This window comes from Cervus elaphus, chromosome 20, assembly GCF_910594005.1.
Source record: "Cervus elaphus chromosome 20, mCerEla1.1, whole genome shotgun sequence".
Lineage (NCBI taxonomy): Eukaryota > Metazoa > Chordata > Mammalia > Artiodactyla > Cervidae > Cervus > Cervus elaphus.
In genome coordinates this window covers 44,702,382-44,774,470 of record NC_057834.1, presented here as the reverse complement: position 1 = coordinate 44,774,470, position 72,089 = coordinate 44,702,382, and the positions used below count along the sequence as shown (strand labels likewise).

General features: G+C 38.5%; 1 protein-coding gene across 1 annotated transcript; it reads left to right on the top strand.

Moving 5' to 3' along the window:
* Positions 1–17,029: 17,029 nt before the first annotated feature.
* LOC122676718 (olfactory receptor 1052-like) lies at positions 17,030–71,589 on the top strand. Its single transcript, XM_043876311.1, has 3 exons — positions 17,030–17,950; positions 69,913–69,969; positions 71,311–71,589. The coding sequence occupies exons 1-3, from the start codon at positions 17,039–17,041 to the stop codon at positions 71,587–71,589; spliced, it is 1,248 nt and encodes a 415-aa protein (XP_043732246.1). The 5' UTR covers positions 17,030–17,038.
* Positions 71,590–72,089: the final 500 nt, after the last annotated feature.

Sequence of the window (72,089 nt, the reverse complement as noted above, 5' to 3'; positions counted from 1 at the left end):
GAAAGATTGTAGCCTTCAAAGTCAGATGGTGTCTGCATTAAATTCCAGGCTCTAGTTTAGTAACTGAATGACCTTAAGTATCAGTTTCTTTGTTTGCAAATCCTAATGCTTTCTAAATACAATTGCTGTGGTTGATACATGAGATTATGTGTACAAAGCACCCAGGTACATCATAAATACTCCATAAACAGTAGCTACTATTATATTTGGGGCTACTGTTATTGACAATTATAGGACTTTGGGTAAAATTATGAAAAGGAAGCTGGAATTATTTATAATTTGGCTTCTTTTATACGCTCAATTATATATAAACAAAGAACTAGAAGGACATACGTAAAACTGTTAACAGTGGTGTGGGCAGAGTGTTGTGTGAAGGTGAAGATATCCCATTTACATCTTCTGTGCTTTTGACTTACGTAGAATTTTTCAGAGGGCATGGGTTACATTTGAAATTTAAAGTTCTGTAATTTCTTGTTTAAAAAACGTAATGACTGGACTCCCTGTACATTTCTTTGCAATTTCCTGTGTATCTATAATTGTTACACAATAGAAAAATTGAAATCCTTAAATAAGATAAATAATAGAAAATAATGGACAAATATATTATTAACATATTTTATTATGTAATATTGGAACCAAGGAGGCTTTCAGGCATTGTAAAATCTTTACCAAACTGAAAAGATGTTCATAAATGCTAAAAGAGAATTTTCCTAGATAGGTGACTACTAAGAAATGCATTGATATATTGGGCTTGACCTAGTCATATGAAATATGAAATTTTCATGGTCCTAACCATGCCATGTTTTCAGATACATGATGATGATTTTGTGAAATAAGAAGCTACAAGGTTTTAAAAGAAACGAATATAAGGTCTTGATATTCATATATGTCATTTAAGCAGAAAGGTAAAGTTTCAATTCAATATGCCAAGTGGATTATCATGAAATGCTTGGAATGAATCCAGTAAGCAGAGTTGTGAGCAGATCCTGAATATTCATACATTAATATGGGGAAGGAGTACTGCTCAGTGGTCAAAGCTGAAGCTCTGTATTCAGACTACTGGTATGATCTCTCAAAGGCCTTAGTTTTCTCGACAAAATGGGTTAATAGTAGAATTAACACTTTCAAGTTGCTTTGAGAATTAATGAGTTAATGCATGAAGAATACTTGGCATATAGCACATGCTCAACAAGTATTGAGAAGAGCAGTAATGGTATTTGTAATATGTACAAATAAATAGGAAAATGCTGTGCCCTGTTTTGGAGTAGCCTTGACTGGTGAGTCAAACTTGGTCGAAAGGTTTCTAAAATTAAGCAGGTCGCAAAATCTAGGTCATCTTTATATCATCACTATAGGTTGTTTGAGATGGGAGAGACCTCACAGGTATATCAGTCTGGGTCTTTGTTTTGGAAATAAGGAAAAAGAAGCCTTAGTCATGCTCTGAAAGTGTTAGTTGCTAGTTGTGTCTGACTCTGTGACTCCATGGACTCTTTGCGATTGCCAGTTTCCTCTGTCCATGGAATTTTTAGGCAAGAATACTGGAGTGGGTTGCCATTCCCTTTTCCAGGGGAATCTTCCCAATTCAGGGATCAAACCCAGGTCTCCTGCATTGCAGGCAGATTCTTTACTATCTGAGCCACCAGGGAAGCCCTATATATTTACTCTGTTTTTAAAGGGATATACGACTTGGGACAAACATGAGAGGAACAAAACAAAGCAACTCAGAAGAAAAGAACCAACTTTGGGCACTCAACCTCCATTCCTTTGCTTCCCTGCTCTCTCTGCCCCAAATGCCCGTTCTCAAAGCTCCATCTGTTTAGATCCTTTAGGGCCCATGACAATGCCACTTCTTTAAAGAAATTTTTGATGTCTACTTCCACAGATGTTCTTTACAGCCCTTTTTGCCTTATCAAACATTTATTAACTACATACTCTATGAGTGACCCCTAACTAGTTTTTAGCACAGAGTTGAAAAGCCCAGACCATAACCTCAAGGAGCTCATATTCAAGGTGGAATGAGGGCTTTGAACAAGTAGTGAGTGTCCTATTCCTGGAGTTGTTCAAGCAGAGGCTATCCAACCAAGTAAAATGATAATTTTAAAAGTAAACAGAATGTTACAAAGCTTTCTGCCTCATGCTACAGTTTATCTTCCCAGGAAATGGTAAGTTCATTAAGGACAGGAATCAAGTCTTACTCCCTTTTGGATTCCTTCATAATACCTAACCTAGGGCTATATTGGACCTGATAGAGGAATTAAATTGGTTTGAATTGAAAACTAGCCATTATGAAGAAAAGACTGTTGGAAAATACTGAAAGGAAATGAGAATTTCATAGCTTGTAGAATCTTATAGCTAGAAGGCTCTTACATACAAAAAAGGTAGTAGTTTACTTGTCTTCCCTTCCCCATTTATACTAGGAGAAACAAGTGAGATTTAAAAGGCTGGGAAAAAAAATGTTAATGCTGCAATGAGTTTCTGAGGTAAGATATAGGATTTTTTTTTTTTTTTTTTTTTGGTACATGGGTTAAGAGAGGACTTTTAAACTAGTTAGGGGTTACAGCAGCTCTGCCTGTTAGGTGGGAACAGTCTAGACTGGTGGCTCAGATGGTAAAGAATCTGCCTGCATTGCAGGAGACCTGGTTCAATCTCTGGGTCAGGAAGATCCCCTGGAGAAGGGAATGGCTACCCACTCTAGTATTTTTGCCTGAAGAATTCCATGAACAGAACAGCCTGGCAGGCTACAGTCCATGGGATCACAAAGAGTCAGACACAACTGAGCGACTAACACTTTCATACTTGCCACTAAAGCATGGTTCCTGGACCAGCAGCATGTCTTCACCTAGAAGCTTGTTGGAAATGTAGATTATTTACATAAACATTAAAGTTTGAGAAGCCCTGGCCTATACAATGACCTCAGATTATTCATTCTAGTCCCAGGCACCCATATTATGGGGAACTGTGCAAATAGAAATTTGGACCAGGTGAAAATACCTCATATATTCCACAGCAATAAACTTTGTCCACAAGCACCTGAAGTTGCTTTGACTTTCTTTTAGATAAATTCTCCTACATGCTGATATTTTGTGTGTGTGTGTTGAGTGTATTGTAAGTAGATGAGCAATTTACTGGGCACATGAAAATTAGACTTCAAAAATTTTACATGGGTGCATGCTCAATTGTATCTGACTCTTTGAGACACATGAAGAGTCTGTAGCCCATCAGGCTCCTCTGTCCCTGATATTCTCCAGGCAAGAATACTGGAGTGGCATTATCAAAGAAATGCAAATCAAAACCTCAATGAGGTACCATTACACACCAGTCAGGATGGCTGCTATCCAAAAGTCTACAAGCAATAAATGCTGGACAGGGTGTGGAGAAAAGGGAACCCTCTTACACTGTTGGTGGGAATGCAAACTAGTACAGCCGCTATGGAGAACAGTGTGGAGATTCGTTAAAAAAACTGGAAATAGAACTGCCATATGACCCAGCAATCCCACTTCTGGGCATACACACCGAGAAAACCAGATCTGAAAGAGACACGTGTACCCCAATGTTCATCGCAGCACTGTTTATAATAGCCAGGACATGGAAGCACCCTAGATGCCCATCCGCAGACAAATGGATAAGGAAGCTATGGTACATACACACAATGGAATATTACTCAGCCATTAAAAAGAATTCATTTGAATCAGTTCTAATGAGATGGATGAAACTGGAGCCCATTATACAGAGTGAAGTAAGCCAGAAAGAAAAACACCAATACAGTATACTAACGTATATATATGGAATTTAGAAAGATGGTAACGATAACCCTATATGCAAGACAGAAAAAGAGACACACACATACACACAGAAAAAGAATACTGGAGCGGGTTGCCACTTCCTTCTCCAGGAGACCTTCCCAACCCAGGGGTCAAAACTGGGTGCCCTGAGTCTCCTGCATTGGCAGGCAGATTCTTTACCACTGAGCCACCCAGGAAGCCCATGGTCAAAAATGTTAATCATTGCTTCGTTTGGTTGCTTTTAATCATTTGCTTTCAACATTGAAATTAAATATGAATAGACATTTCCCATATATGCTGTAAGAGTTTTCACAATTATATCAGTTACCCTGGTTTAGTCTATCCCCATTTTGCTTCCTTGGAGGAAATAAACTCCTTAAGGTTGGTCAACAGAACATTTCATTTATTACCAGAGCAAAAAAAAAAAAAAAATGTTCCCCTTTTAGACCTCTAGTCTTTATTTTCCACAGTTTATATTTTTAAAATTATTTATGTTTAATTTCAGTACCAATTTTCTATTGAAATTTAAATGCTTGAAATTCTTGAAACCCTGAGATTTAGAATTTTTAATAAAAGTTGTGCTTGCGTTATTAATATGCCTTGACTTATGATAAGATAATCATTATCATGTAGCAATTTGTTGTTATTAATAATTATTATTATATGACTTATATTCTTTGGGCCTTAGTTTCTTAGTCTGCAAAATGGGCAAAATAGGTTGTCTTATAGGTTGTTATGTGAACCAAGAGAATTTATATATATATATATATATATATATACACAAAGTTTAGATGTAATACATGTTAAAAAGTTAGCACATAATAGGCATTTAATAAGTGTTAGCTATTATTATCTAATGTGCATCTCTACCAGCTATTCAGCTTGGGAAACCTTGGTTGAATTCAGATATGTAAAGCTGTTTCATCTTCTCAAAGTAACTCACTGAGTATTAATCTTGTTTTTTGATTGAGTGTGTTATACTAAACTTAATCTTTAAAGAAAGGCACATTTTTTTAAAAAACTGCATTATGTGAGATTTTTTAAAAGCCATATGTTTTTTAGTATAGAAACAGCATTAAGAAAATTTATCCTTAAACTATTTTTCCTATATAATCTTCTCCATATGATTGTAGAAAATGTCTTTAGGCAAAGGGTTTGAATGATCCTTCAAGCTAGGCTTTAGCGGTATGAGCACAGAGAACTTCCATATACAAGCTGGCTTTAAAGGCAGAGGAACCAGAGATTAAACTGCTAACATCCATTGGATCATAGAAAAAGCAAGGGAATTCCAGAAAAACATCTACTGCCTCCTCATTGACTATGCTAAAGACTTTGACTGTGTGGATCACAACAAACTGGAAATTTTTTCAAGAGATGGGAATACCAAACCACCTCATCTGCTTCCTGAGAAACCTGTATGCAGGTCAAGAAGCAACAGCTAGCATCGTACATGGAACAATGGGCTGGCTCAAAGTTGGGAAAGGAGTACATCAAGGCTGTATATTGTCACCCTGCTTATTTAACTTATATGCAGAGTAAACATGCAAAATGCTGGGCTGGATGAATCACAAGCTGGAATCAAGATTGCTAGGAGAAATATCAATAACCACAGATATGCAGATAACACCACCCTAATGGCAGAAAATGAAGAAGAACTAAAGAGTCTCTTGATGAAAGTGAAAGAGGAGAGTGAAAAAGCTGGCTTAAAACTCAACATTCAAAAAACGAAAATCATAGCATCTGGTCCCATCACCTCATGGCTAACAGACAGGAAAAAAAGTGGAAACAGTGACAGACTTTAATTTCTTGGGCTCCAAAATCACTGCAGACACTGACTGCAGTCATGAAATTAAAAGACACTTGCTCCTTGGAAAAGAAGCTATGACGAACCTAGACAACACATTAAAAAGCAGAGACATCACTTTACCAACAAAAGTCTGTTTAGTCAAAGCTATGGTTTTTTCAGTAGTCATGTAAGGATGTGAGAGTTGGACCATAAAGAAGATTGAGCACTGAAAAATTGATGCTTTCGAACTGTGGTGCTGGAAAAGACTCTTGAGAGTCCATTGAACAGAAAGATCTAACCAGTCAGTTCTAAAGGAAATCAGTCCTGAATATTCATTGGAAGGACTGATGCTGAAGCTCCAAAACTTTGGCCACCTGATGCAAAGAGCCAACTCATTGGAAAAGACTCTGATGCTAGGAAAGATTGAGGGCAGGAGGATAAGGGGATGACAGAGAACGAGATGGCTGGACGGCATCATCAACTCAATGGACAAGAGTTTGAGCAAACTCCAGGAGATGGTGAAGGAAAGGGAAGCCTGGTGTGCTACAGTCTATGGGGCCGCAAAGAGTCAGACGTGACTTAGTGACTGAACAACAAATTCATATGAAACTTAATGTAAATCCTGAGAGAGCAAAAACCTGTTGTATCATACAAAGTGTAGTACTTTGGTGTAGTAGAATGGTGTTTATTAATGATAGATTTTGATGGTGTTTATGGTAAGGAGAAGGAAGATTTAATATAGCTGGTCTGTACTGACAGCATGAGTATCAAGGATTAGGAAAATGGACTGGACATTACTCTACAACCTACCCCATTTTCCTGCCTCACAAGGAATTAGTCTAGCTGGTTAGACCAAGAAAAAATTTTATTATGGTTTTGATTTCACTCCCTATCTATCTATAGTGTGCCTCAGGAATGTTACTCAGGGACTTCAAGTAATTAAAAGTCACATTTCTAGGACTTTATACTAAAAACAATGTATACAACTTCAGAAACCATATTATTTTAAATTCTTGACCCTTGAAAATTCGGTTTTATAATTGGATATCCATAGACTGTGCATCAGTTACCAAGAGTAAACTTCTGGGATCACCTTCCATAAGGAATTTCATTTCTTTCTATAGATAAATCTAGATATCAATAAAAGAGATTGGCATAGCAGGATTTAAAAATATATATTACTGATGGTTGGGATTTGGGGAATTTTTAGAAGACTTTTAAAAGAAATGAAAAAGAAAGGGAGGAAAGCTATTTTATATTCTTAGCAGTCACAGGGATGCTATGAACTCTTGATAATTTCTACCCACACATAGAAGTATTCTATTCAGGAAGACCATGAAGGCATTACTGAATTGTTGATGTACTGTAAGTCCTTTCTTTTGGAGTCTGGAAATTTCTATACTTTTAAGAGGAAAAGTATAGTGAAAAGGAAGCATCTGTTAATATCCTGACTTCTCCACTCCTTTCCTATTAACTGCTCTCTTGAATGTTCTTCTTGTCAATTAGTTACTGAAAGTCTCTGCTTGCAATAGAAATGATTCTGCTCATGTGCAGCTGTAAAACGGCAGCTTGCAGCAGGCAGCAGCTGGAAGTAGGGTCTTAGTTTCCCAGACTGGGAGTCCTAACCCCTGGACCACAGGAGCCAGCAGTTAAGGCTAATGTCCCTAGTCTTGCCTGCCTAGTCAAGAATGAATTCAGGCAAGGAGACAGAAGATAAAGAGTAAAGTAAACAATTTATTGAGAAGAAAAGTATGTGTGGAAAGGAACAAGGGCGAGCTCAGAGAGAGTCAGGCCTTTGGGAAGTTTTATTTTTTTAAAGAAAAAAAAGAAAAGAATGTTTATTTAGCACACTTCATTTAGAAATACAGATATCCAGGTCCATCCACATATCTTTAAATGACTCAATTGTTTTAAATCATTTATAAAGGGGCAGTTTTCTGGTCTTTGTCTTCCCTCAGGCCAAGCACCTCGCTTTGTCTCCCACCCCCACCCCCACCACGCCGGGGTTTAATTGGCCTGAGGACACTCCCCTGGGGTGTGCCCACACACCTCAGCTAAGATGAATCTCAAAGTGAAGGCTTCTGAGAGGAGCAAGACTCATTTTGACCTGGAATTATCCTCTGACTTTTGATTCCAAGGAGACTTTCTGTGCGTGTGTAGTGTCTCCCTTGTCCTTTACTCAGGTTTTTTCCCTCTGTTTGTCCCTGCCATGATTATTCCCTTGAGGTGTTGACAAGAAACAAAGACTGGTTATTTACCATTTTTGTTGTTACTTCCATTTAGGAGAGCAAAGAGGGGGCTGGTTGTAAATTCCTCAACTGGAGCCCACCTATCTCTTGCCTCAGGAAATGCAAAGAGGAGGCTGGCTGACTATAAATGTCCAACTTGAAGCCTGTCTGTCTCCTACCTCAAAAACCCTGAGCTCCCTCCCCTGGAACATCACTGATTTTTTTTTTAAATGACTTGAAGTTCGTTTGTGTAGTTGATATTCCCTATCAACACACACAATAACAAGAACTTTCTAAGAGTACTCAGAAGTTCCCAACTCAATTCCAATATTGGCTTACTTAAAATCAATGCTAATAAGACTTAGGAGAAGCAGCACCTAAGGCTAACCTAGACAGGGTTGTGAGCATTTTAGAATCTTTTCCTGGATACATCTTCCACCACATTCCTTATAAACATTGAGGATCACAAGAGTCCTGCCTTGGTCATCTTTTCTCACTTTATCTATTATCTTTGGTTGATTTCATATACACCCATGGCTTCAACAGCTACCTTCAATACAATGACTCCCAAATCTGTATCTGAGGTTCTAGCCTGTCTCCTGAGGACAAATTAGTTTCAATTGTCTATTGGGCATTTCCATAGATATCACATAGGTATCTAACAATCAACATTACTCAAATCTAATCCACTGTCAGCTCTCCCCATACCTGCTGCACATCATTTATTTCCACTTTTAATTAATGACTCTAGCCTGCCTAAGCTGATTTGGTGTCTTCACCATGTCCTCACCATCTATCAGCCTCAAAGTGCTCACACACATATTCTTCTCTGGGAACTGCTGCTTCAGGCATTTTCCCCAAGCCCTAAAACTCTATTTCTTCTGTTAACACAACATGTCATTTTTTTTTGTTTTGGTTTTAGTTCTCAGACTACTCTTTTGGACTAAATAAAGGTGTTTTAATCTAAGGCACATGGCCTGTAAGTGACTCTGGGGTTGGTTTTCCCAATTTGCTATTGTATAAACACTCTGTACATGGGCATATATATATTTTCTGGATCTATAGATTTTTACTAGTTTTTCAAAACTGACAATTTTCTAAAACCCAGGCTATTACCCTCCAGATGTCCCTGGTTCCATTCCAGTCTTCCCTCACCTAGATTGTGGTCTGTGGGCCATTGTTGATACTCTGCAATAGTTTCTGCACATTCTCATACCAAAGTCTGGTTTCCAGGCAGACATCTGGGCTCTCTGATGGCCTGCGAAGGGATGAAGGATATTTTCTGAGGTCTCTGTTGCAGAATTACTTTGTTATTTTTAACCTCAAGGACTTTGTCCAGAAAGGAAGGTCTGACACAGCTTCATACAACCTAGACTGTACCCCAGAGGCAACCAATGCCCTGCCACCTTCTCTAGGGTAGCTAATGAAGTTCTACTTGAAGTAAAAAGCACCAGTTTCTTCAGAATTGATCTTCTAGAATTTGGCAGCAACCAACTAAGATTGCCCCACCTGTCCTTGCAACCTAGCAGGAATCACTAGAGATATGGGTTACAGCTGTAGGTGAGAGGGCTTCTAGCAGAACTCAGCATCCAGTAACTTTCTTTCCCCTAGTAGCAATGCAGCTCTCAGAGAAGTTCATTAGTGCTCTAGAGATCTCCAGGTTCTTTCTCCTATAGCCAGTAGGATAACACAAGTTCTCAGAACTTGCTTTGTCTTGGCTAGACAGAACAACTGCTGTATATTTCACTTGAGATTTCTGCCACCAGTGTTACCTGAGACACCAACCTGACATTCAGTTACCTATGGAATAGTGTTCTCATACATGAATCTCTCTCATTAAGACATGCACATATATATATACACATGTATACACTCACACATACAAATACATTTACTTCTATCGTGAGCATGACTTTGTATCCGTGGTTCAAGCTTCACGTACCCAGCAATCATATTCATGCCTCCACATAAAACATGTCAAAAATGTGATTTGATATGATTTGTAAAGGTGATATGTACTGAAATATCGTTGTGGTAGAGAAGAAGTAGAGAGACACAAAATTGGAAAATATTATAGTTAAGTCTTAGTGACTTAAAAAGTATTTAGATCTGGTTCTGATGAATCCTGAGATAAAAATTGCATTGAAAATGCTTCTTGCTTTTATGTTTTTTCTTATTATTAAAATTGAATTATAATCCACATTCAATAAAATGCACAAATCTATGTGCACAGGTTGATAGATTTTTACATATATATACAAACTACCAAAATCAACTATATAGAACACTTCAATCACCCCCATGATATTCTTTCATTCTTCTTTCCAGGAAATACAACACCCAACCCATGGAAGTAACCACTATTCTTATTTGAATATCATAGTTTAGCTTTTCTTATTTTTGAACTTCATATTTATTATATATTTTTTCATATCTGGCTTTCATTCAACAAAATGTTTTTTCTTAGATTTAATGTTACTTCATGTATCTGTGTAGCATTGTACCATATGAAATGTCACAGTTTATTTACTACTCTCCTGTTTATTGGCATACTGTTTGAGCTATTATGAAAAATCTGTTTTGAATATCTTCATACAAGTCTTTTTTGTGAACTATGTGTCTATTTTATTGAGAATATGCCTAAGAATAGAATAATTGGGTCATAGAATAAAACATGTTTAATTTTATTAGAAACTACCAAATAGTTCTCAAAAGTAGTTATATAGATTGTGAGTTTCAGCTTGAAGATTTAAAGAACTGGAAAGCTTGTTTCTCCCACCATTACATTAACAACAAAAAGCAGGAGAAATGCAAATTTCTTAACCTATTAAGAATTGAGGTCTCAAGTCAAACAACTAAAAAAATCTGAAGAGAAATAGACAACCACAAGAATCTATGTTTTTTTTAACCTGGAACATAAACCAGTAGTTGCCTCATAAGATGGTAAGAAGATTCAGCTTAAAATATTTAATGAATTGCTAGAGACTAAGTGTATGCTAGCATGAGAGTGTGAAGTCCCTGAGGACCATAGACCTAAGAAAGTGCACACCCTTTTGCATTTTCTCTATGATCTCTATCACATACTTATAAGGAAGACCAGGACATAATCTGAGAAAGCTTTCCTAATGATGCTATTTGCAGCAGGACTGAGCTAGGGGGTGAAGAGTGGGGAAAGGAGCAGTAGATGATAACCCTATATGCAAGACAGAAAAAGAGTCACAGATGTATAGAACAAACTTTTGGACTCTGTGGGAGAAGGCGAGGGTGGGATGATCTGAGAGAATAGCATTGAAACATGTATATTATCAATTGTGAAACAGATCACCAGCCCAGGTTTGATGTATGAGACAAGTGCTCAGGGCTGGTGCACTAGGATGACCCAGAGGGATGGGATGGGGAGGGAAGAGGGAGGGGGGTTCAGGATGGGGAACACATGTAAATCCATGGCTGATTCATTTCAATGTATGGCAAAAACCACATTATTTTTGTAAATAATTATTTACAACCAATTATTGTCAAGTAATTAGCCTCCAGCTAATATAAATAAATGAAAAAAAAATAAGAAACTGTCTAAACTTTTGAGATCCATTTCTTCTATCTCTACTACAGAATAAATGCTGAAATCTGCAAGGACTAGAAAAATAAAAACTGTCACCTTAGGGCACAATGGAAACCCATTACAGTCTAGAACAGGAACAGGGGTAAAAGTCTACTGTTTTGGGTTTTAGGAAACAGTAACATACGCTAGGCTCAGCACTACAGTTGGAGGAGGAACAGGATCACTTGTGAAGGCAACACCCCCAAGACCCAGGCCCACAGGACCTAAGACTAAGGCTTAACTATAACATCAGAGAATACTTCTCCTCTGTTCCCCAACAGCTCACTAACAAATATCAAGTAACAATAATAGTGGAATACAGCTAGGAGATCTTGAAGAAAATAATTTCTAGAGAACAGAAAAAGGAAAAACCCAAAGTGAATCAGGGAGCAGAAATGTGGACACAGTAGCCCATACTCTAGATACAATGCATCAGTAGGGTACTTTGAATCCACTGGTATACTAGAGTGGTCATAAGAACACAAACTCAAACTTAGTCTAATCACTCACTAAATTAACCCTAACACTCAAGGTATTATAAAAGGAAAGACATATTCATCTCCAAACAAAAAATTTTTTACTTTGATATTTATTATCCTATATGGTAGGTCCAGCTTTCAACACAAATTTATGATGCATAGAAAAAGATAGGAAAAATGCATTATGAAGAGGCAATGCAAATATTAGGACCAGACTCAGAAATGAAAGCAATATTAAAATTATTGGACAAGAAACTTAAAATAACAATCATTAATAGGCTAAGATTTTAATGGAAAAGGTAAATAATATACAAAATCTGACAGTTAATTTTAGCAAAGAGATGGAAACTAAGAGAAAATATAAAATAGAAATTCTAGAAATAAAAATGTAACAATGATGAAGAATGCCTTTTAATAGGCTTATCTGTAGATTTGACACATAGTTGAAGATAGAATTTAAACTTCAAGATAAGTAAGCAGAAATTACCCAAACAAAAATACAAGGAAAAAAAAATTTTTTAAATAATGGAACATCCAAGAGATATGGCATAACATGAAACTGTCTAACATACACATAATTAGAATCCCAGAAAGAAGAGAGAGAATGGAAAGGTTAAACGTATATATTTTAAGAAACAATGGCTGAAAATTTTCCAAAATTTAAGATGGATCTGGACCTTCAGAGAACACAGAACAGGATTCATATGAAACAAAATAAAACCCTAGGCATATTATATCCAAACTTCTTCAAAGAAAGACAAATAAGAATTAGCTAGAGGAAAAAACTCAACCTGACAGAGTACCAGGAATAAGAGTTAAAACAAACTTATCAACAGAAACTATGCAAGCAAGAAGACAATGGTGTGGCATCTTTAAAGTCCTAAAAAAAGAGAAAAATTGTCAACCCAGAAAATACACTTCAAATATTAAGAAAAATAAACATTTTTTCAGACCAAAAAAAAACAACTTAGGGGGTACATTACCAAGATATACTCTAATGGAAAGATTAATGAAGTTCTTCAGGGAAAAAGATTATGTTTCTAAGTCAGAAACTTGGGTCTATACAAAGAAATAAAGAGTACTAGAAGTGGATTAAGTGAGGGCAAATGTACTGGGTTAAATAGTATCACTCTCAAGTTTATGTCTACCAAAAATCCCATCAGTTCAGTTCAGTTCAGTCAGTCAGTTGTGTCCGACTGTCTGAGACCCCATGAACCACAGCATGCCAGGCCTCCCTGTCCATCACCAACTCCCGGAGTCCACCCAAATCCATATCCATTGAGTCGGTGATGCCATCCAACCATCTCATCCAATAATAATGTGACCTGATTTCCAAATTACACTTGAATGTGTAAGTATTTAAGTTAATTAAGATAAGGTCATACTGAATTACAGTGGACCCTAAATTCTGTGACTAGTGTCTTTACAAGAAAAGGAGAGGACACACAGAGACACCCACAGAAAAGAAGGTCATGTTTTGAGAGGCAAAGATTGAAGTGACGCAGCAACAAGCCAAGAAGCATCACTGATTTCCAGGAGACACCAGAACTAGGAAGGGTCAAGAGAGGTTTCTCCTCTCACGTGTTCAGAGGGAGCATAGCTCTGTTGACATTTTGATTCCAGACTTCTGAGCCTCCAGAACTGTGCACTCACACTTTTCTTTTGTTTCAAGTCATCAGGCTTGTGGTTAATTTGTTATGACAACCATAGGAAACTAATACAGTAAAATAAAATTAATTTTATTCTTAATACTCAAAATTGGCAGTTTAAACCAAAAATTGTAACAATGAAGTACATGTTTGTAGTGTATGTAAAAGTAAAATATGTGATGATAATAGCAAAAAGAAAGCAAGGGATAAATTGGAAATGTAAGGTCTTACAGCTATATTGAAGTGGTGTATTATATGCATCCAGACTTGGATCATTTACAATGTATATTGTAATTCCTGAGGCAACAACCAGAAAATTTTACAAAGAGGTAAATGATAAGTAAATAAAGGAGATAAAAATAGAATCATAAAAATGCTCAATTAAGCAGATAGAACACAGAAAAAGAGCAAACAAGAAATAAAGAATAAATGGAATGAACAGAAAATGGCTAATAAGATGATATATCATGATCCAAACATATCAATAATTACTTTAAATGTGAAATGGTAAATGGTCTAAATACAACAGTTAAAAGGCAGGTATTGTCAGACTGAATTTTTAAAAAAGCAATGTTCAACTATACACTGTTAGAAGAAACTCACTTTTAATATAAGGAGGTAAAAGGGTTAAAAGTAAGATACTAGAGAAAGATATACTTTGCAAATACAAACCAAATTAAATATGAAGTAGTTATATTAATTTCAGATAAAATAGACTTCAAAAGAAATAAGATTATCAGAGATTAAAAGGAATATTACATAATGATAAAGCAGTCAAATCTGCAAGAAGACTTAATCTTATATCCTTGAAAAACAACTTCAAATTACATGAGGGGAAAAAAGAATAGATCTGAAATGAGATATAGATGAATGCATAACTACAGTTGGAGACTTCAACACTACCTTCTCATTAACCGAGATAATAAGTAGGCAGAAATTCAGTAAGAACACAAATGACCTGAACAACAATAAACTAACTTAATTAACATTTATAAATTACTCAACTCCACAATTTCAGTATATATATTCTACTCAAGTGCACATGTAACATATATTAAGGCAGATCATATTCTGACTATTAAAAACAAATTGAAAATAATGTTATAAGGCATATTCTTTAATCATAAGAGAATAAAATAATAGAAAGATATCTGGAAAATCCCTTAATATTTGGATATTAGTCAACATGCTTCTAAATAACTCTTGGGACAAAGAGAAAGTCTTAAATGAAATAAAAAATTATTTGAACAAAATTAAGATGCACTATATCAAAACTTGTGGGATACAATAGAGTTTAGAGCAAAATGTATATTTAATTTATATTTACTATATACTATTTAATTAATATATTAGGAAAGTTTGTTTAAAATTATGACCTAAGCTCCCTTAAGAAAGTAGAAAAACAAGAGTATATTAAACCAAAGCAAATAAAATCAAGGAAATAGCAAAGATTATAGAAGAAATCAATAAAATTGAAAACAACAGAGAAAATCAATGAAGCTAAAAACTAGTTCTTTGACAAGATATTTGAATTGATAAATTCATTGCCAGACTAAGGAAAAAAGACAAAAGGCTTAAACTATCAATATCAAAAATAAAAGAGGAGATATCAATGCTGACCCCATGTTAAAAGGATAATTATGGAATACTACAAACTCTATGCTTATAAAGTCAACAACAAAATGAAATACACCACTTTCTTGAAAGACACCAAAAAGTACCACAACTCACTCAAAAAGAAAGTAGATAATCTGAATAGTTTTAGGTTAAATTTGTAGTTTAAAATCTTTCAAAAAATATGTGTACCTATGGCTGATTCACATTGCCGTAGGGCAGAGATCAACACAAGGTTGTAAAGCAATTATCTTTCGATTAAAAATAAATAAATTCAAACCAAACAAAAATTAAAAACCCAGGGACATATGGTTTCATTGTTGAATTTGACCAGGCATTTAAGGAAGAAATAATACCAATTCTATACACCCTCTCTTAGAAATTTAAAAAAGAGAGACACTTTCCAATACATCCAATAAGGCTAGCATTACCCCGAGAACTGATAACAAAACTAGATAAAGAAATTACAAGAAAGCTATAGACCAATGTCATTTCTTAGAACATAGATAAAAAACTCCTCAACAAAATATTAGCAAATTGAATCCATTAATATATTGAAAGGATAACACATTAAAATCAATTGAGATTGATTCCAGGAATGCAAGGCTAGTTCAACATTCAAAAATTCAGTCAATGTAATTTACAACATTAATAGACTAAATATTTTATATAATATGTATACATAATCTCAAAAGAGGCAGAAAAATTATTTAACAAAATTTGATGTCCATCATTATAGAAATGATCAATATAGTAGAGATAGAAGAGAATTTCTAACCTGATAAAGAGTATTGAGCACATAAGTGCTAGGCATATAACTTACTCATGTTACTTTTTCCAACAACCATGAGATAGGCGCTATGGATATCAGGAAAAAAATGAGGAAACTAAGGAAGAGAGATCAGTTAATTTATCCACTCTCTGCATCTAGTAAGCAGCAGATGTAAGGTTATAATTCACATCTATCTGTCTCAAGAGCTCACTCTTCATTATCTTGCCTCCCAGAGTGAAAATGAAATGGAAATTGAAGTTCATAACAATAGTTCAGAGATTAGAATGGATGATTTAATAGAAAATTGGTACTTGTATTAATTATCTTTTCAGAAAACATGTAATATTTAACTGAGGTTAAATTTTGGAATGCCAAAGATTCTCTTAATGAGGAAAAATACCTAAGTGTGTGATTGGTCACTTTTAAAAATATAAGTCCTAAAAGATAATTGTTCCTATTGAGAAAAATAAGATTAGTTTATTTAAAAATATGCCAAAAAGAAAATTTTATTCTGAAGAAATGAGAGATGTTCACAGACACTTGTTCATGAAATTGTTCATGCTAGTGTCTATATTATAATAGCAAAAGGAACAGAAGAAAACTAGATGCTCAAAGAAAGAAATTACACTTATATAGTAGAATATAATGCATTTTTACATTTTAAGCCTACAGAAATCAAGATTCATATATAGAAAAAGAAACTAAAATGGAATACTCTATAAGGTAGCATTGATTCTGTGGATGGTTCTATTTTTCTCTGCATCTTTCTGCATTTTCTTAACTTTCCACAATGAAAATTTATTACTTAAAAATAAAATATTTACAAAAAAGTATTTAAAGCAGCTAAGTATAATGTTAGGAAGAAGATTTTGCAGAACCATTAAGAAATGAGCTTACTCTAACTCTCACTCTTACTCTAGCAGCTTGTGGTAGGTTTAGACCAAATCCAAATCTCCATGTATTCTCATGTACCAGCAGCCATGTGAAAAATTGTCCCTGGACCTGAGCTGGCCAGATGTGTTGAGTGAGAACTTATGTTCTCCCTCAAGACATGCCAATCTGGGGTGCTCTTTGTACATTTCTCATTACAGCTTTTTTTTCATTATTTTGTAGCTGTGACACCACTTGAAATGAACAATCAAACAGATGTCACTGAATTTATCTTCTTGGGATTTTCCAACCACCCCAACCTACAGGGCTTGTTCTTCCTGATCTTCCTGGTCATTTATCTGACAACCCTCCTTGGGAACACGCTCATAATAACATCTACCAGGATCAGTTCTGCTCTCCACACTCCAATGTATTACTTTCTGAGCAACTTGAGCTTCTTGGACATCTGCTACACATCCACCACCATTCCAGTTATGCTAATGAACTTCTTCCGGGAGAAGAAGACCATCTCCTATGACTGCTGCCTTTCCCAGGTCTTTTTCCTCGTGACATGTGCTGGTGCTGAATGTGTATTACTGGCAGCTATGGCTTATGATCGCTATGTAGCCATCTGCCACCCTCTTCAATATCCAGTCCTTATGAGTGTAAAGGTCTGTGTTTTTTTGGTGACTGGGTCCTGGCTATGTGGGCTGGTGAATTCTGTGACACACACAGTGCTGGCAGCCACGCTCACTCTGTGTGGGCCTAACCAGATCAGTCACTTTCTCTGTGACATCCCATTCCTCCTGAAGCTCTCCTGCTCAGATACCTCTCTCAATGAGTCTGTGCTCCATGTGGCCAGTGCTCTCATTGGCCTGAGCCCCTGCCTCTTTACTGCGGTGTCCTACATACTCATCATCTCTGCCATCCTTAGGATTCCCTCTGTTCAGGGCAGGAGCAAGGCCTTTTCTACCTGTGCATCCCACCTCACTGTGGTGGTGGTTTTTTATGGAACAGCCAACTTCAACTATGACAGACCCAGAGAAGGCTACTCCCTAGACATGGACATCCTGGTCTCTGTACTCTTCTGTGTTATGACTCCCATGTTAAACCCCATTATCTACAGCTTGAGAAACAAGGAGGTCAAATGTGCCCTGAGGAAGCTGGTTGCAGTATGTGTTCCTTGGTAATATTTTGTCTAGAGGTCAATGGTCTTCAAACTAGGGTATGCAGCCATCTGAAAAAAAAAAAATTTCAAAGTATTTATAACATAGGTAGTTTTAGAAAGTCTGTATCCAGATCTTCAATTCCTACATAGCAATTCAGTTCAGTTGCTCAGTCGAGATGGACCATTGTTGGCATAGTAATGTCTCTGCTTTTTAATATGCTTTCTCAGATGACTTCAGTTGCTCAGTTGTGTCCAACTCTTTGAAACCCCATGGACTGCAGCACACCAGGCCTCCCTGTCCATCACCAACTCCCGGAGTTTACTCAAACTCATGTCCATTGCGTTGGTGATGCCATCCAACCACCTCATCCTCTGTTGTCCCCTTCTCCTCCCACCTTCAATCTTTCCCAGCATCAGGGTCTTTTCTAATGTGTCAGTTCTCATCAGGTGGCCAAAGTATTGGAGTTTCAGCATCAGTCCTTCCAAAGAATATTCAGGACTGATTTCCTTTAGGATGGACTGGTTTGATCTCCTTGCAGTCCAAGGAACTCTCAAGAGTCTTCTCCAACACCACAGTTCAAAAGCATCAATTCTTTGGCACTCAGCTTTCTTTATAGTCCAACTCTCACATCCATACATGACTACTGGAAAAACATAGGCTTGACTAGACAGATCTTTGTTGTCAAAGTAATGTCTCTGCTTTTTAATATGCTAACTTGGTCATAACTTTTCTTCAAAGAGTAAACACCTTTTTTTTTTTTTTTCATTTATTTTTATTAGTTGGAGGCTAATTACTTTACAATATTGTAGTGATTTTCGCCATACATTGACATGAATCAGCCATGGATTTACATGTATTCACCATCCCGATCCCCCCTCCCGCCTCCCTCCCCATCCCATCCCTCTGGGTCTTCCCAGTGCACCAGCCCTGAGCACTTACTTGTCTTATGCATCCAACCTGGGCTGCTGCTCTGTTTCACCCTTGATAGTATACTTGTTTCAATGCTATTCTCTCAGAACATCCCACCCTCGCCTTCTCCCACAGAGTCCCAAAGTCTGTTCTTTACATCTGTGTCTCTTTTTCTGTTTTGCATATTGGGTTATGGTTACCATCTTTTTAAATTCCATATATATGCGTTAGTATACTGTATTGGTCTTTATCTTTCTGGCTTACTTCACTCTGTATAATGGGCTCCAGTTTCATCCATCTCATTAGAACTGATTCAAATGAATTCTTTTTAATGGCTGAGTAATATTCCATTGTGTATATGTACCATAGCTTCCTTATCCATTTGTCTGCTGATGGGCATCTAGGTTGCTTCCATGTCCTGGCAATTATAAACAGTGCTGCAATGAACATTGGGGTGCACATGTCTCTTTCATATCTGGTTTCCTCGGTGTGTATGCCCAGGAGTGGTATTGCTGGGTCATATGGCAGTCCTATTTCCAGTTTTTTAAGGAATCTCCATACTGTTGTCCATAGCGGCTGTACTAGTTTGCATTCCCACCAACAGTGTAAGAGGGTTCCCTTTTCTCCACACCCTCTCCAGCATTTATTGCTTGTAGACTTTTGGAGAGCAGCCATCCTGACTGGCGTGTAATGGTACCTTGCTGTGGTTTTGATTTGCATTTCTCTGATAATGAGTGATGTTGAGCATCTTTTCATGTGTGTAAATGCCTTTTAATTTCATGGCTGCAATCACCATCTGCAGTGATTTTGGAGCCCAAAAAATAAAGTCTGCCCCTGCTTCCACTGTTTCCCCATCTATTTGCCATGAAGTGATGGGACCAGATGCCATGATCTTAGTTTTTTTAATGTTGAGCTTCAAGCCAATTTTTTCACTCTCCTCTTTCACTTTCGTCAAGAGGCTCTTTAGTTCTTCACTTTCTGCCATAAAGGTGGTGTCATCTGCATATTTCAGGTTATTGATATTTCTCCTGGCAATCTTGATTCCAGCTTGTGCTTCATCCAGCCAGTTGGTCATAACCTTCCCAGGAACTCCTTTCTCTCCTCTCTTTCCACAAATACTCTTTTTCCAGTTTGCAGAATCAAGATGTGTCAGATACTTTGTATTGGTTCTCCATACTATCTCAATCCTTTAAAGTTTTCCCCACATCACAAGGGCTGAAGCCCTGGAAACTATAGTTTTCAGGCTCCCTTGCCACTAAGACCCCTTCTTATATTCTACCAATGTAAGAGTCATACATGGGAGATTAGAAGAAAAAGGATAAAGGAGAAATTTTCTTTTTCTGGATCTGGTAGCAGCAACACTAGCACTGCAGTGGCAGAAACAGTCCTGTGGTACCAGAAGTTTGCAGTCTTCTGTAACAGCTGCTTTTGAAACAAAAGGTTATACAAGTGTGGAATGTAGCCTACATGGACTTGTAGCCTGCCAGGCTCCTCTGTCCAGGGAATTCTCCAGGCCAGAACACTGGAGTGGGTAGCTGTTCACTTCTCCAGGGGATCTTCCCAACCCATGGATTGAACCCAGGTCTCCTGCATTGCAGGTGGATTCTTTACCATTTGAGTCACCAGGGAAGCCCAAGAAGACTGGAGTGGATAGTCTATCCCTTCTCCAGGACCTTCTCAACAGAGGAATTGAATAAGGATCTCCTGCATTACAGGCAAATTCTTTGCCAGCTGAGCTACCGGGGAAACCCACAAGTATGAAATAAGTGTCTCTATTAGGAAGGATAGAGGCTTCCACAGAGAGTAATAATATCTTCTTTCCCTCCCCTTCTTTGGCTCTTCAAGTCCTTTTGAACAATTTTATCACTTATCTTCTATGCTAAATTCCTAATAGGTTGAAATACATAAAGTAGTTTTTCATTTCCTCTGTGAACACTCACTGTGACAGCATTTTCTATCAGGAGTGGTTCTAGGAAACACACCCTCACAGGTAGAAATCTTGGATTAGGTATCTGATCTGCTGGAGTTTAAAAGTACTGATAACGTCATAGCCAATGGGAAATAGGAAATATGATCATTCATGGTATGCAATAACAAAACAGATTCTTAAAATTATCAACAGTCGTTGTCTGAAATAAAATGTCTATTGAAAACCAGGCTTTGGAGCACCAAATTAGTGCTGCAATTGACCTTTATAGTGAGAATGAAGATTGTAAAGATCGCTTACTGACTACTACTACTGATTACAACAGAAAGCTTACAGGAAGAAAATGATAGGCTCAGGCATTAAATTTCTCATTCAAGGGAAAGTCAAACAACCAGAAAATATTTTTTCTCTCAAAACTGATGAAGCTTAATCAATTCAGTTCAGTTCAGTCTCTCAGTCATGTCTGACTCTTTGTGACCCCATGGGCTGCAGCACACCAGGCTTCCCTGTTCATCACCAACTCCAAGTTTACTCAAACTCATGTCCATCCAGTCAGTGATGCCATCCAACCATGTCATCCTCTGTCGACCCCTTCTCCTCCTGCCTTTAATCTTTCCCAGCATCAGGCTGTTTTCCAGTTTGTCAGTTCTTCCCATCAGGATTGGCGTATCCTTCACAAAGGATTGGAGTATCAGCTTCAGCATCAGTCCTTCCAATGAATATTCAGGACTGATTTCCTTTAGGATTGACTGGTTTGATCTCCTTGCAGTCCAAGGACCTCTCGAGAGTCTTCTCCAACACCACAGTTCAAAAGCATCAATTCTTTGGCACTCAGCTTTCTTTATAGTCCAACTCTCCCATCCATACATGACTACCGGAAAAACTCCAAGGAGCAAACATCTTTTAATTTCATGGCTGCATTCACCATCTGCGGTGATTCTAGAGCCCAAAAAAATAATCTCTCACTGTTTCCATTGTTTCCCCATCTACTTGCCATGAAGTGATAGGACTGGATGCCATGATCTTAGTTTTCTGAATGTTGAGCTTTAAGCCAACTTTTTCACTCTCCTCTTTCACTTTCATCAAGGCTCTTTAGGTTTTCTTCACTTTCTGCCATAAGGGTGGTGTCATCTGTTTATCTGAGGTTATTGATATTTCTCCCAGCAATCCTGAATCCAGCTTGTGCTTCATCCAGCCTGGCATTTTGCATGATGTATTCTGCTATAAGTTAAATAAATAGAGTGACAATATGCAGCCTTGACACACTCCTTTCCCGATTTGGAACCCGTCTGTTGTTCCATGTCCAGTTCTAACTGTTGCTTCTTGACCTACATACAGATTTCTCAGGAGGCAGGTGAGGTGGTCTGGTATTCCCATCTCTTGAAGAATTTTCCATTTTGTTGTGATCCACATAGTCAAAGACTTTGGCATAGTCAATAAAGCAGTAGTAGATGTTTTTCTGGAACTCGCTTGCTTTTTCAATGATTCAACGGATGTTGGAAATTTGATCTCTAGTCCCTCTGCCTTTTCTAAATCCATCTGGAATTTCACTGTTCATGTACTGTTGAAGCTGGCTTGGAGAATTTTGAGCATTACTTTGCTAGCGTGTGGGATAAGTGCAATTGTGCAGTAGTTTGAACATTCTTTGTCATTGCCTTTTTTGGGGGATTGGAATGAAAACTGACCTTTTCCAGTCCTGTGGCCACTGCTGAATTTTCCAAATTTACTGGCATATTGAGTGCGGCACTTTCACAGCATTATCTTTTAGGATTTGAAATAGCTCAACTGGAATTCCATTGCCTCCACTACCTTTGTTTGTAGTGATGCTTCCGAAGGCCCACATCACTTTGTATTCCAGGATGTCTGGCTCAAGATGAGTGATCACATCATCGTGGTTATCATGAAGATCTTTTTTGCATAGTTCTTCTGTGTATTCTTGCCATCTTTTCTTAATATCTTCTGCTTCTGTTAGGTCCAGACCATTTCTGTCCTTTATTGTGCCCATCTTTGCATGAAATGTTCCCTTGGTATCTCTAATTTTCTTGAAGAAATCTCTAGTCTTTCCTATTCTATTGTTTTCCTCTATTTCTTTGCATTGATCACTGAGGAAAATGTTCTTATCTCTCCTTGCTATTCTTTGGAACTCTGCAAGTTATGGATATGCCTTTCCTTTTCTCCCTTGCCTTTAGCTTCTCTTCTTTTCTCAGCTATTTGTAAGGCCTTCTCAGACAACTATTTTGCCTTTTGCATTTCTTTTTCTCGGGGATGGTCTTGATCACTGCCTCCTGTACAATGCTACAAACCTCTGTCCATAGTTCTTCAGGTACTCTGTATATCAGATCTAATCCCTTGAATCTATTTGTCATTCCACTGTATAATCATAAGGGATTTGATTTAGGTCATACCTGAATTGTCTAGTGGTTTTCCCTACTTTCTTCAATTTAAGTCTGAATTTTGCAGTAAAGAATTTAGCATCTGAGCCATGGTCAGCCCCTGGTCTTGTTTTTGCTGATTGTATAGAGCTTCTCCATCTTTGGCTGCAAAGAATATAATCAATCTGATTTCGGTATTGACCCTCTGGTGATGTCCATATGTAGTCTTCTCTTGTGTTATTGGAAGAGGGTGTTTACTATGACAAGTGCATTCTCTTGGCAAAACTCTGTTACCCTTTGCCCTGCTTCATTTTGTACTCCAAGGCCAATTTTGATTGTTACTCCATATATCTCTTGACCTCTTAACTTCCTACTTTTGCATTCCATTCCCTATAATGAAGAGGACATCTATTTTGGGTGTTAGTTCTAGAAGGTCTTATTGGTCTCCATAGAATCATTCAGCTTCTTCAGCATTACTGGTTGGGGCATAGACTTGGATTACTATGATATTGAATGGTATGCCTTGGAAGTGAACAGAGATCATTTTGTCATTTTTGAGATTGCACCCAAGAACTGCATTTCAGACTCTCTTGTCGACTATGAGGGCTACTCCATTTCTTCTAAGGGATTCTTTCCCACAGTAGTAGATATAATGGTCACCTGAGTTAAATTTGCCTGTTCCAGTCCATTTTAGTTCATTGATTCCTAAAATGTCAATGTTCACTCTTGCCATCTCCTGTTTGACCACTTCCAATTTATCTTGATTCATAGACCTAACATTTCAGATTCCTATGCATTTTTGTTCTGTGCAGCATCGGACTTTACTTCCATCACCAGTCACATCCACACTGTGTGTTGGTTTTGCTTTGGCTCCATCTCTTCATTCTTTCTGGAGTTATTTCTCCACTCTACTCCAGTAGCATATGGGGCATCTACCAACCTGGGGAGTTCATCTTTTAGTGTCATATCTTTTTGTCTTTTCATACTGTTCATGGGGTTCTCAAGGCAAGAATACTGAAGTGGTTTGCCATTCCCTTCTCCAGTGGGCCATATTTTGTCAGAAATCTCCACTATGACCCGTCTGTCTTCAGTGGCCCTACACTGCGTGGCTCATAGTTTCATTCTTAGACAAGGCTGTGGACCGTGTGATCAGTTTGATTAGTTTTCTGTGATTGTGGTTTTCATTCTGTCTGTCCTCTGATGGGTAAGGATAAGAGGCTTATGGAAGTTTCCTGATGGGAGAGACTGACTGTGGGGGAAACTGGGTCTTGTCTGATGGGCAGGGCCATGCTCAGTAAATCTTATTTTAAATCTTATATTAAGTGAAGCTTAATATTAGAACAAAAATCTGATTCTATCAATTGCATAATATCAAAGAAAATTATAAGTCCATGATTTCTCTAGGTGTCTTATGTGCTAATTAGGGCATTGGCTTGGTAATGACTGACAGTTAAAGTGGGAAAATACAGAGAACTTGGGAAAATCTTAGGACTTTGAACCCTTAAATCTCCATTAACCTTTCATGTCAATAGAAACAGCCCTTCCTCCCCTATCTGAGACTATCTTCCTCTCAGTTGAAACTATAATGATCTCACCTAAGATCATTACAAGTAATGGATATTCCTTTAAAAAGCTCACCCACCATCCCTTATTATATCTACACACCTAACTGGGGCCCAAACCCAGAATAACTCAGGATAGTAGCACAAGGTATAATCCCGGAGATTTTAATATTCACACCAAAATTAAGTTTAAAAGTTTTACTGTTTTTGGAGACTAGACCAAGAATGCCTGAGTTGGAGGATAAAGAACTCATCTCCCACCATGAACACATCAAAAATAGTCAACATGTAGAACAATTCTCACTGAAAAATAACTGTAGACTTACATAAAGATTCCTATACAACCTAGGCTGTAAGAAATATTCACACAAACTTGGGTACAAAGGGAAAGGAAGTGATCAGGTTGAGCCCTGTGCTTTGGAAAAGGGAGCATGCACATGTGGAGACCCTCCCTGAAGAGTGAGTAGTTTGAGCCACATATTGGGCACCTCCCCCCAGGGGTCCACACAGGGAATATGAGCCCCCTTGACTGCTTAGAGGGCCAGAGGTATTAACAGGAAGACTGGAAGTCTGAGGAAGCCTGGACTCTGCTTGCAAGGGGTGTGCATATGCTTGCTTGCTCCTGAAGCAGGACAGAGAGCATGGACTGAAAACTGCATAAGTGGCTGGTTTCCCATGACTGCTCTGATATGTGCCCCAGCCTGAGCTGAGCACACATTTCAGCCCCACTTATAAGCATGACTGCAAGAAAACAGGGGTGGCTCTGACCCAAAGCAGTGCTGAGCAACGCAATGGAAGCCATTACTAGCACTTAGGCAGCACATCTCTGTCTGAAGCTAGACTGCAACAGCCCAGAGTGCAACCGATGTTGGGAGGCCACGTGGACTGTGCCTGTCCTATGACTTGAACCTGACCCCTAGAGATTCTGCTCCAGCAACTTGGAACCCATTCCCACCCACAATAGGGTGGTGATAGCCACTGAACAGAGAGTAAGCCCTGGTTCACATCTGGCTCCATCTCTAACCCCTCCATCTCCAGCACCACCTCCTACCAAGATGATAGCTGCTGGCACACCTTAAGGAAAAATGTGACTCCTGCTCACATTAAATCCATCTCTCCCACCAAAGCCACTGAACACATGCTGACTGTATAGGGATGTTCCCACATAATGCATTAAAACCATACGAGGTGACTGTTTCAGCTAATTTCATAGAGAAAGAGAAAATTACATAAAATAAGACAGAGAGATCTGGCTCATTTGAAAGAACAAGAGAAAATCCCTGAAAAGCAACTAATGAAACAGAAATAAACCATTTTCCAGATAAAGAATTCAAAGCACTAGCAATAAACTTGCTAGCTTAATTACAGAAAAGGATAGATGAATACAATTGAGAATTTTAAAGAACTAGAAAATATAAAAACCAGTCACAACTAAAGAATACAATAACTTAAATGAAAAACACACTAGAAGGAATTAATAACAGACTAATTGATACAGAAGAATGTATACCTAATCTGAATAATGGAAATTGTTCAACCAGAGCAGCAAAAAGAAAAATATATTTTTAAACATGAAAATGGATCTATGAAACAGCATCAAGCAAACCAATGTGAACATGATAGGTGTCCCAGAAGAAGAGGAAGATAAAGGGGTTGAAAATGTATTTGATGAAAGTTTGACTGAAAAATTCACAAACCTGAAGAAGGAAGATAACCAAGTTCAGAAAGCACAGAGCATTCCAAACAAGATGAACTCAAGCAGACCCACCAAGACACCTTAAAGAGAACGGCAAAAGCTAAAGAGAGAATTCTAAAGGCAACAAGAGGAAACCAAAGAATCATATAAAAAGAAAAACCCATAAGGCTTTCAGATGACTTTTAGGCAAAAACTTTGAAGGCCATAAGGAGTGACATGATATATTCAAAGTGCTGAAAGGGAAAACCCTGCAACTAAGGATGCTCTGCCTAGAAAGATTATCATTTAGAATAGAAGAAGAGATAAAGAAATTCTCAGACAAGCAAAAACTAAAAGAGGTTACTGATACTAAATCTACCATGAAAGAAATTTTAAAGGATCTTGTATAAGAGGTGGAAAAGCTAGGGGAAAAAAAGAATCTATAGGAAAGGAAGAAAAACACTAGTTCAGGCAAAAATATAGTTAAGTCTAAAGATAACTTTCTTAAATAAGCTACTAGGAAGATTAAAAGGCAAAAAACTGTAAAATCAACTATTACTACAATAATCAGTAAAAGGATAAACATGAAGTGTACAGTATAATACCAAATATATAAGTGAGGGGGAGGAGAGTAAAACATGCAGCATTTACTCTTGGCATGGGTCTGTTTGGGTTCATCTTGTTTGGAACTCTCTGTGAGAGTTTCTAGAGTGTGTTTAAACTTTAAGGACTAAGTGTTTAAAACAACTAGATGTAGTTTTATGTCAACATATATGAATTCCATTGAAATCACAAATCAAAAACCTATAATAGCTGCACAAAAACTAAAGAGAAAGGAACACAAGCATATCACTAAAGAAAATCATCAAACTACAAGAAAAGAAACCAAAAGAAGTACAGGGAAAAGTATTTTAAAAAACAACTGGGAAACACATAGTAAAACGTCAATGAGTACATACCTATCAATAATCACTTTAAATATCAATGGACTAAATGCTCCAATCAAAAGACAGAGAGGCTAATTGGATTAAAAAATAAGAAGAAGAACCATCTATATAATGCTTACAGGAGACTCACTTCAAAGCTAAAGATGCACACTGACTGAAAGTGAGGGGATGGAAAAAGGTAAACTTCCAAATTCATTCAATGAGGCCACCATCACCCTAATTCCAAAACCAGACAAAGATGCCACAAAAAAAGAAAACTACAGGCCAATATCACTGATGAACATAGATGCAAAAATCCTTAACAAAATTCTAGCAAACAGAATCCAACAACATATTAAAAAAATCATACATCATGACCAAGTGAGCTTTATCCCAGGAATGCAAGGATTCTTTAATATCTGCAAATCAATCAACGTAATACACCACATTAAAAAATTGAAAGATAAAAACCATATGATTATCTCAATAGATGCAGACAAAGCCTTTGACAAAATTCAACATCCATTTATTATTAAAACTCTCCAGAGAGCAGGAATAGAAGGAACATACCTCAACATAATAAAAGCCATATATGACAAACATACAGCAAGCATTATCCTCAATGGTGAAAAATTGAAAGCATTTCCCCTGAAATCAGGAACAAGACAAGGGTGCGCACTCTCACCACTACTATTCAACATAGTTTTGGAAGTTTTGGCCACAGCAATCAGAGCAGAAAAAGAAGTAAAAGGAATCCAGATAGGAAAAGAAGAAGTGAAACTCTCACTGTTTGCAGATGACATGATCCTCTACATAGAAAACCCCAAAGACTCTACCAGAAAATTACTAGAGCTAATCAACGAATATAGTAAAGTTGCAGGATATAAAATTAACACACAGAAATCCCTTGCATTCCTATACACTAACAATGAGAAAACAGAAAGAGAAATTAAGGAAACAATACCATTCACCATTGCAACAAAAGGAATAAAATACTTAGGAGTATATCTACCTAAAGAAACAAAAGACCTATACATAGAAAACTATAAAACACTGATGAAAGAAATCAAAGAGGACACAAACAGATGGAGAAACATACCGTGTTCATGGATTGGAAGAATCAATATTGTCAAAATGGCTATTCTACCCAAAGCAATCTATAGATTCAATGCAATCCCTATCAAGCTACCGACGGTATTTTTCACAGAACTAGAACAAATAATTTCACAATTTGTATGGAAATACAAAAAACCTCGAATAGCCAAAGTAATCTTGAGAAAGAAGAATGGAACTGGAGGAATCAACCTGCCTGACTTCAGACTCTACTACAAAGCCACAGTCATCAAGACAGTATGGTACTGGCACAAAGACAGAAATATAGATCAGTGGAACAGAATAGAAAGCCCAGAGATAAATCCACAAACCTATGGACACCTTATCTTCGACAAAGGAGGCAAGGATATACAATGGAAAAAAGACAACCTCTTTAACAAGTGGTGCTGGGAAAACTGGTCAACCACTTGTAAAAGAATGAAACTAGAACACTTTCTAACACCATACACAAAAATAAACTCCAAATGGATTAAAGATCTAAATGTAAGACCAGAAACTATAAAACTCCTAGAGGAGAACATAGGCAAAACACTCTCCAACATAAATCACAGCAAGATCCTCTATGACCCACCTCCCAGAATATTGGAAATAAAAGCAAAAATAAACAAATGGGACCTAATGAAACTTAAAAGCTTTTACACAACAAAGGAAACTATAAGCAAGGTGAAAAGACAGCCCTCAGATTGGGAGAAAATAATAGCAAATGAAGCAACAAAGGATTAATCTCAAAAATATACAAGCAACTCCTGCAGCTCAATTCCAGAAAAATAAATGACCCAATCAAAAAATGGGCCAAAGAACTAAACAGACATTTCTCCAAAGAAGACATACAGATGGCTAACAAACACATGAAAAGATGCTCAACATCACTCATTATCAGAGAAATGCAAATCAATACCACAATGAGGTACCATTACACACCAGTCAGGATGGCTGCTATCCAAAAGTCTACAAGCAATAAATGCTGGACAGGGTGTGGAGAAAAGGGAACCCTCTTACACTGTTGGTGGGAATGCAAACTAGTACAGCCGCTATGGACAACAGTGTGGAGATTTCTTAAAAAACTGGAATTAGAACTGCCATATGACCCAGCAATCCCACTTCTGGGCATACACACTGAGGAAACCAGATCTGAAAGAGACACGTGCACCCCAATGTTCATCGCAGCACTGTTTATAATAGCCAGGACATGGAAGCAACCTAGACGCCCATCAGCAGACAAATGGATAAGGAAGCTGTGGTACATATACACCATGGAATATTACTCAGCCATTAAAAAGAATTCATTTGAATCAGTTCTAATGAGATGGATGAAACTGGAGCCCATTATACAGAGTGAAGTAAGCCAGAAAGATAAAGACCATTACAGTACACTAACACATATATATGGAATTTAGAAAGATGGTAACCATAACCCAATATGCAAAACAGAAAAAGAGACACAGATGTACAGAACAGACTTTTGGCCTCTGTGGGAGAAGGTGAGGGTGGGATGTTTCGAGAGAACAGCATCAAAACATGTATATTATCTAGGGTGAAACAGATCACCAGCCCAGGTTGGATGCATGAGACAAGTGCTCGGGCCTGGTGCACTGGGAAGACCCAGAGGGATCGGGTAGAGAGGGAGGTGGGAGGGGGGATCGGGATGGGGAATACATGTAAACCCATGGCTGATTCATGTCACTGTAGGACAAAAAACACTACAATATTGTAATTAGCCTCCAACTAATAAAAATAAATGGAAAAAAAAAACCTGGAAAACACATAGTAAAATGTCAATGAGTACGTACCCATCAATAATCACTTTAAATATCAATGGACTAAATGCTCCAATCAAAAGATAGAGTGGCTAATTGGATTAAAAAATAATAATAAGATCCATCTATATAATGTTTACAGGAGACTCACTTCAAAGCTAAAGATGCACACTGACTGAAAGTGAGGGGATGGAAAAAGATATTTCATGCAAATGGAAATGATAAAAAAGTGGGGGTGGTAATATTTCTATGAGCCAAAATAGACTTTAAAGCAAAGTCTCAACTAACACAATATTGTTAATCAACTACACTCCAATGTAAAATAAAAAATTTTAATTATGACTAAATTTCTAAATCATTAAAAATTAAATTTTCTGGGCTTCCCTGGTGGCTCAGTAGTAAAGAATCTGCCTGCCACTGCAGTAGACGTGGGAAGATCCCTGATCTTGGAAGATCCCACATGCCACAGAGCAACTGGGCCAGTGCACCACAACTATTGAGCCTGTGCTCTAGAGCCCAGGAACCACAACTACTGAACCTGCACTGCGACTGCTGAAGACTTCATGCCCTAGAGTCTGTGCTCCGCAACAAGAGAAGCCACCGCAATAAGAAGTTCACACAACACAACTAAAGAGCAGCCCCTACCCTCCACAACTAGACAAAACTTGCACACAAGGAAGACCTAGCAAGCCAACAATAATAAATAAAAATTTTTAAACAACTAAATTTTCTGAAACAAAAAATATAAATAAATAATGAAAAACAAAGTGTCTAACAAAAGACCAAGAATCGCGTTATATAATGACAAAAGGATCAATATAAGAAGAGGAAATTACACTCATTAAAATATATGCACCCAAAAATGTGCACCTAAATATATAAAGCAAAGATTAACAGATTTAAATGGAGAAATTGACAACAACACAATAGTAATAGGGAACTTTAACATTCCACTTACATCAATGGCCAGATCATCCAGACAGAAAGTCAATAAGGCATCAGTGGTCTTAAATGACACAGAAGACTAGTTGGAGTTAATAGATTTCTACAGGATAGTCCATCCAAAAATAGCAGAATAACATGTTTTCCAAGTGCTCATGGAATGTTCTCCAGAAGAACATGCTAGCCCATAAGAGAAGTCTCAAAAAAATTTAAGAGGATAGAGAGTATATTGACCATCTTTTTCCCCAACCACAGTGGAAATCAGTACAGAAAGAAAAATGGAAAAAATACAAACATACGAAGACTAAACATGATATTAAAAAACCAGTGGGTCACTGAAGAAATCAAAGAGGAAATCAGAAAATACCTTCAGATAAATGAAAGTGCAAACATAGCACTCCAAAATCTATGGAAGGCAGAAAAAGCAGTCTTAAGAGGGAAGTTTATAGTGACACAGGACTACATCAAGAAACAAGAAGAATATCAAATAAACAACTTTACCTAGCATCTAAAGGATGTTATAAATCATCTAAAGAAAACAGAAAAGAAGAACAAACAAATCCCAAAGATAGCAGAAGGAAAAGAATAAAAAAAGATCAGAGAGGAAATAAAACAGACAAAAAATGAGAAAAAGATCAATGAGACCAAGAGCTAGTTTTTTGGGGGAAAAAAATTGATAAACATTTAGCCAGACTCACCAAAAAGAAAAGATAGAGAACCCAAATAAACAAAATAAGAAATGAAAGAGAAATAGCAACCAATTCTAGAGAGGTAAAAAAAAAATTACATGAGAATGCTATGAAGAGTTATATGCCAACAAACTGGACAACCTAGAAGAAATGGACAAATTTCTAGAAATATACAACTTGCCAAGATGGAATCAAGAAGAAACAGATGATTTGAACAGGCTAATTACTAGTGATGAAATTGAATTTGTAATTTAAAAAACTCCCAGCAAACAAAAGTCCAGTACTGGACAGCTTCACAGGAGAAATCTACCAAATATAAAGACGAGGCAAATATATACAGTGGAATATTAGTCATACAAACAAAATTCTGCCTTTAGCAACAACACAGATGGACCTAGAGAATATTATGCTTGCTGAAATAAGTCACACAGAGAGAGACAAATACTGAATATACTTATATGTTGAATCTAAATAATAAAACAAATGAATGTATATAGCAAAACAGATTCACAGATATAGAAAATGAGCCAGTGGTTACCTTTGGGGAGATGGAGGGAGAAAGAGAGAGATAGTTTGTATGGGATTAAGAGATACAAACTGCTATGTGTAAATAAAAAAGCAATATATTACGTAGCACAGAGAGGTATAGCCATTATCTTGTTATAACTTTTAATGGAGTATAATCCATAAAAATTTAATCTGGCTTGAAACTCAGCATTCAGAAAACTAAGATCATGGCATCCAGTCCCATCACTTCATGCAAATAGATGGGGGGAAAGTGTAAGCAGTGACAGATTTTATTTTCTTGGGCTCCAAAATCACTGCAAATGGTGACTTCAGCCATGAAATTAAAAGCTGCTTGCTCCCTGGAAGGAAAGCTATGACAAACCTAGACAGTGTATTAAAAAGCAGAGACATCACTTTGCCGACAAAGGTCCGAATAGTCAAAGCTATGGTTTCCTCAGTACTCATGTAACTATCTGAGAGTTGGACCATAATGAGGGCTGATCACCAAAGAACTGATGCTTTCAAACTGTAGTACTGGAGAAGACTCTTGAGAATCCCGTGGGCTGCAAGAAGACCAAACCAGTCAATCCTAAAGGAAATTAATCCTGAATATTCATTGGAAGGACTGATGCTGAAGCCAAAACTCCAGTACTCTGACTGCATGATGTAGAGAGTCGACTCACTGGGGAAAATGCTGATGCTGGGAAAAACTGACGCCCAAAGGAGAGGGTGTGGCAGAGGATAAGATGATTAAATAGCATCACTGACTCAACAGACATGAATTTGAGGAAACTGGAAGATAGAGGAGCCTGGCATGCTGCAGTCTATGGAGCTGCAAAGAGTCAGACACAACTTAGCAACTGAAGAAAAACCACAATCTGTAAAAATACTGAATCAATATGCTGTATACCTGAAACTAACATAAAGCTGTAAATCAACTATACTTCAACAAAAATAAATAAAATAAAATAAAAAAGCAGGCAGGAAGCTGTTTTTAAAAGAGTAAGCAACAATTTCATCTATTTATCAACATGTTAGTACAGATGATAATGCACAGCTGAAAATAAATGTACTATTTGGAATATCTCAATAACAACAACAAAGATACACCATGTCCATGAGATTCTTGAGAGTGAGAATTGTGTCTTCTCATTTCTAGTACTACAGTTCTAAAACAGGCACACAATGCATGCTGTGGAATAAATGAATGTTCATAACAGAGAGGTTGTCTGCTCCTAGGCTTAGAAGCCCTTTTTAAGTGTGGATGTCTAAGGATTGTTAGATGCATGCATTTCTCCAGGGAGAAGCAGTACTCTGCAGATGACTAAAGTTGATGACTATAGCCATGGGGGTGAAGTGACTTGTCCACTGAATGGTACTCACTGTCAATACCCAATAGTCATACCCTTGGTGGTTAAGCTGAAGAAGTGATGCAGTAAGGGAGAAAGTTTGCACATATTAGGGAGAGTCACAAAATGGTGACAATGCAGGTAGCCTGACCAAGACTTTACAAATGAGCTTCAGTAAGCAACCATTCAAAAGAAGTCTGATTTGAAAGCTAAATTGAGGGGTGTCTGTTTCTGTTCAGTTGTGGCTAATGCTTTGAGACCCCATGGACTATAGCTCGCCAGCCTCCTCTGTCCATGGAATTTTCCAGGCAAGAATACTGGAGTGGGTTGCCATTTCCTTCTCCAGGGAATCTCCCCAACCCAGGGATCGAACCCACACCTCTTGTGTCTCCTGCATTGGCAGGCAAATTCTTTATCAACCGCACCACTTGAGAAAGTGGTCTATAGTAACAGTCTCTTTCTTCTTAGAGCACAGAGGGAGAACTTCAGGGTTGCCCAGACAGAAAGCTAGATCTGTTCACTGGGTGCTTAAGATGCCCAAATCTCAAGGAAATTTCTCAGATACTTGCATATACAAGAGTTTATCAGAGGATTCCTTGTCTTGGGAATAACAAATCAGGATGATTTGAAATCAGTCAGGAATGTCTGGCTCCAGGGATTGTCTACTGCTCCTCAGGTATAACTGATTTTAACCACTCAGGAGAAATATGGAATCCTCAAACTCTTTATGATACCATATTTACACTGCATACACATCTAAGAATGACAGTAAAAATTAATGGTTGTTAGGAACCGTAAAAGTCATCTCAACCGATATAGCAGTCCAGCCTCTACTTGAGTATCTCCAGTGATGAGGAACTCATTACTCTCTAGAAGCTATAAAATGCTTGCTCAGATTAAATTAGCAAAACATGGAATTGAAAAGCAGAAAACAAATGTGACAGCAACAATAATAGAAACAAATCATAAAATCAAGCTTTCATGCCAACATATAGATGGATAGTACATATATATACAATGAGATAGAGTTAGTTGCTCAGTCATGTTTGACTCTGCAACTGCATGGACTGTAGCCTGCCAGGCTCCTCTGTCCACGGAATTCTCCAGGCAACAATACTGGAGTGGGTTGCCATGCCCTCCTTCCAGGGGATCTTCCAGATTCACTTTGTTTCAATTAACCATGAGGATGAGATTATTACAACTCTGTAAGAATACATCAGCTTCTGCAAGTAGTGATAATCACCTAATATTCCCTAGAATATGTAGATTTCCAAATTAACAAAATAAGTTGTGACTATGAATCTGAATATACTGACATTAATATGGAGAAGTTTAACCCCCTTTGCTTATGCAACAGGCATTTCCTATTTTGGCAAAGCAGATTATTTATTTCTAATTAAGGCCTCTAGGCTTATAGCATTTTCATCATTTGAATTTGGTTTTAGGAATTAATTTTAACTTCAGTATCAAGTTTCTATTGAATTATAAATACTCTAAGATCCTTGAGGTGCTGAGATTTGGAATTTTTAATAAAAATTGCCTACCTATTAATCATATGTCCTGAATTCTTAGAATAAAGGATAAGAAGTATGTCTTGTTTATAAACTTTGGATAATTCAAAGTACTTTAAAAAGATATTTTATAATCAGAGGACAGAAATGGTCTGGACCTAACAGAAGCAGAAGATATTAAGAAAAGATGGCAAGAATACACAGAAGAACTATACAAAAAAGATCTTCATGATAACCACGATGATGTGATCACTCATCTTGAGCCAGACATCCTGGAATACAAAATGATGTGGGCCTTCGGAAGCATCACTACAAACAAAGGTAGTGGAGGCAATGGAATTCCAGTTGAGCTATTTCAAGTCCTAAAAGATGATGCTGTGAAAGTGCTGCACTCAATATGCCAGTAAATTTGGAAAATTTGGCAGTGGCCACAGGACTGGAAAAGGTCCATTTTCTTTCCAATCCCCAAAAAAGGCAATGACAAAGAATGTTCAAACTACTGCACAGTTGCACTCATCTCACATGCTAGCAAAGTAATGCTCAAAATTCTCCAAGCCAGCTTCAAGAGTACATGAACAGTGAAATTCCAGATGGATTTAGAAAAGGCAGAGGGACTAGAGACCAAATTTCCAACATCCATTGGATCATCGAAAAAGCAAGAGAGTTCCAGAAAAACATCTACTACTGCTTTATTGACTATGCCAAAGCCTCTGACTGTGTGGATCATAACAAACCATGGAAAATTCTTCAAGAGATGGGAATACAAGACCACCTCACCTGCCTCCTGAGAAATCTGTATGTAGGTCAAAAAGCAACAGTTAGAACTGGACATGGAACAACAGACTGGTTCCAAATCGGGAAAGGAGTATGTCAAGGCTGCATATTGTCACCCTGCTTATTTAATTTATATGCAGAGTACATCATGCGAAATGCCAGGCTGGATGAAGCACAAGCTGGAATCAAGACTGCTGGAGAAATATCAATATTCTCAGATAGGCAGGTGACACCACCCTTATAGCAGAAAGTGAAGAGGAACTGAAGAGCCTCTTGATGAAGGTGAAAGAGGGGAGTGGAAAAAGTTGGCTAAAGCTCAACATTCAGAAAAGTAAGATCATGGCATCTGCTCCCATCACTTCATGGCAAATAGATGGGGAAACAATGGAAACAGTAAAAGACTATGTTTTTTGGGCTCCAAAATCACTACATATGGTAGCTGTGGCCATAAAATTAAAAGACGTTTGCTCCTTGGAAGAAAAGTTATAGCCAACCTAGACGGCATATTAAAAAGCAGAGATATTACTTTGCCAGCAAAGGTCCATCTAGTCAAAGCTATGGTTTTTCCAGTAGTCATGTACGGACTTGAGAGTTGGACCATAAAGAAGGCTGAGCACCAAAGAATTGATGCTTTTGAACTGTGGTGTTGGAAAAGACTCTTGAGAGTTCTTTGGACTGCAAGGAGATCAACCCCATCAACCCTAAAGGAAATCAGTCCTGAATATTCATTGGAAGGACTGATGCTGAAGCTCCAATAATTTGGCCACCTGATGTGAAGAGCTGCTAGGAAAGATTGAAGGCAGGAGGATAAGGGGATGACAGAGGATAAGGTGGTTGGATGGCATCACCGACTCAATGGACATGAGTTTGAGCAAGCTCCAAAAGTTGGTGATGGACAGGGAAGCCTGGCGTGCTGCAGTCCATGGGGTCTCAAAGAGTTAGACACGACTGAGGACAGCACTCTAATTATTAGGTCTACTATTATTTTTCAGGACCTATCTTTAAGTAAATAGAAGTCATATTTTAAGATATTTAAAATAAGCAGTGTGAACAGATGCTCAACATCACTAATTAAAGAGAAATGGAAATCAAAACTACAATGAGGTGTCATCTCACACTGGTCAGAATGGCTATCATCAAAAAATCTACAAACAAGGTCTCCCCTGGTGACTTAGTGGTAAGGAATCCACCTGCCAATGCAGGTTCAGTCTTTGATCCAAAAAGATCCCACATGTCATGGAGCTAAGACCATGTGCAACAACTGTTGAGCCTGTGTTCCAGAGCCCAGGAGCTGCAACTACTGAGCCCATGTGCCGCAACTATGGAAACCCATGTGCCCCATGCTCCACAAGAGAAGCCACCACAATGAGAAGCCCACACAGCACAACTAGAGAGTAGCCTCCATTTGCCACAATTAGAGAAAAGCTTGCATAGCAACAAAGACCCAGCACAGCCAGAATAAAGTTACTTCAAAAAAAAAAGAATAAAAGCAGTGTTGACTTCCATTCTTCTTTTTAAAAAAAAAATCTACAAGCAAAAATTGCTGGAGAAAGTGTAGAGAAAAGGGAACCCTCCTACACCATTGGTGGGAATGTAAATTGGTACAGCCATTATTGAGAACAGTATGGAGGTTCCTTAAAAAACTAAACAGGGAAGTACCATATGATCTAGCAACCCCACTCCTGGGCATATATCTAGAGAAAATCATATCTCATAAGGATACATGCACCCCAATGTTCACTGATGCACTATTTGCAATAGCCAAGACATGGAAGCAACTTAAATGTCCACCGACAGAGGAATGGATAAAGAAGATGTGATACATATATACAATGGAATATTACTCAGCCATAAAAAAGAACAAAATCATGCCATTTGTAGCAACCTGGAGGGTCCTAGAAATCATCATACTAAGTGAAGTAAGTCAGAGAAAGACAAAAGTCATATTGATATCATTTATATATGAAATCTTAAAATATGGTACAAATGAACTTACCTGCAAAATGGAAATAAAGTCACAGATGTAGAAAACATATGTATGGTTACCAAAGGGGAGAGAAGAGGAGGAATAAATGAGATTGGAATTAACATACACACACTACTATATATAAAATAGATAACTAATAAGGACCTACTACATAGCAGAGAACTCTACTCAATATCCTGTAATAACTCTATATGGGAAAACATTCACTTTAAGAATGGATATATGTACCTGTGTAACTGATTTGCTTTGCTGTACATCTGAAACTAACACAACATTATAAATCAACTATACGCCAATAAAAAAATTTTTTAAAGTGAAATAATCAGTGTGATCAATCCTAAAAGGCAACCAACTTTGACTCCTAAAAACTTGTGCCCTTTGTGTTAGTTTGGCTAATCAAGAGCTAGGCAAGTGTCTCAGAGTAATTCTGTAAAGAATGTCCTATATGAGAGACCTTCTTTTCTTTATACAAATATACCTGGATTAATTTGGGATATTGAGTTGGGTTTTTCCATATCAGGAGATAAAATCATATGCCAGCTACCAAGGTAGGAGGAATTTGAGGTTCATCTAGAGAGATGATAAAGATCACAGAAAGCAGTGCCCTCATTACAGAGGAATTTATTTCAAGTTCACACAGATTCCTGACCCATTTCAGATATGAATTCACTGAAAGTAACCAATGCCAGAAAGTTGGAGATTTCAGTGCCTGTAGCCACTCTGGAGATAGACATGAACATCTGAAAGTCTGTTACAGATCCTTCCTTAACAAATTTTTCTCTTTTTCAAATGTGTGAGGATCGCATCTTCAATTGTATTTTACTCATTTTAACTACCCTTCCTGATGTATGTCACAGACAACCATGGCTTCAGCTTCTAATATCATGCCAAAGACCTATAAACTGTAAACTTCAGCCTTTCCCCTGAAGCCTTGATAAATCCTGTGTTTTCAATTTCAGGCTGTTGGATATCCCAAAACACCTTAAATTTCCAAAATGATTTAATTATCTTCATTCCGAAACCTGTTCTTTCTCAATTATTTTCCAATAATAATGTCATCTGATGACATTTCCTTACTCCTTGACTGTCAAAATTGACTTAGCAAACAAATCTCATGAGCTCTAGGGTGTTCTAAAAATCGCTCCCTCACCATAAGCTACTGCTTCAGGAATTCTCTCCAAGCTCCACAATGTCTATCTTCACATTACAGACCACTCTCCTCAAATATAGTTCTAATCTAGCTACTTTCTAGGGTGGAATGAGGAATTTTTGAACCTCAGGATTCAATGACCACTATGGGTTTCATGATTCTGAAATTTCTTCTTGAAATGATATGATAAATTCCATGAATGTAGGGAAATTAATTTTTCTTAGTCCTTGGATTTCACCACATCTTCAGAGCAAATCATGACCCAGTAAATGTACACAACCCAGGATAAATGTTCTTCCAGATGTTCTCTGTTTAGTCTCCTTTGGTCCCCTTGCAGATGCCCCACTCCCACACCCAAGCCTGGTTTCCATGAAGATCCTAGGACAGAAAGTACCATCTTCATGAAATTAGATTTATGGGATAGCTTTAACTTCATCTTCATTCAGGGAGTGGAAGACAGCCTTCCAGATATGTGTCTATTGTATGAGTTCACCATGATGTCTGCAACATCATGGATCCTGCAACATCCCAACCAATTTCCTTTCACGATGAACAGCATTTTAAGTGACCTTTTGGTAGGATCTACTCATAAAACATGCTAATATACTTATCTATGCTGATATCCCATGGGCCCTTGGGCAGTATTTAATCACTTGTTTTCAATATGTCTCCAAATCAATTGCAAGAGAATTAAGTTTTTCTTTCTCTAATTTCCTTTTACCCTTGGTTTTACTGAATCCTATGTTTTGGGATTTTTGTGAGATTTATAACATTTTTTTGAAGTACAGCTGGTATACAATGTTGTGTTAATTACTGTTGTACAGCAAAATAATTCAGTTAAATATACACCCTTTTTAAAATATTCTTTTCCATTATGACTTATCATAGGATATTGAATGTGATCCTCTGTGCTCTATAGTAGGGTCTTGTTGTTTATCCATTCTATAAACTTACATCTGCTAACTCCAACCTTTCACTCATCCTTCCCCTGACCTCCTCCCCCTTGGCAATCACTTTTTGTATTTGGTGTCTTCACTTTTATTCATCTTGAGGTCTTTTCTAGCAGCCCTTTTGACTTCCTCTTTGATTCATTTGTTACTTAAAAGTGTGTTACTTACGGACTCCCCTGGTGGCCCAGGGGTTGAGAGTTCACCTGCCAATACAGGGGCAGGGTCTAATCCCAGGGCCAGGAGGAGCCCACATGCCTCAGGGCAGCTGAGCCCATGCTCTAGAGCCCACGCCACAGCTACTGAAGCCCACACATATCAAGCCTGTGCTCTGCAACAAGAGAACCCAGAGCAATGGGAAGTCTGCACACACAACTAGAGAGCAGACCTCTCTCACTGTAACTAATGAAAGCCTGCATGCAGCAACAAAGACCCAGTGCAATCAAAAAAAAACAAATAAAAATTCTAAGAAAAGCATCAACTCATTGAAAAAACTGCTAAAAAACTATGTTCCTTAATTTCTACATATTTGTAAATTTCTCAAACATCTTACTGTTATTGATTTCTAATTTCATTTCATTGTAGTTGGAGAATATACTTTGCATAATTTCACCTTTTTAAAATTTATTAAACTTATGAAAAGATATATACACCCCAAAGTTCATAATAGAACTATTTATAATAGCAAAGACATGGAAGCAACCTAACTGTTCATCAAGAATTGAATATTTAAGATGATGTGGTATGTATTACAATAGAATATTACTCAGCCATAAAAAGAATGGAATGTTGCCATTTGCACAACATGGATGGACCTAGATGGACTATACAGAGTGAAGTAAGTTAGACAGAGAAAGACAAATATTATATACTATCACTTATATGTGAAATCTAAAAAAATAATACAAATAAATTTATTTACAAAATAGAAACAGACTCACAGACCTAGAAAACAGCCTTATGGATACCAAAGGGGAAAGATGGGGAAAGATAAATTAGGTGTATGGGATTAACAGGTACACAGCACTATATATAAAATAGATAAAATAATAAGAATTTACTGTATAGTACAGGGAAGTACAGCATAGTAAAGGCAAATCACTTCAGTATTCTTGCCTTGAGAACCCCATGGACAGTACAAAAAGGCAAAAAAGATATGAAAATGGAAGATAAGCCCCCCAGGTCGCTAGGTGTCCAATATGCTACTGGGGAAGAGGGGAGAAATAGTTCCAGAAAGAATGAAGAGGCTGAGCCAAAGTGGCAATGATGCCCAGTTGTGGATGCGCCTCGTGGTGTAAGTCAAGTCTGAAGCTTTGAAGAACAATATTGCATAGGAAGCTTGGAATGTTAGGTCCATGAATCAAGGTAAATTGGATGTGGTCAAATGGAAGATGACAAGAGTGACCATCAACATTTTAGGAGTCAGTGAACTAAAACGGATGGGAATGGATAAATTTAATTCAGATGACCATTGTATCTACTACTGTGGGCAAGAATCCCTTAGAAGAAATGGAGTAGCCCTCATTAGTAAACAAGGGTCCAAAATGCAATACTTGGGTTCAATTTGAAAAACAATAGAATGATGTTGGTTTGTTTCCAAGGCAAACCATTCAGACCATTCAACATCACAGTAATCCAAGTCTATGCCTCAACCACTAAAGCCAAAGAAGCTGAAGTCTAATGGTTCTATGAAGACCTACAAGACTTTCTAGAACTAACACCAAAAAGATGTCCTTTTCATCATAGGCAACTGGAATGCAAAAGTAGGAAGTCAAGAGATACCTGGAGTAACAGGCAAGTTTGACATTGGAGTACAAAATGAAGCAGGGCAAAGGCTAACAGACTCTTGCCAAGAGAACACACTGGTCATAGCAAACACGCTCTTCCAACAACACAAGAGATGACTATACACATGGACATCACCAGATGGTCAATACCAAAATCAGATTGATTATATTCTTTGCAGCCGAAGATGAAGAAACACTACACAATCAGCAAAAACAAGACCAGGAGCTGACTGTGGCTCAGATCATTAGCTCCTTATTGCAAAATTCAGACTTAAATTGAAGAAAGTAGGGAAAACCACTAGATCATTCAGGTATGACCTATGTCAAATCCCTTGTGATTATATAGTAGAAGTAAGAAATAAATCCAAGGAATTAGATCTGATAGAGTGCCTGAACAACTATGGATGGAGGTTTGTAGCATTGTACAGGAGGCAGTGACCAAAATCATCCTCAAGAAAAAGAAATGAAGGAAGGTAAAATGGTTGTCTGAGGAGATCTTAAAATAACTGCTAAAAGCAGAGAAGCAAAAGGCAAAGGAGAAAGAGATATACCATTGAATGCAGACTTCCAAAGAATACCAAGGGGAGATAAGAAAGACTTAAGTGAAAGATGCAAAGAAATGAGGAAAACAATAGAATGGGAAAGAAGAGATCTCTTCAAGAAAATACGAGATACCAAGGGAGCATTTCATGCAAAGATGGGCACAAAAAAGGACAGAAAAGGTAAGGACTTAACTGAAGCAAAAGAGATTAAGAAGAGGTGGCAAGAATATACAGAACCGTACAAAAAAGGTCTTAATGCCTGGATAACCATGATAGTGTGATGACTCACCTAGAGCCAGACATCCTAGAGTGAAGTCAAGTGGGCCATAGGAACCATTACTACGAACAAAGCTAGTGAAGGTGAAGGAATTTCAACTGAGCTATTTTGAATCCTAAAAGATGATGCTGTGAAAGCACTCAATATGCCAGCAAATTTGGAAAACAGCAGAGGTCACAGGGCTTGAAAAGGTCAATTTCGACTCCAACCCCAAAGAAGGGCAATGACAAAGAATGTTCAAACTATTACACAATTGCACTCATTTCACATGCTAGCAAAATCCTCCAAGCTAGGCTTCAATGGTATGTGAACCAAGAAGTTTCAGAGGTAGAAGTTGGATTTAGAAAAGGCAGAGGAACCAGATAGCAAATTGCCGACATCCACTGGATCACTGAAAAAGCAAGAGAATTCCAGAAAAACGTCTACTTCTGTTTCATTGACTACACTAAAGCCTTTGACTGTGTGGATCACAACAAACTATGAAAAATTCTTCAAGAGATAGAAATACCAGACCACCTCACCTGCCTCCTGAGAAACCTGTATGCAGGTCAAGAAGCAACAGTCAGAACCAGACATGGAACAATGGACTGGTTCCAAATTGGGAAAGGAATACATCAAGTCTGTATATTGTCACCCTACTTACTTACCTTCTATGCAGACCACATCATGTGAAATGTGGGGCTGGATGAAGCTCAAGCTGAAATCAAGATTGTGGAGAGAAATATCAATAACCTCAGATATGCAGATAACACCACCCTAATGGCAGAAAATGAAGAAGAACTAAAGAGCCTCTTGATGTAGGTGAAAGAGTAGAGTGAAAAAGCTGGTTAAAACTCAACATTCAAAAAACTAAGATCATGGCATCCAGTCCCATCACTTAATGGCAAACTAATAAGGAAAAATAATGGAAACAGTGATAGACCTTGTTCTCTTGGACTCCAAAAGTCACTGTGGATCGTGGCTACAGCCATGAAATTAAAAGACGCTTGGTCCTTGGAAGTAAAGCTATGATAAGCTCAGACAGCATATTAAAAAGTAAAGACATCACTTTGCAGATAAAAGTTTCTCCAGGCAGGAGAAAGTTTCTCTTTGCAGGCAAGGTTTCTCCAGTAGTCATGTACAGATGTGAGCGCTGGGCCATAAAGAAGGCTGAGCATTGAAGAATTGATGCTTTCAAACTGTGGTGGTGGAAAAGGTTCTTGGAAGTCCCTTATCAAACCAGTCAATTCTGAAGGAAATCAGGAAAACCCTGAATATTCGTTGAAAGAACTGATGCTAAAACTCCAATACTTTGGCCACCTCTGATGTGAAGAGCTGCTCATTGGAAAAGAGCATGATGCTGGGAAAAATTGAAGGCAGGAGGAGAAGGGGATGACAAAGAATGAGATGGTTAGATGGCATCACCAACTCAATGGACATGAGTTTGAGCAAACTCCCAGAGATCGTGAAGGATAGAGAAGCTTGACGTGCTATAGTTCATGGGTTCACAAAGAGTTGGATGCAACTGAGGGACTGAACAACAACAGGGAAGTATATGGGGCTTCCCAGGTGGCTCAGTGCTAAGGAATTTCCCTGTCAATTCAGGAGATGCTGGTTTGATCTCTGGGTCGGGAAGACCCTCTGGAGGAGGAAACGGCAACCCACTCCAGTATTCTTTCCTGGAAAATCCCATGGACAGAGGAGCTATGAACTATAGTCCATGGCATTGCAAAGAGCTGGATATGACTGAAGGACTGGACAACAGGCAAGTATATGGGGCTTCACAGGTGGCTCAGTGCTAAAGAAACTCCCTGTCAATTCAGGAGACGCTGGTTCAATCCCTGGGTTGGAAAGACATCCTGGAGGAGGAAATGGCAACCCACTCCAGTATTCTTTCTTGGAACATCCCATGGACAGAGGAGCCTGGCAGGTTACAGTCCATAGGGTGGCAAAGATTCGGACACAACTGAGCACACACGCACACACACACAGGGTATTATAGTCAACATCTTGTAGTAACGTATAATGGGACAAAAATCTGAAAAATTATATTTGTATAACTGAATCACTTTGCTGTATACCTGAAAACAACACAATTTTTTAAACAAGCTATACTTCAGTAAAAAATTAAATTTATTAAGGCATGTTTTATGGCATAGAATATGATCTACACTGGAGAATGTTTCACGTGCACGTGAAAAGAATGTGTATTTTGCTGTTAGGAGGTTAATATTATGGACTGAATTGTGTTCTGCTAAAATTCATATGTTGAAGCCATACCCCCAATGTGTCTGTATCTGGAGACAGAAATTCTAAGGGGATAACTAATGTTAAATAAAGTCATAAGGATGGGGCCCTGATTTGATAAGGTGGTAGATCCATAGGAAGGAAGATACATTATAACTCTCTCTGTCTCTCCATGTGTGCTCAGAAGAAAAGCCACGTGAGGACACAATGAGAAAGTGGCCATATACAAGCCAGGGAGAGAGGTTTCACTAGAAACCCAATTTTCTGGCACCTTGATCTTAGACTTCTTCCCTCCAGAACTGTGAGAAAATTAGCATATGTTATTTAAGCCACCCAATCTCTGGTATCTTATTATGGCAATCCAAGCAAACTAATACAGCTGGAATGTTCTATAGATGTCTGCTAATTCCTGTTACTTTACAATGTTGTTCAAGTCTTCTGTTTCCTTGTTGATCTTCTGCCTTGTTATACATTATTGAAAGTGGAGTATTGAGACTTCCAATGATTATTGTTGAATTGTCTCTTTCATTCTGTAAGTTCTGTTTCATATATTTTAGGACTCTCTTGTCAGATATATATGTGTGTGTGTGTGTGTGTGTGTGTGTGTGTATACAGTTTATTTTTGCCTGTCAAAAATCTTAAAGCCATCCTTGACTCTGCTCTTTCTGCCACACTCCACAGTAAATCCACCAGCATATCTTCACTTCTTTAAAATGAAAATATACTCAGAATCAGACTACATTTTACCATCTCCACTGCTACCAAGAATACTGGAGTGGGTTGCCACTTCCTCCTCCAGGGGATCATCACAACCCAGGAATTGAACCTGCATCTCCTGTGTCGACAGGCAGATTCTTCCCTACCTGGAAACCCATGATATATACATCAGTACATAAACGTAAGGGTTGGGAGTAGATAAGAATACATAGAGTATGAGTGTCAACAGAAGAAAAAAGGATTCTGAGAACTGAATTCTACGCAGTCCAACATTTAGCTTAAAAAGATGAAAAGTGTCTTAGGCCATTCAGGCTGCTAATGACAAAGAACCACAGACTCAGTAGCTTATAAACAACAGAAATTCATTCCTTGCAGGTCTGGAGGCTAAAAGTCCCAGATCAGAGTGCCAACAGAGTTGGGTGATGGTCCTCTCCCAGATTACAGATTTCTTGTTATAGCCTCACATGGCAGAAGAGGCTAGAAAGTCCTTTTACTAATCCCATTCACAAGGGCTCCACCTTCATGGCCCAGTCACCTCATAAAGGCCCCTAATTAAAATGTGAATTTTAATATGAATTTTGGGAGAACACAAGCATTCAGACCATAGCAAGAAGCAAAAGGACAGAGAAGAATCAGACAATATGGTAAGAGGAGAATCAAGAGCATTGTCCCAAGGACAAATGAAATTGAGTGATTATTTATATCAAGTAAATCAAGTACAATAAGCACTAGGAAATGGGGATTGGATTTGGTTACATGGAAGTCATTGGTGACTCGTAGGTGTGCTTCAGTGAACTGACAAAAATAAAAAGCTTAATTAATGTGGTTTGAAAGAGAGAATGTGGAATTAGTGAGTCTGTTTTTGGTAGTTTATGTCATTCTCTTGTGGATTTTTGTAAATGGAAGCAAGAGATGCTGTCCTTCCTCTGAGCTTTCATGGAGCCCTAGAAATGTCTCTGTCATTGAAATTTCTCTATTCTCTATCATTGAAATTTCTCTATCTCTAACAGCTCAATGGACTGTTAACATGTCTATCTCAGAAACAGTCAACTGAGCAAAGTAGACAGTCTTTGTCATGGGGCCATCATCCCAAATATACAATATAAGGCAGAGAGCTGACTATCCACACAGAGGAACACCGAGCCCCATTTAAGAACCTCAGGAGGTGCTTTGGGCAGATGTGATGTCAGACTTTAGTATTAAAGGAAGAGTAATAGTTTACCAGGCAAAGTAGAATGAAGGCAAAGGCATACCAAACAGTAAAGAGCCATGACCCAAGGAAAAAGAGAGTGAAACAGAGTAGTGTATTTGAGAGATCTCCACATAGTACTTTGAAGTTGAAGAAACAGAGACAGTTTTCTAGAGGACCCTGCAGAACTGTTAACATTTGGGGGCTGATTACTCTGCATGACCCTTTATAAGTATTATCTCATTTAACCTTACAACAAATCTATGAGGAAAGCACTGCTATGAAACTTGTCCTCATTATACAGATGAAGCAATTACACTGAAAAGGAATAACATACCTTTCCTAAAGTAACATAGCTAGGGAATGGTATAGCTGGACTGGCCTGAATCTCTTACACCTTTTAACATGATAACCTAATTTGCACACTGTGTGGAGGTATTTGTACAGTACAGAGCAGTAGTTCTCAAAGTTTGGTTCCCAGACCAGCAGCAACAGCCTTACCTGGGAACTTGTTAGCAATGCAGGTTTCCAGACCCCACCTAGACCTGCTGGGTCAGAAACTGAGCATGGACCAAGCAATCTATTTTAACAAGTCCTCCAAGCAACTGTGATATGCACAGAGGTTTGAGAACTACTGTTATAGAGGATGAGAAGTCCCTGAAGTTATTTTAAGCTGAAGAGGGAAATAATTCACTTTTAATTTTAAAGAGATTTTGGTAGCAGGAAGACAGCATCATTAGGATGGCTTTCATTTCTATGTTGATCAGACAGTTTTTAAGTATTACTCTGTATTTGGGCTTTCCAGGTGACTCACTAGTAAAGGATCCAACCTGCCAATATAGGGAACAACAGGTTCAATTCCTGAGTTGAGAAGATCCCCTGGAGAAGGAAATGGAAACCACTCCAGTATTCTTGTTGGGATAATCCCATAGACAGATGAGCCTGGTGGGCTATACAGTCCATGGGGTTGCAAAAGAGAGAGACATGACTCAGAGACTAAACAACAACTCTTCAGTTGCCAAGTAAGTTTACATTAAGACACTTAATATATTGATCTGTTTCTTCTGTCATTCAGATAAATGAGTTTGAGGTACTTCTAATGACCATAATATTCACATAAGGTCAAAACTGAAAAGGGCAAACTGTGCTGGTCAGCTCATTTAGGAAGAAGAAAAAGTCCAGTTGGAAGAACAGTTAGAATGGTGATGACAAAACAACTGATATGGAAGATAATACTTAAGCTAGTAAAACTAGTAATACTTTCCAGATTAAAGATTAAAATACACATATTAACAGCTTTCCTAAAATAAAGGAGGCACACCCAGGAAGACTAATAAGATAAAACAGAATTAAGCTAGACTTTGCTTAAGAAAATACACTGGATCCCGAAATCATTTTTAAAATGTATAGTGATTGATTTACTTGTTCATTCACTCATTTATTCCAGAAAAAAAATTGAGCATATTTCAGGGTGACAGATATTGTACTGGACCCTAAGACTAGAGAGATGACAAACTTGAGGAAGTCTCTTGGCTTCACTGAGCTTACATTATTCTTGGGGAGGCAGAAGTTTAAAAAACATCTGTACATTTTATTAAATGTTACATGATGATTATTGTTACAGAGAAAAAGCAGAATAAGGGAATGGGAAGGGATTCTCTTATGTTATAGTTGGAAAGATTAGGGAATGCCTCTTCAAGGAGGTAGCCTGTGGTGAGAGGCCTGAAGGACAAGAGCAAAGTTAAGTTCAGTCGCTCAGTCATGTCTGACTCTTTGTGACCCCATGGCCCACAGCATGCCAGGCCTTCCTGTCCATCACCAACTCCCGGAGCTTACTCAAACTCATGTCCATTGAGTCGAGTCCATCCAACCATCTCATCCTCTGTTGTCCCCTTCTCCTCCCACCTTCAATCTTTCCCAGCACTGGGGTCTTTTCCAGTGAGTCAGTTTTTCACATCAAGTGGTCAAAGTATTGGAGCTTCAGCTTCAACATCAGTCCTTCCAATGAATATTCAGGACTGATTTCCTTTAGGATTGACTGGTTGGATCTCCTTGCAGTCCAAGGGACTCTCAAGAGTCTTCTCCAACACCACAGTTCAAAAGCATCAATTCTTTGGCACTCAGCTTTCTTTATAGTCCAACTCTCACATCCATACATGACCACTGGAAAAACCATAGCTTTGACTAGACAGACCTTGGTTGTCAAAGTAATGTCTCTGCTTTTTAATAAGCTGTCTAGGTTGGTCATAGCTTTTCTTCCAAGGAGCAAGCATTTTTTAATTTCATGGCTGTGATTAAAAGTCTTAGAACTATGCAAATATTGAAGGAGAAAAAGTTGTAGGCAGAAGGAACAGCAAGTGGGGATGTGCTGAAAACAGCAAGAAGTCTGGTATGAGTGAAGCCAAGTGAGAATAGAAAGAGTGGTAAGAATTAGTCTCCTAGTAGTCAGGGACCAGATCATGTCAGAGGCTTTTTTCTTCTATGTGATGAGAAAGCATTGGAAGACTGATGACAGGAGTGACACAATGGGATTTGTATCTATAAATAATCACTCTGGCTGCTATGAGAATTGACTAGTAGAGCCAAAAGTGGAAGCTAGGAGATCAGTGCAGAGGCTGTTGCATAGTCCAGGGGAGAGATGGTGGTTGCCTGGACCCAGGAGGGAGCAGTAGAGCTGGTGAGATGGTATGTGGGGAGCATTAGGAAGAGAGATGGGGAGAACATTGTATCTTAAGAGATTTTTACATGGATTAATAATCAAATTTAATTCTTCTCCCCAAATTTATGAGGTAGATACTGTAATACTTATCACTTTGATAAGTGAACTGAGATATACAGAGGACAGAGTGGTAAAGCCAGGATTCAAAGCTATCTGGCACCAAAGCCTACTCTTTCCACTATAGTTAACTGACTCTAAATCCAGAACAGATACATTGGAAAAGAAGCCAGCATTGGCTCAAAGTTTAAATATTTATTTAACAGAATAATAATTTATATTTAACAGAATAATAATTTATTTAAACAGAAAATTGGCATTCATTTCAATTACTCTCTAGGAAATATTAAATATTATAAATCTCAATTTTTATTAAACATTAATATAAAATATAAAAAGAGGTAACAGTTTTGTCAATTAGGAAATATATCAAAGAAGTTGACCTGAAACTAATGGGTTGATTAAATTTTCTAAATATTTATAAACTCTGAAAAGAAAAATATTCTTATTAAGAAAAATAAAATCTATTCCAGATTACCAAAACCTTGCAAAGATTTTACATTATATGTTTCCCAGGAGGGAGATAGATTTTAGAAAAGAATCAGTAAAATTCAGTATTACTTTTAGGCTTATAAAACACCATTAAAGTGTTTTTCAAATGTTGATATTCTAACAAAACCTAAGAAAAAGAAAAAAATCCATACAAAACAAAAAATACTCTCCTCAAAAAAAGAATTCTCAAAAAAACTGTTTAAAAAATGGAACCTAAACATTTACCTTGAAGAAACTAGCAAAAGATCATCTATAATTATGTAAAGGATGCTCATCATAGGACTTCTGTAATGGCAAAATCAAGAAAGCAACCTAAATGTTCATAAATACATTTTTATGTGTACTTCCACATTTGCTGTTGTTTAGCCACTGTGTCTGATTCTTTGTTACCCCATGGATTATAGCCTGCCAGGCTCCTCTGTCTATGGGATTTCCCAGGCAAGAACACTGGAGTGGGTTGCCATTTCCTTCTTCAGTACTTCCCCATAATGGAATGTTATGCAGCCATAGGAAATTATATATTCAAATATATATTGAAAGCTATGGAAAATGTTTGTGGTATGAGATTAGTTTTTAAAAGTTATAAAATTGAGTATAAATTAAGATCTGTATTTTGTGAAGATATGAAGAGAAACAGAATGGTGAGGAGGTGGAAAAGAGAATGAGAATAGAAAGAAAAGCATTGAAATGAAACATAGATTCTGTGGGTGTTAAGCATCTTTTTGTATTTTTTTATTCATCAATATCTATTATAAGCATAATAATAAAAATACATTTTCATAAATACCTTTAAATATATAATGAAGGCAATGCTAGGAGCGAAGTTTTTGCATAACTAGCAGGGAATGGACTCACTCTGATGCAGAGGCATGCAGGTTTGAACCAAGTCTCCAATCATTCCCACTCTCTGGCAGCCGCAGAAGCCCAGGGAGGTGCCTGTGCTTGAACCGCCAAGGTCTATTCAGTGAGGAGCCATGATGGTCTCCCAAAGACAGCCCTGCCCTCTTCCCTCCACAGTTCAGGCTGTCTTGTAACCCAAGTCATTTGACACAACCCACAAGTTTACAAGCCTGCTTAGGGTGCTCTCTCCCTGGTGGCTCAGATGATAAAAGAATTGGCCTGCAATGCAGGGGACCTGAGTTTGATCTGAATTGGGAAAACCTCCTGGAGAAGACAATGGCAACCCATTCCAGTATTCATCCCTGGAGAATTCCATGGACAGAGGAAACTGGCGGGCTACAATCCATTGGGTCACAAAGAGTCGGACACAACTAAGCAACTAACATTTTCACTTTTCACTTTCTGCACTTGCACTATGTTTTTGTTTTTGTTTTGTTTTTTTAGATTTTTTTTTTCTGGATGTGGACCATTTTTAAAGTCTTTATTGAATTTGTTACAATATTGCTTCTGTTTTATGTTTTGGTTTCTTGGCTGCAAGGCATGTGGGATCTTAGCTCTCTGACACTCCCTGCATTAGAAGGCAAAGTTTTGTGCACTATGGTGTCTTTTTTCTCATTGTTTTGCCACTGTGACATAATTTGAAGTGAACAACCAAACAGAATTCATTTTCATGAGATTTTCTAACCATCCAACCTACAGGGATTTTTCTTCCTGGTCTTTCTGATCATTTACCTGGGAACATTCTCATAGTAACAGCCACCAGCTCATAGTGATTGCCTCCACACTCTAATAAATGATTTCCCCAGGAATCTGAACTTATTGGCATCTGCTACATATTTACTACCAACCTGATCTGCACTGAACATTCCACATACATAAGGCCAATATCTGCTTGAACTTCTCTCATTTTCCAGAGTTAAATATTTATAAATAAACTAAGAAATCAACCACATACCTTTACTGAAGGAATGTCGAGTTTTAGTAACTTTAACCACTCACCCTCTGAGGATTACTTTATCTGTTCCCATAACTTTAAAACCCATATGTCTACAACTCTAGAGTTTATATCTCCAGTCTCTTTTGAACTTGAAACTTACAGATTTGACTGCCTACTTGCCATCTTCTCTTCAATGTCTAATAGGAATCACAAATTCACTATGTTCAAAATACTATTTTAAATAATTCTCGATTTCTCCTGCCCTTTATCTGATCCTCTATTCATCTTCCACCAATCACAAAATTTCCAAACCACACTTAACATTCAATCTTTGACTAAGTTCTATATTTCTGAAGACTATGTCATCTATCTGAACATAAACCTGGACCTAAAAACTACTAGCTATTGACTTTAAAAAAGAAAAAAGCACAAGTGAGAGTTGTGAGTTAGGTTACATTTGGGAAAAAATGAAGACTATAGCCTGGAAGACAGCATCTCAGATAGCTCTGAGAAACTGCTCCAAAGATACAGGGGCAAGATCAGTATATAAATGATTTTGGTGAAGGGGGAGTACATGCAATCAAGACATTTTTGCAGAAAGTCTCTGCTAGTCTTGTGAAGGTTACTGCTAGTCACTTGGAGCAGACCTCACCATGAAGGGTTTTAGTGCTTTCCTAGATATGAGGAGATACAAAAATTGGGTTTATAAAATCTTCTCCTGAAAACATCTAACTCTCTGAAGATCTATTTTGTCAGTTTTTCCCAGAACACAAAATATCTCATTTCTACTCTTCATCCTGAACTCCTTTTAGGTGGTGTTTAATGTCAGCGGCTACAGCAAACATGATTTAATCCTTGTAGAGATAGACAGAAAGTGACATACTCCTTACTCAGATTTCTGCAATATTCTTCACTGTTTTTTCTGATTCCACTCTTATGTCACTCAATTTTCTATAAGGTAATCAAAATAATATTTTGAAAATATCAATCATAAATCACATCACTCCTCTGCCCACCACCCCCCACCCACCAAAAGGACTCTACCTTCCCTAATGTCCTATTTTTCTTACAATAAAATAAAACATACTCCTGGAATCTCTCTTCCAGACATGAATGAGTAAGAGTGCAGTCATAAAACACAGGAAACAACCATTTTCAGACATTGGACATGAGGCAGTACAGGTCTGAGATCCCTGAAAGAAGGAAAACAAAAGAGATAGGTTCTACCATTCCAAAGTTTCCTGCCAGGAGGTAATTTCTCAATCACAGTACAAGGAGAAAGAATCCAAACAAAGACTAGTTATCTCACTCATTTGAGGAGACATAGAAGTATTATACAAGAAACTTAAGAAGGTTAGAATTTGTGGGGACAAGATATTCAAAAGAGAGAGAGAACATAGAATACAGAGAATGAATTTCAGAAATTTGCATTAGCATTTCCTTTTGAATCTGACTGAACACAAATTTGTACATGTATAGGGTAAAACTTCATGAAGCCAGGCAGGAGTGACTTTGGGGGAAGACCAATTATTAGAGGGTTAAAAAGGATTGTGGACTTCCAAGGTGGCACAAGTGGTAAAGAATCTGCCTGCCAATGCAGGAGACATGGGTTTGATCCCTGGGTTGGCAAGATCCCCTGGAGAAGTAAATGGCAACCCACTCCAGTACTCTAGGAAAATGCCATGGACAGAGAAGCCTTGTGGGCTACAGTCTGTAGGGTCGCAAAGAGTTGGACATGACTGAGCACACAGGCACTACTAAAAGGAATGTAAACTAAATTTTTCCCAGGGCCAGAAGTCATTCTGATTTTTACCATCTGAAGTATAGATACACTGAACAATAGAGCAGTCAGTAGAGATACCAGAATATCCATACCTTGGGAGTATTGCAAAATTAGTCCTAGAGAAAGACTCCTCTATGAAGAACAGTGTGGAGATTCCTTAAAAAAACTGGAAATAGAACTGCCATATGACCCAGCAATCCCACTGCTGGGCATACACACCGAGGAAAACAGAATTGAAAGAGACACGTGTGCCCCAATGTTCATCACAGCACTGTTTATAATAGCCAGGGCATGGAAGCAACCTAGATGTCCATCGGCAGATGAATGGATAAGAAAGCTGTGGTACATATACACAATGGAATATTATTCAGCCATTAAAAAGAATGCATTTGAATCAGTTCTAGTGAGGTGGATGAAACTGGAGCCTATTATACAGAGTGAAGTAAGTCAGAAAGAAAAACACCAATATAGTATATTAACATATATATATTGAATTTAGAAAGATGGTAACGATGACCCTATATGCGAGACAACAAAAGAGACACAGATGTATAGAACAGTCTTTTGGACTCTGTGGGAGAGGGCAAGGGTAGGATGATTTGAGAGAAGAGCACTGAAACTTGTATATTATCATATGTGAAACAGATCGCCAGTCCAGGTTCAATGCATGAGACAGGGTGCTCAGGGCTGGTGCACTAGGATAACCCTGAGGGATGGGATGGGGAAAGAGGAGGGAGGGCGGTTCAGGATGGGGAACACATGTACACCCATGGTGGATTCATGTCAATGTATGGCAAAAACCACTACAATATTGTAAAGTAATTAACCTCCAATTAAAATAAAGAAAAAAGAGAAAGACTCCTGGGGATCTGTCCTAAAATAATAGGCCTTGAAACTAACTAAGCTGATGGACAGAAAAAAAATCAAACAGTTTTTGAAAAACTCAAAATATAGAATTCAAGAATATAAAATTTATTATTTTCAGCATCCAATTAAAAAGATGGTGGAATAGGAAGACAGTAAATATTGATCTCACCTCCTTTTACCAGCACACCCAAATTACAACTAAGTACAAAGCAAGTATAGATGAGAAACACCTAAAAACTGTAGAAAAGATCTTCTACAACTAAAGGAAGAAGGAATCACAATGAGTCATGCAAGAGGGTGGAGATAGTGTTGTCAAGACCTAAACCCCTGGGTAGGTGACCATAAATGGGAGAATAATTTCAACTTCAGAGGTTCTTCTGAGGTCTGAGGTCCATATCAGGCTCCCCGGCCTAGGGGTCCTGCCCCAGGAAGACAAGTGCCTAGAACATTTGACTTTGAAGGCCAATAAGGCTTACTTTGGGGAGAGCTAGAAGGCTGCAGGAAATAGACCCAACCCTTAAAAGACACACAAAATCTCACAAACTCTGAGACCCAGGGCAGAAGGAGTAATTAGAAAGGAAACTTGGTCAAACCCAATTGATCTTGGAGGGCCTCCTGGAAAGGTAGGAGGCTACAGGGACTCACCTTAAGGACACAGATGCTGGCAGCAGCCATTTTGAGGAGCTCATCCCACCATGAAGAGACTGGTACTGGAAGGACAATTTGGAATCCTCCTTCTAGCTAATTAGTGCCAGAACCTGGCCCTGTCCACTAGATGGTTGGTACCAGTCCTGGGACACCCCAGAGCAAGCAGATAACTGGTCAGGGAGACAGCCTATCCATCACTAAGCTAGCTGCAATAGGATGCCCTGAGTCCTCAGCTGCCCTGGGACCTAGTTCTACCCACCAGAGGATCTAACACCCAGATTCAACCACCAGAGGGCTGACACTACCCCCTGAGGCCCAGCCTTACCCACCAGGAGGTGAGCAACAGCCCCGGGACCTACTAGGTCCCACTCTGTCTACCTATAGGCCAATACCAACTCTGAGACACCAGAGCTCTATAGCCAGAGAATCCAGAACCCAGCTCCACCCATCAGTGGGTCAGCCCTGGCCCTGGAACCTGGCCTCACCCACTCACATGCAGACACCACCTCAGGACCGTTGAGGTCATACAGCCAGGTTTGTCAGGCAGGGCCTGAGCCACTCACCAATGGGTTGGCACTAGTAGTGGGACCCCCATGGGCACTGGCCATGCCCACCTGTGGGTCAACACCAACTCCAGGACTCCAAAAACCCTGAAGCCAGAGGCTCTGAACCCACCCCATCCATGATCAGGCTTCAGGACACTCTAGACCCCATCAGTCCACCCATAGTGGGTCAACAGTAACTCCAAGATCCCTGGAAATGTAGCCAGTTGCTCTGGGACCTGGCTCTGCACACCAATGGGCCAGCACTAGTCCTAGGACCCTCTAGGGCCCCATAGCCAGCTTCCTCATCACTCAGCCTGACCCACTAATAGTATAAAACCAGAACTGAACTCCCCTGGACATGCAACCAGCCATGCTAGGACCTGGACCCATCTACCAGTAGCTGGCAGGCTCTGAAAAGGCAAGGCCTTGCAACTAACTGGAATGGCGGTCAGCCACATCTACCAGCACGTGCATTGTAGTCAGTCCACCACAACAGAAGGAACCACGCAACCCACATAGACGACACCCTGAGCATAAGTCTTTAGAAAACAAAAGGGTGTACACTGTTCATTTCCTCCATAAGGCCACTACTCCAAAACTGAGAAACATAACCAACTTAACAAAACCATAGAAGTAAAAATAGTAAGTTAGGCAAAAGGAGGCAATAGAGAAGTATGTTCCAAAGAAACAAGATAAAATTCCAGAGGAACTAAGTAAATTGGAGATTAAAAATCTATTGGATAAAAACTTTAGGTAATAATCAAAAAGACGCTCAAAGACCATGAGAGAAGACTGAATGAACAGAATGAGAAGTTAGAATTTTTAAACAAAGAGTTAGAAAATATAAGGAAAACCAAAAAGAGATGACGAATACAATAAATGAAATTTAAAAATACACTAGAAGGAATCAACAGTAGATTAGATGATACAGAGGAACAAATCAATAAACTAGAAGGCAGAATAGTGGAAATCATTGAAGCTGAACCGAAAAAAGAAAAACAAAAATGAGGACAGTTTAAGAGACCTCTAGGATGACATCAAGCATACTAACATTCGTGTTGTAGGAGTCCCAGAAGGAGGAGAGACAGAAAAAGGGGTAGAGAACATATGTGAAGACATAATAGCTGAAGAGTTTCCTAACCTGGGAAAGGAAACAGATTATCTAGGTTCAGGAAGCAGAGTCTCAAACAGGATCAACCCACAAAGGACCACATCAAGACACATTGTAACAAAAAAAAGGACACATTGTAATTAAAATGGCAAAAGGTAAAAGATACGGTTGTTAAGATATATTTGAATTTAAAAGATTACCAACTTAAAATAATCACATATGAATAGAGATTGCTACACATAAACCTCATGGTAAGCACAAACCAAAATAAAAGATTCATTCTCAAAAGAGAAAGAAACCAAACATAACACTAAAAGTTGTCATGAAATCACAAAAGAAAACAAAAGAACAAAAAAGAATTACAAAATAACCCAAAAACGATTAACAAAAAGGCAATAAGTATATACCTAGCAGTAATTACATCCTGCTAAGTCACTTCAGTTGTGTCTGACTCTTTGAGACCCTGTGGACTATAATCCATCAGGCGCCTCTGTCCATAGGATATTCCAGGCAAGAATACTGGAGTGAGTTGCCATTTCCTTCTCCAGGGGATCTTATTAATCCAGGGATTAAACCTGCATCAATCCCCCATTCTTACACCTGTAAGAATGGCTCTTATCAAAAAGACAAGTGTTGGCAAGAATGTAGAGAAAAGGGAACACTTGTGTACTGTTGGTGGGAATGTAAATTGGTGCAGCCACTATGGAAAACAGTATGGAGATTCCTCAAAAAACTAAAAATAAAACTACTATGTGTGTGTGTGTGTGTGTCCGACTTTGTGACCTCATGGACTATAGCCTGCCAGTCTCCTCTGTACACGGAATTCTCCAGGCCAGAATACTGGAGTGGGTTGCCATTCCCTTCTCCAGGGGATCTTCCTGACCCAGGGACTGAACCTTGGTCTCCTGTATTACAGGCAAATTCTTTACCATCTGAGCCTTCAGGAAAGTCCAGAATCTGCCTGCATTGTGGGAGACCTGAGTTCAATCCTTGGGTTGGGAAGGCCCTATGGAGAAGGGAAAGGCTACCCACTCCAGTATTCTGGCCTGGAGAATTCCATGGACTGTATAGTCCATGGGGTCACAAAGACTTGGACACAACTGAGTGACTTTCACTTTCACTTCACTTTCAACATATCATCCAGCAATTCTATTGCTGAGTATATATACAAAGCAAATAAAAATGCTAATTAGAAAAGATACATGCACCCCTATGTTCATTGCAGCATTATTTACAATTGCCAAGATATGGAAGCAACCGAAGTGCTCATTAATAAAAGATGTGACTTATATATTCAATGGAATATATTTTAAAAATGAAGAGGCTTAAAAAAAATGAAATATTACCAGTTGTGGCAACACTAAGTACCTACACTGTACTGTGCTTAGTAAAATAAGTCAGACAAGAAAAAACAAACTCTATATGAATTTCACTTACATTTGGAATTCAAAAAGGCAAAACAAATGATCAAGCATAACAAAATAGAAACAGAGTTATAGACACAGAGATTTAAAAAAGGTAGTTGCCAGAGGGGAGATGAATGAGGGGAAGAGAAAAACAAGTGAGGGGGACTAACAGGTACAAACTTTCAGTTACAAAATCAATGAGCCACAGGTATGAAATGTGTAGTGAGGGGAAAACAGTTGATAGTTATGTAATATCTTTGTATGGTTACAAATGGTAACTAGACTGATCAGGGTGGTCATTTTGAAATGTATAGAAATACCGAATTACTACATTGTGAACCAAGAACTAACATAGGCTTGTAGGTCAACTATACTTCAAAAACAAACAAACTCATAAATATATAGATCAGATTTGTTCTAATAAAGGATAGAAATGGCATGGACCTAACAGAAGCAGAAGGTATTAAGAAGAGGTGGCAAGAATACACAGAAGAACTATACAAAAAAGATCTTTCATGACCCAGATAATCACGATGGTATGATCACTCACCTAGAGCCAGACATCCTGGAGTGTGAAGTCAAGTGGGCCTTGGGAAGCATCACTACAAACAAAGCTAGTGGAGGCAATGGAATTCCAGTTGAACTATTTCAAGTCCTAAAAGATGATGCTGTGAAAGTGCTGCACTCACATGCCAGCAAATTTAGAAAACTCAGCAGTGGCCACAGGAATGGAAAAGGTGCAGTTTTCATTCCAGTCCCAAAGAAAGACAATGCCAAAGAATATGAACTACCACACAATTGCACTCATCTCACATACTAGCAAAGTAATACTCAAAATTCTCCAACCCAGCTTCAGCAGTACGTGAACTGTGAACTTCCAGATGTTCAAGCTGGATTTGGAAAAGGCAGAAGAACCAGAGATCAAATTGCCAACATCCTTTGGATCATCAAAAAAGCAAGAGTTCCAGAAAAATGTCTACTTTTGTTTTATGGACTACACCAAACCTTTTGACTGTGTGGATCACAACAAACTGTGGAAAATTATTAAAGAGACAGGAATTCCAGACCACCTTACCTGCTTCCTGAGAAATCTGTATGCAGGTCAGGAAGCATCAGTTAGAACTGAATATGGAACAACAAACTGGTTCTAAATTGGGAAAGGAGTACGTCAAGACTGTATATTGTCACCCTGTTTATTTAACTTAAATGCAGAGTTCAGTTCAGTTGCTCAGTCGTGTCTGACCTTTTGCGACCCCATGAACAACAGCACGTATGCAGAGTACATCATGGGAAATGCTGGGCTGGATGAAGCACAAGCTGGAATCAAGATTGCCGGGAGAAATATCAATAACCTCATATATGCAGATGACATCACCCTTATGGCAGAAAGCAAAGAGGAACTGAAGAGCCTCTTGATGAAAGTGAAAGAGGAGAGTGAAAAAGTTGGCTTAAAACTCAACATTCACAAAACTAAGATCATGGCATCTGGTCCCATCACTTCATGGCAAATAGATGGGAAACAATGGAAACAGTGAGAGACTTTATTTTGGGGGGCTCCAAAATCACTGCAGATGGTGACTGCAGCCATGAAATTAAAAGATGCTCGCTCCTTGGAAGAAAAGCTATGACCAACCTAGACAGCATATTAAAAAGCAGAGACATTACTTTGCCAACAAAAGTTTGTCTAGTCAAAGCTATGGTTTTTCCAGTGGTCATGTATGGGTGTGAGAGTTGGACTATAAAGAAAGCTGAGTGCCAAAGAATTGATGCTTTTGAACTGTGTTGAAGACTCTTGAGAGTCCCTTGGACTGCAAGGAGATCCAACCAGTCAATCCTAAAGAAAATCAGTCCTGAATATTTATTGGAAGGACTGATGCTGAAGCTGAAACTCCAATACTTTGGTCCCCTGATGCAAAGAACTTACTCAATGGAAAATAACCTGATGCTGGGAAAGATTGAAGGCAGGAGGAGAAGGAGACGACAGAGGATGAGATGGTTGGATGGCATCACCAGGAGTTGGTGATGGACAGGGAAGCCTGGCGTGGTGCAGTCCATGGGATCGCAAAGAGTTGGACATGACTAAGCAACTGAACTGATGTAATATATGTTATATCCCAATATACAATATATAAATTAATAACAAATATATTTGTTTTATTCTACATATAATATATATTGCCCTAATATATAATAAGTAAACTATACATATATAATTTGTATAATTGTTAATATATTTATTTATAAATATATAGTGTGTTGATATAAATTTACAAATAAAATATTAATTTATATATATTTATATAGAATAAACATATACATGATACCCCATCAAATTGATTACTAAAGTATATTTCTTTCCATAGTTTGTAGAACTGTACATAATCTGTTTCCTACCTCTGTCTCCAGCCTTTCTCATTCTCATTAAGATCTTATCTCAAATGTTCCCACCTCAAAGAGACTGTAGTTTCCATTTTCATATAGCCAGGCCTTACACCTTACCCCAACCCACTCCCTTTTATGCCTGCTATTACTTTCACAACCTATTGAAGGTGGATATGTAAATATGGATCTTCCAAATATGATCAAAATTTTTGAGATTCTGTGCATCAATAACTGCTATTTTACAGATACTAATACAATTAGTATTCCTTTTAGAAATATACCATGACATGTTTCTTCATTCACTTTGTGATAGAAATTTGGATCAGTTCCAGTTGAGTCTATTATGAATAAACTACTATAAATATTTGTGTACAAGCATTTTATGGATATATTTTTATTTCTTGCAACACTCAATTAGAAAAAAAGGATATTTGCAAAGTCTCTCATGTTACAGGATACCCTTAATTATTTTATTTTGAACTACCAAGTGTATTTTTGATGGGGAAAGACTAATCAGCTTCAAATGACATCAAACAAATAAAACTATTTGGATATTCAAGAGGTATCCTGACTGAAATCATGAGAAGAAGGGAAGGGAGAAAGAAAGAGGAAGAAAAATTTATAGATTTAGTAATTTTCCTAGAAGCATGACCTCACAATTTTATCTGATGACAGCATAAATAAACATTTTAAATATCAGTTTGAAAAGCAATAGGGTTCCATATGTATATCTATAGAAAATGGATAAATTACAGTATATTCATACAATGCAACATTAAGCAAAATATGAACCAGAGATATATGCAACAACAGGGATACACCTTAAAAATATCAGGAGGATTATCTTATATTTTAGGCTTACCTTACATTTTGTCATCAATGGTGTATATGTTCTCTACTTTAACAAGGGAGTGGTACATCCATAGGCCCTAATCAAGGAATATCCCTGGACAGTCATATTATATCACATGATCCCACCTTCTACCTATTTTGGACAACTGATGACTAACCCAAGAGCAGCCAATCTACAAGTAAAAAAAATACATGCAATGATGCTCAATAAAATTAGAATGCATGCAATATGTGCTCAGTGGATTCCATGCTCAGTATGATTGCCAGAGGTAACAACAAATTTTGTCTTCAGAAGCTTCAGAAAAGATATAACTAAATGGGGTCCTGAACAAGGGAGGAGAAAAGAAACCTATTGCAAATATGGTTGAGACCGAAAACAAAGTGTATTGACTCATATGGGCTGCAGTCCATAGGGTCGCAAAGGGTTGGAAATAACTGAATAACTGAGAATACACATGTATAGATTGCTGACCTAACCAAAGTGAAGCAAAGTATACAAAGAAACAAAATTCTTACTCAGGATAAAATATACAGCCAAAATTATTTATAATGATAAAAAGGTTAATTCTCAAGAAGCTATACCCAGCCTACATGTGCATGTACTTAATAGCAGAACATGAAAAAAATGAAAGAACTGAATGGATAAACATATAAATCCAATATTGTAGTAGAGATATCAACACCCTTCTCAATCATTAATAGAAAAATTGATGATAATAAGACACTACATCATTTTAAAAACACAACAGGAAACCAAGAACTATGAGTATCCCACCCACTGCTAGTGATGAGGCTTTCATTTCCAGTCAATAAGCTGGTGATCCAGTTCCAAAATGCTTTTTTAAAATTCTGTTTCCTAGGACCATTCTCATAGAGTCCAGTTGTTTTTAAACATGGCTGCTCATTGGAAACATATCTGGAGCTCCGGAGAGAAAAAGCAACACCTGGGCATTTGTATTTTTCAAAAAGCTCCAAGATGATTCTGATATGCATCTGGATTTTTTTAAGTGATTACAGGTTTTTCTATTAAATGGTAGTTTGGGTGATATAGAATTCTATTATTTTTCTGTTGACCAATCATGAGTGAGTTACATAATAGTTACATAATCACAATAATAAAAGATGTTTATCAGTTTCATAATCAATAGCTAGACAAAAAAAATAAAAGATCATTACAACTGCAAGTCATAATGGGAAGACGATTAACCTGACAATATAAAATCATTACATACAATTGGAGGATCATGCGGAGTGATGTGGTAAGTGGAAGTGCATACATGTAAATGGATTAAATGTACCAGCCAAAATCCATTTACATTTAAGGCAATTATCAATATATAAGGACCATTCTCAGTATTCACTATCTGAGGCATGTTCCCCAGGAAACAGATGTGAGACAGATTACTGTGCCCAAGACTGCTCTCTGGAACACGCCTGGTAAAGAGAAAGAGAGAAGTAGAAATGGGCGGACAGAGAAGCTGCTATGATCCAGCTTTGGCAGAGGTTCCAGTTGATCCATGTGGAGCTGGAAAGACTCATAAGCCTTGTCTCCAGTTGAAGCGAGGGGACCAGGCCTCTCAGGTATTGGGTGGGAGCTACCCCCAATAAGGGTGTTACCATAGGCAAGACAGCTCCTTTCAGTAGAGAGCAATTCTCATAGGGACCTTTCTGTGGGCCTCAGTCCTGAAGGGGGATGTGGGCAGTGCAGAACAGCATTTACCACATAAGGTCTGATGCTCAGTTTTGTTACATTTGTGACACTTGTGCACAGATAACAAGTGCATTTGGGTATAAAATCTTCAAGCTCAAGAGAAAGGCCTGGGCTATAGCCAAATGAGAGGGAGAAAAAAAAAAAAAACTACACATAGTAACATATACTTTTTTTTTTCTATAGCCTGGGCTATAGAAATTCAACAGCATTTGGGTGAAATTTTAAAACTGTAACACTAGGCAATGTTATATATAAATTACACCTAATTTTTTTTAAAAGCCTAGATGATATACCAGGGGAATTAGAAGAGTAGTTGGACAGAATCTGAACTTTGAAGTGTGCCAAATTTAAGAGGTTTGGAGAGAGAGGAGGAATGAGCTAAAGTAATTGAGAAGGAGCAGCCAGTGAGATAGAACTAAAAGTGTGTTGACCATGAAACCAAGTGTGCAAAGTGTTTCCAGGAGGAAAATATGATCAGTAATGTCAGATGCTGCAGACAGGTCAAGGGAGATGAAGACTGAGAAGTGCCCATTGAGTCCAGCCACGTGAAAGTCACTGGTGATCTTGACAAGAGAAAGGTTTGATAGAATAGTCAGGGTAGAAAAATGATTGGAGTGAGCTTATGAGTGAATAGGAAGAGAGAAACTGAAAGCATTAAAAATTAGCTGATTGATACCTATACTCCAATATCAAAAGTTTTTAAAATTAAACCGTTTAAATAGTTTTTTAAGTATTAAGAGCAAAAGCCTTCATGCTCACTCTCAAATATTTATAAAATTTACAATAATGAGTTATTTTTAGCGCAGCAATATCATTGAATATGCCTCATTGATTTAGAGACTTAAAATAATTATTTTGCTGAGGTATAGTTGATTTACAATATTGTATTAGTTTCTGCTGTATAGCAAGGTGATTGATTCATACACACACACACACACATATCTGAATAAACTTTTTCATATTCTTTTCCATTATGGCTTATCATGGGATCTTGAATAGAGTTCCCTGTGCTATATAGTGAGACCTTGTTGTTTATGCATTCTATATATAACAGTTTGCATCTGCTAACCCCAACCTCCCAATCCATCCCTCTCCAAACCCCGCTCCCCCTCGGCAACCACAAGTCTGTTCTGATTTGGAACTTTTTGATTTGATACTTTCTGACATACTGTCTCTAAGATCTAAGTTTTAGATATTTGCTGTTAATGGCTAATAAAACTGAAAAGAACTATATTCAAAGATATGTGATCCAAGTGGAATAAGTGTTAAATTATCTGTATGATAAAGTATAACATTTATTTTATAAATGTCATAAAGTATAACATTCACTTTCAAAAATAATTAGCTGATTGAGATGGAGAAAGACAAATACCGCAAGATTTCATTCATATGTGGAACAGAAAAAACAAACAATAAACAAAGCAAGACACATAGAGAGAATAGCATAGTGGCTACCAGAGAGAAGGGGCAGAGGAATGGGTAGGGAAGGAGTAAAACAGGTAAAAAGGGATAAAGTGTAAACAGGTACAATCACGAAACTAAATGTAAACTCCACTCCTTATACGTACAGCTCTTATATAAGCAACCATAAAACCAAATCAATTTACAAATTAAATATAGGCACACCAATAAAATTCAGATTGACCTCATTAAGTTAATGTGACATGTAATACTATTTTGTTTAAGCAAAATCACCAATGCAGAGTTTATTGATAAAAATGTAACATCTTATTGACTTGATTCTTTCGATTTTGTGCACAATGGATGTGCATTTAAATCATTGTCATATCATTGCTGATAATTTAAAAAAACAAAAAAAGGAGCTCATTTAACCACAAATTTGTTTTTGGGTGAAATGAAGTGAAAGTCAACTCAGTCATGTCTGACTCTTTGCAACCCCATGGACTGTAGCCTGCCAGGCTCCTCTGTCCATGGAATTCTCCAAGCCAGAATACTGGAGTGGGTAGTTGTTCCCTTCTCCAGGGGATCATCCCAACCCAGGAATCGAACCCAGTTCTCCCGCCTTGCAGGCAGATTCTTTACTCTCTGATGGGTGAGTGACTCAATTTAAGGGTGCACCCCTTCCAAGTAAAACATTGTAATTTTTAAAAAATCTTTTAAGCAAAAAATTACTTATTGCACATTTATTTCTTCCTGTTGAACCACAGCATGTTGGTATGAACAAAGAATACAAGTAAAACACTTAAAATATTGATACCATACACATGCTGTACTCACTGACATGCACAAATTCTTTCAAGCTTGACATTTCTATTCTCTGTCACACAATAGTGATGACAATTCTCCCAGCAGTTTCACTTTCTTGAACCAGTACAAAACTTTCATCTACAGATGAGGTGGAGATGTTATTTGTCCTTCATGTGGCAGGAATATGATCAGAAACAGACACAAACTGGGACACCAAAAATAGGAGGCCATATTCAGTCTTTAAGATAGTCATCTATAATTCAGAGTACATTTATATTACTTTTTAGAGGTTATCATAAACATGGAACAGATCATGGGAAAAACAGAGATTAGAAGCTGCTAAAATGCCTATATCGATCTTTGTAAAGTTGGTCCAGCAACTTCTCTTCTCTGCATGAGAATGTAGGGGGAAAAAAAAAAATAACAGCCTTGGCTGGTCTCCAGCATCTACTTTTCTATGGTTTTCTCCCCTCCCCTCAAACAAAACAGGAAAGGAGCTGACTATCAGGTATACATTGACATTCATTCACACAAATGTGCTGCTTCCATTTAAAACTTTTAATTTATCATTGTAGAAGCAAAGACTTTCCCTCTGTTAAAGGAAATTAAGATTCAGAAATCCCTGGACCAGTGGCAGATACTGGATCTGATATATAGAGAAGATATATAAGAATGATTTCTCCTTAGAATTTATGCTTAAGAAGGAACTCCAACATAACCCTAACCTAATCTGAGATCTAACTTACATGCGCAGGCTCAGCTAGTCTGACCTAGAGAAAGCTGTCCCCCCTGTTTTAGCCTGCCTAAGACACTGCAAGTCCCTTCTCCACAGAGCTCTCCTCCTCCCTGGCCCTGTGCCACAGCTGGCTCTGGCCTGGGGTGCTCTTCCTTTCTGCCTTTCCACTTTCTGGTGCCTACCAGTCTTCTTCCCATCCCACCATCCTGCCACCCTAGGAGGGAGAAATTGCTCCAGGTCCCCTCTGTTGTGGGGCAGGGGCAGTGAGCTGGCATGGAAAAGCTTGGTGGCATGGTGAGCTTCTCTTCATCTCAAGAGAAGCTCTGGCACTGAGTTGTAAGACGTGGCTCTTGCCTTTCATTGCTTGGGTGACAATACAGAGCCTAAGATGTTGGAGATTATAAAACACAGAACGTGGTCTCTAGGTCCACAGAGATGCTTTTCAGCTATAAAAATAGTGGGCAACGCTAATCAACTTAATGGGAATATGTCTTAAGAGTTTTCTCTGAATAGTAAGCTCATCCATTCAATCAGATTTCCTCGTCTAAAGAACTCTCAATGGCTAATATTCCACTGAAGTGAGGCGTGGAAGGATTCTTAACTTTTCTTGAAGAGCAGAAAAGGAAGAAAGATGAATATGACCATAAACTAGGATTAAGAGCATGCAACTCAAATATTTTATACAAGACATGCTCCTAATTTCTACATAGTAACATATACTGGGGGTTTTTTTTCTGTCTTGTTTTTTTAAACTCTTCTTTTCATGCTTTCAACAAACATTCATTAAGCTTCATTTTTGTGATAGGCTCTTTGCTAAATGTTTCAGGATTCCAAGATACAAAAGACCTGCCCTCAAGAATAAAAAAGAAAAAAGTCCCTGCCCTCAAGGGACTTTTAGTCTGAAGGAGGAAACAATAAACTATAAAACAAGTAGACAAATAATTGCAATACATGATCACTTCTTAACTTGTTCAGGGCTCATGCAACCATCTATATTTCCTTTATTTTTTGTTTTCTACTATAATCTCCACAATGCAAGGTCCACCCTGGTTGAAGACTCTGCAGCCTTTGCCTAATGTCTTGCAAAGAAGGACATTCAGCACATGTGTTTTTGGTACTGAAGATACAGACTTTTATATAATGACAACTGATCCATCTATAGATTGCAAGCTCTTTGTGCAGGGGCTGTGTCTAATTGTCCATTTTGTAAAGCCTCTCATCCACTGGAAAAGTGCTTTTAAGTGCTAAGAAAATGTAGTAATACTCTCCTGCTGCCACCTGCTGCTTTATTTCCACTAAATTGGGCTCAGAATCGTAGAAAATGCAACTGAAAATCATTTACCATGCTCAACTATAAAATGAAATCCTGCTCTCCAACACATATGCAGGCACATGTCAATACACACCCACTCACCACCCAACACATATTTTTACTTTCTCTCATTGCCTCCATCTCTGCTGGCCCAAAACAACATTTATTTGCATTCTGTTTCTTTATACCCCCACCCATGAGAGGGGGAAATAAATCACACCTACAGGTTTTCTTGAGCACTGTGTTCAACTAAGACTAGAGAATGCAACCAAAGTGCCATGATCAGAAAAATGTTTTCTTCTGGATGACAAAAGCATGTTTCAGGTACAATTCAAGGCTCTGGGGAATCAGCGATGAACAAGAGAAATACATTTTCTGCCCTAAAGGAGGTTATATTCTACTGTGAAGGGTTCTGATAACTCCTAAACAAATAAATAATATCATACATGAGTAAGGGCTAGAAAAGTATGTTAAAAATAGCAGTGTGACTATGGTACTACTCCAGTTAGACTAGGGATGGCCCCTTAGAGGAGTCACGATTGCAAGAGGAGGTGATACTGGTAATGAAAATGAGGAAGACAGGCCAAGCTCTATGAGGAGAGCATTTCAGGCAGAAAGGTCAGAATCAATCCTGAGGACTTCCCCTGCTGGTACAGTAGATAAGAATTCACCTGCCAGTGTAGGGGACATGGGTTCAATCCCTGGTCCAGGAAGATTCCATATGCTGTGGGGCAACTAAGCCCCTGCACCACAGCTATTGAACCTGCACTCTAGAGCCCATGAGCGGTTAACTACTGAGCTCATGTGCTGCAACTACTGAAGCCTGTGTGTCTAGAGCCTGTGCTTCACAGCAAGAGAAGCCGCCACAATGAGCAGCCCATTTACTGCAATGAAGAGCCACTCCCACTTGTCACAACTAGAGAAACCCCGCTCACAGCAACAAAGACCAGTGCAACCAAAAATAAAAAGTAGTTAATAAAAAAGAACAGGTAGGTCCTGAGACGAGAACGACTTTGGAATCTTAGGGAAGAGGGAAGGCCAGGGTGGCCAGAGCAACATGAGGTGAGTGAGGAGCAATTAGATGAAAAGGAGGCTGGCAAGAGTGGCAGGGTGGGACTGGCAAGTGCCTGGTAGGCCATGGTAAGGCATTTGGATCTGACCGTATACATAAAGGCAAAACCACTAGAGGAACTTAAGCAAGGGGGTGATACAATCTGCTCTTCTCTTCTGAATGATCACTGTGGAGGATGGATTAGAAGGGAAAGAGTGGACACCAAAGACCAATTAAGAGGCCATGGCTGTCATCTAGGTGTCAAGGGGGTGATGTGCTGCAGCAGACAGTGAAGATGGGAGAAATGTCAACTTTGAGATTTACCTTGTAGGTAGAGATGAAAGGTTTATTGAAGAACTAGATGTGGGAATATGAGTGAAAGAAAGGAACGAAATAGGGCTCCCAGAACAACAATGTAGAGATGATAGCATGTGCTGAGGTGAGGAAGGCCGGGGTGGGGGAATGTATTTGGGAGTGGGAAATCAATAGCTCTATTTGGCCATGAGAGGCCTGAAATAGCTGTTAGATTTCCAAATGGAACAGACACTTAGATTCTAAGTTTGGATCTCGGAGAAGAAGCCCAGTTGGAGATCTAAGAGTCATCAGCATGTAGATGCTTCGTAAGATCATGTTTGTTGACCTTAGTCAGCTTCGTAGCTTCAGATAATATCTTTACCTAACACCCTCTATCCCAGAACAGCATTTTTCCATCAGCAAGCATAGCAAAGTAAATGACTGGATGGAATGTTAAAAATCTACCATTCTAAAGAAGAAGCAACTCCAGGCACTGGCATAAGATATCAGACTTCGCAAAAGCTCTGCCGCCAAACCCCTCATTTTATTAGTGAAGAGTTTGGTGTGCAGAGAGGTGAGAGACCAGTGATGTCACACAGCTGGTACATACATAGCAGAGTCAGAGCTTAGACCTACATGTGAGGACCCCCAGCACAGTGTCCCCTCAACACAACCTCCAGCAGCCAAAGTGGCCTGATGATATTAGAGTCAGCGGACTGCAAACAAGGTCAGGAGTATATCTATTCCATAAATAATTTTAAACTTAAAATTTCAATCCATATTTGAGGTTTTCATTCTTTATCATTCAAGAGTGAGAATTCCAGGTGCAGCATAGAACCAATAGGACCAAAAGTTTTAAAAACAATAATGTCTTCTGGGAACCAGGCTGTTCATCTCTATCTCTAAGACTCCTCTGAACCCCATTTATCTTGGTCATAAGTGAATATCAACAGGGTGTCTGACTCCCAGGAGCCCTGGGAGTCTGCATCAGCCCTTTGTGACTGTGGTGATGAAAGGTAAGGCACCACTCCGTGACCTGCAAAGCACCACTAGAGGGCTGCAGAGACTAGCAGTGACGGGCACAGACGGCCATCACCTAGTGGTCCAATCTCCCTTTAGGTGGAGGAAATTGGAGCCTCGGAAAGATTAAGTGGCACTCCCAAGGCCACCCAGGTGGTGAGTGGCAGAACCACAATCCCATCACAAGTCCTCTGATTCAAAATCCATGTAATGTAACAGCCAGTACCTGGATTTTAGAGCCAAGAATCCCCTGCGCCTTGTTTTGGGTATTTGATCAAATTTCCTAACTTGTCTGAACCTCTGTGTCCTCATGTTTTGTGGGTGACAGTGCTTCTGCCATGCTACGGATCATATTATGTCAGTAAGTCAGCAGAGGCGAGAGGTGTGGCATTTAGTCAACACTGGCCAGGCCCTCCCCTTATGGCTGGGGCCCTGGTTCCTCTCTGAACTAGCTCAGCTTCATGGAGCAGCTTTTAGTAATGAATCCAAATGATTCCATCTGGTGACAATACTCTGCCGCATGTTGATGTGTATAAAGGGCACTGAGTATCACTTAAAAACAAACAAAACTGTAGGAGGTGTATTTATCTTTAACAAGGAGCTGGGGTAAATAAAGCAGCTTCCTTGCCAACGTCCTAGGATTTGGATCCCCAGGTCCCTTCATCCAACCCCAATCAGTGAATGTTTGTAGAGTACTTCTAATGGGCAAAGGAGTGTGCCGAGGAGACAGATAGACACACACACACACACACAAATCCTGCCCGCAACAATAAATACCTGAACCATTATGCTTCAGGTATTGCCTTTGTCACATTATTTATCTTATTCCATTTATTTCCACAATAGTCCTGAGACCTGAGAGTCAGGCATCATTGGATTGATTTTAGAAACTGAGGTTCAGAGAAGTTAAGTAACTTGTCAGAGTTCTCGCAAACAAGTGGGAAGGCTGGAATTTAAGCTCAGCTCCTCCTCTGCTTTCACTGTGTCCCCCTTTTCTTTAAGGTGCTTACAAGGTAAAAACACAAGAACATGGGAAGTGCCATGAAAAGAAGGCTACTGGGAGTTCCGAAGGAAACTTCTGAGGGGATCAGAAAGGAATTCCAGGGAAAGTGACTGGCGGGGAGGGGGGAAAAGAAAGAAGGAATTCCTACGTCTATGTGCAGGAAATCTGATGTATTGAATCATGGTGAATTTTGTATATAAAAGAAAGAAAAAGACAAAGACACATACACATACACTCTAAGGCTGATTGAATTCTAGAAAAGAATACTTCCTGGAAGGAAGTAGGATCAAAAGCTGAAGTGAAAAATCTTAAGTTGGAATTGTAACACCAGTGCGCTTCACTACCAACTCATTGAGGAAATTAATTTCATGTTGGACTGTTCTATTAAAAAAACCCTGACGGAAGTGTCTCCACAAGGTAAACAATGGGAAAGACTCCAGGAACTTCCTAAAGCATTTAACACAGCCGAAGGCTGGCCTGACTTAATTGACCAGAGCAGATCGGAGGCCAGGGAATCCCAGCTCACTTCCGCCCCCGGCCCCTCTATCCCCTACCTGGCCAGCCGTCATGTAAAGATGCTAGCCCCGGTGGCCAAGTGCAGCAGCTGCAAGGCTCCCCCCACCCCGGGCTCCAGGGGTGCTGCCCACCGGCACGTTAGTCATTGTGGGCATCTTCTGAGCATGACCGTCCAGATGCTCTCGCAGAGCAGTTCCAGAAATAGCCAGGCACCTGAGTGCAACCCGACACAGGAAGCACCCTTCCATCCGGTATAAAGCACCCTCCTCCACAGGGGCAGGGAGAGGAAGTCAGAATGCGAATCATTCATTCATCCACCAGAACTGAGCCTCCAGCTATGAGCCAAATGTAGATCTCAACCTTGGCTGACACATTAGAATCACCTGGGAACTTTTAAAAATACCAGTGCCGGGGCTCCACCCGAAACCAATTAAGTAAGAAAATCTGGGAGTGGAGCCCAGGCCTTGGTATTCTTTAAAAGCTCTCTGGATAATTCTTCTGTGGTTGCGAATCACTGTATGAGATATTATACATACAAAAGAAGAGAGAAAGAGAATCACCAACCAGACCTCACAGAGCTCACGGTGTCACAGAGCCCTACAGTTTACAATGTGCTATTTTTCCCCCCCAGCAGGTAACACTGATGGACCTTCACAACCAGCCTGGAAGAGTATTGTTTCTTACCCATTTTATAGATAAGACAGCTGAGGCTCAGAGGTAATATCTGGTTGCCCAATGTCACACAGCAGGAAAACAG

Excerpts from the sequence above, each read along its gene's own strand:
- LOC122676718 (XM_043876311.1), top strand. The coding sequence starts at position 17,039 with ATGAACAATCAAACAGATGTCACTGAATTTATCTTCTTGGGATTTTCC. Across the intron at positions 17,951-69,912 it reads CCCTGAGGAAGCTGGTTGCA|GTGGAGGAAATTGGAGCCTC; the intron begins GTATGTGTTCCT and ends ATCTCCCTTTAG. Across the intron at positions 69,970-71,310 it reads CTCCCAAGGCCACCCAGGTG|AGCAGATCGGAGGCCAGGGA; the intron begins GTGAGTGGCAGA and ends TTAATTGACCAG.